Raw genomic sequence first — 72,089 nt, forward strand, 5'->3', positions numbered from 1 at the left:
GGGGACAAGGAGGGACATTGAGCTAAAACTCTGTTTTATCAGTGCTGACTTCAAGATACTCTTGTGTGTGCTGACAGCTCCCTGGGATTTTGGGGGGATGGTACACAGATGAGACTTGGGAATGTTATCATACATTTTAATCTGGTACTTCTCGAAGTGTGGTTTCTGGACCAACAGCATCAGGATCACCTGGGTACTTGTTACAACTGCAAATTCTCATGCTCCGCCCCCAGATCTGACTCCAGAAGTCCTGGGGTTGAAGCATAACAAGTGTTTATGATGCCCCTGGAAGTTTGAGAACCTTTGTTTGTAATCCATAGTGTAATAAGAACAAATTTCATGGTTTGTTCATTTAGGGCCTCACAACACTGTGATGTCCACTGGCATGTCTGTAGATCTCTGTGAAAGCAGACCCAGCCCTGGGCACTTTCTCTTCTACAGCTCAATGTGATTACCCAGTATTTCAGGACTTTTTTCATAGAAACCTACATGAATCTTTGGCCAGAATCATTGATGCTGGCTGTCAGTTATCCCTTCATTTGGGGCTGGGCACATGCAGGTAAAGGCCGTAAGTTACTTAAGGGAAGAGTCTGGGCTTTGGAGCCAGAGAGACCTGGTTTTATATACCTGCTCTGTCATTCACTAGCTGTGTGACCTTGAACAAGTCACTGAATTTCTCTGAGCCCCCCAAAGTGTTGGCTTCTTACCTCTGATTCTGCTGTGATAATGAGGTAACAAATAAAGGATACCTATTTAGTGACTGCTCACATCAGTAAGTACCTACTATGTGACACTTTATGGTCATAAACCCTTTGGTCACTGTCACAGCTCTGTAAAGTACAGGTATTATAGACACCCTTATTAATAGTTCTTCAAGGAGGACATTTTACCCCCATTTTACAGATGTGGTAACTGAGTAACTCAGTCGGCAGTTGGTGAAGCCTGGGTTTTAGCCCTTATTTGCCTGGCACCAAACTCCATGCCCTTTCTACTGTATCACAGTGCCTCAATCTTTTGCCATTACCAATGAATAGAAGTTAACAGGGTCTCCCAATACCTTGACTAATAGGAGTGATTATAATGGAAGGACTCTGAGTCATAGAGGCAGTCTGGGGGAGAGGAAAGTGGGTGGAGATGGTGAAAGAGTCAGGCAGGCTTGGTTGCTGTGGAGTGTTAGTGCTAGAAAAGGAGGTGCTGGAAGAAAAGGATTGTGGACATAGCTTCTAGAGGTGTCATCCTGGTAAAACTGGCAGAGACAGAGATACAGGAAACAGAGCAGCACGTAGTGGTTGGTATGTTTACCCCCGCCCCACCTCCACAAAGCACCTTGCCATCAACATGTCCATTTCCATTCATCTCAACTGCAAAAGGCAAGTCGTGGTTTCCATCCTGGCCCTTCTTGTGGGGGCCTCTGCAGGTAGCATGTGAAAAAGTGTAGGGATGGGGAAAGAGACTCTTGGGTGTCACAGGAAGCAATAGCAGACCAGTGATAAGTGTGCCTCTGCATTCTTCTGGGAGTGAGAAAGCTGTGCATGATGCATGCATGGTAAAGGCCAGGTGACTGGACTAATGAACAACGTAAAATAATCTTTCTTTACAAAAACATGTTTCAAATGAAGGGAGAGCCCTGATATCTGGTAGGAGTGGAGGCTTTGTCCTCTCATGAAGCCAGCTGTCCTTTACAAGCAGAGTGCAAGAGAGAACCAAGGAGATTAAAAACTCACTCTCTTGGGAATTTATCTTCCTGAGGCCCTGTCTGATTATCAAAGTAAACTGGATTCACCAAAGCAGAAATATAAAAAACAATTAAAACCATCCACAATCCCTAAATGGGGAGGTGACTACTGTTTATATTTTAATGTGTTTTGTATACATGCACACATGTCCATGTATACATATACATACAAAGACAAGATGTGGTACATACTTTTTTTTGTCGCCTCCCTGACTGTAGTAGTAGCTCCAATCTGGACTATTCTTATAGTGGACTCTACACCTAGCATGGGTGTGTGTATGTATACATGTATATGCGTACACACACACACACACACACACACACACAATACATATATATATACCAAAACAGAATAGTACATATTTTTCTAACATTCACTTTTCACTTAACAGTACAAGTATATTCATATTATTTGAGAAACTGTTTTTAAATGGCCATGTAACATTTTCTGTCAATGTTTCAATTTGCTTAACTAGTTCTATTTTATTGGGCATTTAGATTGTTTTCCCATTTTTATTTCCAATCTCAAAATTATGTTAGTGTGCAGCTTTCTGTACCATGACCAAGAGTAAATATCATCATTAAAAATACCTTAATGTGCTTGAAGGATATCTTGTTTTAATTTATATATTTTTTGCTTACTAGGAACATTTTTTCAAGTTACTTATTCATTTGTATTTCTTCTGTCATGATTTAGTTATTCACATCCTCATTCAAGTTTACTCATGGAATATCTATCTTATCTTGTTTTGTATTTATTTGATAGTATGAATACTATCCTAACCCTTGTCATATTTAAGATTGCAAGTATTTCCCCTTGTTTGTAGTTCAAATTTCATCTGGTGGTATTTTTATGGTCAGAAGTACTAAACTTTTATATATTGAGATTTTTCCTTTTCCAGTGTTTTTTTTTTCTTTTATTCTTAGGAAAGGCTTCTTTATTTTGAAATAAGATATACAACCATCTACATTTGATTCTATATCTTTTATAGTTTAAAAAAATTGAACTCTTTAATCATCCTTAAATTTATTTTGGTACTTATTATGATGTTGGTGTCTAAATGTGTTTTTCCCCAAAATAATTAACCTTGTATCTCAGTGTCATCTTTCAATGTTCTATTCTTTCCCCATTCAGTTGAAAGGAACATCTTTATCTAATACCAAATACATATCAGTGAGTCTGTGTGTATCTTTTTCTTGTCTGTTGCACTGTTGGCCTTTTCTTATATCCACCTAACATTTGATTCTGGTTTTATAACACATTTCAATAAATGCAGTACAAGTTATCACTCATTATTCATCTTTTTTTAAACTTTCCTGGTAGTCATAACCTGTTTATTCTCAGCTGAAGCTTTATAATTTAACTCTCTATTCCTTAGAGCCCCAGATATACTTCCTTCAATTGGATTCTGTAAGACTTACGCTATAATTTCATAATTTATTTCTTTTTTAAACCTAGTTTGAGTGGATTTTTGTTCCTCTGTCTCAGCCCTATTCTCACTCTTCACTTCCTCCTTCCATGATCTTGTCTAGACATTTGACATCCATCATCTTTAGGAAAAAGATCCCAATCTATATCATTAAAAAAGTTCACATTTATTGCTCACTACTATGTACTTGGTAGCACTGTGTTACATAATTCTCTTAAAAACCCTGTAAGATCATCCCCATTTTACTGATGGAGAAACCTTGGCTTACAGGGGTTAATAACTTGTCCAAGTTCACACTGCTACTGTGTAGTAAAAGCCAGGATTCAAGTTCTGTTCTGACACACCTGCCAAGCTACCCTACATAGCATTCTAAAGAAGGAAGAATGAATATCAAATATTCTGTCTGCTTTAAACTTGAATATTATAGCAACTATAGACACAGAATTCTGTTTTTGGAATTGAAACTGACACAAGAACCAGTCTGTTATGCTAAATGGAGGCTGTAATAGCAGAGGGCTTAAAGACATCACCTCCAAAGACTTGGCTCTGAATCCCAGCTGCATTCAATGGATTGATGATAAATAGATGATATAATCCACATACAGCACTCTCCACAGTGCCTGGCACACCAATTCTAATATGTACATTTTTTTCATATTTTAACATCTTTGAAACCAGTAGGCCTCTCACAACCATAGTTTAATTGGCAATATTTGTTACAACTGTGGATAAAACAAGGTACTAAGTGCTCAATAAATATTCAGCTATTACACAAGATGACCACTCATTCATCGTGCAAATACTTATTCAGTATGAACTATGTACCAGGCACTGTTCTAGGGACTGGGACAGAGTAGTAAACATGGCAAAAATTCCTGCTCTCATGAAGTTTACCTTCTAGTGGGAAACATACATGAAACACAGATTAAGTAAAATATATAAGGTGTCAGATGGTGATAGGTGGTAAAAAACAAAACAGTAGGGGGAATGGACAGTCCTGGGGATGGGGAGTGCTCTTTTAAATAGGGTGGTCAGGGAGTGTTTCGTTGGGTGACATTTAGAAAGAGAACTAAATGGGATGAGAGGGTAAGCGTGATAGCTATGGGAAGATCCTTCCAGATAGAAGTCAGAGAAGCTTTAGGGCACAGATGGCAAACACAAGGCCTGTGGGCTGAATCCGGCCTCCACCTTGTTTTATCTGGCCTGGCACCTTGTTTCTACCAGGTGCAGCGCCGAGCTCTCACTTAACTATTAAGGAGCAGTTACATTTATACAGTCCTCAAGTTATATTCAGCCTTTTGAAGGCAACTAACTGCAAAGCTGATGTGCCGCCCCCCACCCCCCTAGTGAAAATGAGTTTGACACCCCTGGGTGTCAAAGGCCTTTGAGGAGTAGCAGGAGTGCCAGTATGGCTGGAGTGGAGTGAGTACAGAAGAGCAGATAAGGTGGGTAGGGGAGCACTGCAGATTAGGGCTGGAAACTGGAAGTATGTGGGTAAGGATTCCTTGAAATCCATTAAAAAGGCTCTATATGGGAGCATAGAAACTGTGTATTGGGGCTCAGAACCACCTAGTGAGGACTGTTGTCATGGTCATACTGCACTTAAAGCCACAGGATGGCTCAGGGTAGGAATGAATTCATTTAGTGAAAGTGAGGAGACAGCTCCATTTAGCCTCTTAAACACACTGATGCAGTCAAAATGAGTCATGGTGCAGAACCGTTTGAGGGCAGAATGATAATGGTACATGATCAGAATAATTAGATGAGGCTACTCTGAAAAAAAAATGATATTCAGGGCTTAAACATTACTGATGAAGTACAGAACAAACCAGCCTTGGTTTGATCTTTCAGAAGGCATGCTACCACAACATCTGTCTGGCCCCTCAAGTGGGCTGGACAAAACTCAAGTTATTTTAAGAATATTGGGGGCCATTTATAGAGTGACTACATCACACAGGATAGAAGAGTACAGAAGTCCAATTGCTGTAACCATTTAATGTAAGGTATACATTTTTAAAAAATCAATCATTTCCTAGAATCCAGGATACAGAGCAGTTAAGAGCGTGGCTTTTGAAGACAGGCAGAGCTGGGCTCAAATGTCAGTGTTGTCATTTACTCTCTGTGAGTGACTAAGTAACTTTGGCTAAGTAACCAACTCAAACCTCAGTTAATACTTTATCTATAAACTGGGAATGATACTGCCCAACCTCAGAGCTGCTGTGAGGATTAAAGGAAATAATGTGTGTAAAGTGCTCACATTTACTATAACTGCTCAGTAAACTATAGCTGCTTTATGCCCTCGCTGGTGTGGCTCAGTGTACTGAGTGCTTGCCTGTGATCTAAAGGGTTGCTGGTTCAATTCCCAGTCAGGGCACATGCCTGGGTTGCAGGCCAGGTCCCCAGTAGGGAGCATGCAAGAGACAACCACACATTGATGTTTCTCTCGCTTTCTTTCTGCCTCCCTTCCCCTCTCTAAACATAAAATCTTTACTAAAACAAAAGGGTCATAAAGTTAGATTTCCAGATTTTATTCAGAATGTTTTCTTGGAATTTTCATGACCAGATAGGCCCCCATATTTGAGGCATCTGAACTAAAGTTTCTAATGCCTTCTTAATGATGGCAATTGGTTAATTTGCAGACCTATGACATCATATGATTCCTCTTGACAATTCAAGGGACTAGAATTTGAGATTATACAAATCAATCTAAGCTCTTAAACCTAAACACACAGAATAAAAATGAAGTTATCCACAGTGATCTGGATTATATGATCTTTATTATTTTAGAATTCATTGATCTAAAAATCACACATGTCAGATCAAACAGGAGTACCACAGTATGTTTTACTTTGCAGGTATTAGTTCATTAAATTGATATAACCAAAATTTGACTTAGCAGCAAGCATCAGTTCTCCCAAAGAAGCTTAAGTGAAAACAATTATTTATACGCTCAAAGTCCTACTACTCTCTGACTCACTGTTGTACTGCCATAAAAATGAACTCAGTGAGTAAAGCTAATTGAACACTCAGATCCCAGGTTTGGGGCTTCCTATATTTAATTGGAGTTGAAGCAGTGTTTGTTTTAACCCTCTGTTAATATTTTGTTCTTTAATCTTAGTTCTCAAAGAAGATTAAATGCACCTTTTGTAATTATCTAAGATAAAGCCATGACACCTACTAAAGAATTAAGTGATATTAGTCCCCTACTCTTCATTTAAAGGTAGAACACTTTTAAATGAACCTATAATTTTGAATGTATTTGAATTTCCAATTCATATACCTAGCCAGGTCACAATCTGATTTAAATAATCTGGGTTCTAGAAAATCATCTCAAAAATATTTATTGAAATGAAGCCACCATTCTTTATGGTGCCATCATTTTGACCAAATAACAAATAAGCAATTGTTTTCACAGGAGGCCATTTTAAAAAGAAAACATTCTTGATATACTTAGCAAGTAGGGGAGAGCTTGAATCTGCGTGTCACAACTAGAGTGTTCTAAGGGAGAAGTAATTGAGCAATCTGACTTTCTACTCCCGTTTGGAATATATGCTTTTGAGATTCACAGTAGGTAAAGGTAGTAAAGAAAGATGTTGATAAATTTTCTTTCTTTTCTAATTCCAGTCATTGGTAAAGAGTTCTGGCATCAGCTAATGGCAACAATACAGTGGTGAGCATCAGTGGTGAGTGCTGAGAGGTAGATGGGGACTTGATCCTCAGATTTAATAACAAACTAATTTAAGGTTTAAGCTCAATTTAATATTCCATGGGACATTTTGGAAGTGAAGGCAGATCTTTGGAAAATTTTGTTTTTAGTTATATGGAGATAAAATAGCTTGATGAAATTAACATCTGCCTTATACTAGTAATAGGTGTGCAAAGCAGCCATTTGGCCCCTGGCGAAATACAACACTGTGCTTCCAAATTGAAGGGCAATTCAACAGCCTAGCCAATCAAAGAGATATTGGGATGAGTGGTCTCTACAGCCTAACTCTAAAAGTAGAGCCACTAGAGGTCTTGACCAGGATATAAGTCTATATTGAGATCAACAAATTTACAGAATAATTCCAGTCCAGCTTTGGCTAGGCAGTTGATGCCTAGGGTCCACTAACCTCTAGAGATAGCTCTTGCTGCTTTGAGAAGTTGATACATTTAAAATATCAATTAGACTTCACATAGGAAATGGGAGAGTGCAGGAGGCGCACAAAGTATAGAACTTTGTTTTTAGTGGAGGATGAATTAACTTTCAGAACAAGTTAAGGCTCTAAGGGAAAAAAAACACTCTAAATCATAACCCTAAAAAAACCATAACCCACTCTGTATCAACACCTTTAAAAAGCCAAAGATCTTACTACATCCTTAATCTTAAATGTCAAGTTGGGTAATCAGTATATTCCAAACTCCAGGAGGAAAAGAAAAAGACAACTTTGTTAAAATATAGAAGTGAAGAAAACAGCCAAACTTTTGCTATTAAACAGAGTATTGTGAAGACATTTCTTTCTTTCTTTAACTAGCGGAAAAATACAGATTTAAATAATCCTGATCAGGAGGTTGAGAAAGGAAGTCTTATTACAGACCAAATTTTGTGTTTGCCTCCAATGAAAATGAATTCATTACTTTCTTGAATTTATTTCCTGAAGCAAGTTAGATTCTCTAACATTTTTGATTTTGCAAATAATGTCAAAGTAGCCAAATACAAGTAACTGCAACATATAAAATTATACTTCAGTAAAAATGCTATTATAATTAGATCCAGAGGGTTAAAATTATTATTTACTAAAGAAACATTCTAAACCACATTTTTTCTTCCAATTACACTTTAACAAAGGAAGGAAAAATAGGAAAACAAAGGAAATTGGTCCTAATACATTTTTTACAAAATAAGTGCTACTCATGCCCAAGTTAGCTAGCAATTCACTGAGGTTAGTCTGCTTATCTTAAACAATCAATTGCACAACATTTCCTGGCTTTTAGCCAATGGAAACACAACTTCTGATGGCTGAAAACCAAAAAACGCTAGATTTAATTGGCTACACAGACTGATACCCAGTTCGACTTTTCCTTCTTCCGATCATGTAAGAGATAAAGACAACAATTATAAGGAAGCCCAAGGCCACACCCACTGCAACAGGAATAAGAAAGTTGAGGTCAGAGTCTGCGGAACATTCTTCAGCTGTTAGAAAAGAACAGACAGAATCAAGGAAAGGAAATTAGTAAGGAATGCAATTAAGCAGAAACAGCATTTTGAAAGTGTACATAAGTTAGTTGTTTAGAACATTGCCCCATTTCTCTTATTTTCTCTATATCCACCCAAATATTTCTAAGCAACCAATCTTCTTATAGTTCTCATCAATTCATCTCAAATCACAGCAAATGCCTCCGTACAAAAAGCAGAAGTTAAGGGAAGAACAGGAAAAGGTCTAAAACACAGAATTGCACTTGCCTAACATGGGGAGATTTTATGTTTGTGAAATTACACTGGGGAAAAGAGCTATATCACCTATTCCTAAGACCACTTCCTGAATATTTCCCAGTTCCCTTTCTCCCTCACCACTATTATCATTAAAATATAAATAAGAATTCTGTATGAGTAATAAAGTATAAGTTGAAACGAACTTAGGATAAAAAAATGCAGTATAAAATTGTTCACACAGGCAATAGGTAACTATCAGGTTATACATGCAGAATCCCATACATTGCAGTCCGTTCCACTGGACCACCAGGAAGGCAGGGTGTGCAATGTAGATTTTAAGCTCTGGATTAAGTCAGAACTGAGTTTGAATCTTGATTCTATAAATTACAAAAGGACCCTAGGGGGTCAAGTTATTTAAACTGGGCCTCACTTTCCTCATCTGTCAAAAGGGAGTAATATCTGTATTATAAGGTAGTTGAGGATTATATACAATGGTACTTCTAAAGCATCAGATACACATCAGGTGATCAACAAGTGTTCCTTCCTTTCTGTTTTCCTCCCATGTTTGTGATCCCATTCAAAGAGGTTTAGGTTTTGAAGTAGCAAACAGAGATCAACATAAGAGTGTTTCAGCATATTATTATTATTATTATTATTGAAATCTAATATTTAGTGCTTTAAAAATACTTAAAGTTGAGATTATGTGTTATTATTTATTGAAAATAGTGCAGAAGCTCAAAGTGCTCCATTTTGATCTCATAATTTCACGTTTAAATTAGTTTTACTATTGAGCGACTAGATTTCATTGGGACAATTTTTATCAAAATGCTAATGGTTTTGTTGACCACTAGATATGTAACTTCAGCGAAATTACTTCCCTTTCTGTGAAATTATAGGGTTAGTAAATAACATTCAAGGTCCTTTCCAGCATGAGTCTAATTCAATTAACAAAATGTGATATTTGGTATGATTTATGATTAAGCAATAACTTGAATTTTCCTCTAATTTTATCTTTTCATCCTCTTGCACTTTTGTCATTCATAAAAAAAGAAAAACAGTTGCTATGTCTCTGAGTATATGAGTTCCAGTTATTAAGGTAGCCTATGTTGAATTTATATTTTAATGAAAGCTTTCAGAGACTAATAGCTGGGTACCAAAATACTCTAATCAGTGAGTTACAGAAATTCTGAACCAGCTAATATATACATAGAATGAATAAAATAATTCTAATGTGAAAGTCTTCTCAAGTCTATTAATTAAGCTTCCTTCTTATTTGTTCTTACATTCAGTATCTGTGCTGCACTTATAATAAGGAATATGCTTCAACAGGGGCTGATTATCTGGCTCATTTTAATAATGCCAATGGCTTCTCTCGATGGCCCCCCTTCCCCGTCTGTGCTCTGCCTCACAGGGACTGTCTTGAAAAAGTAACAGCCTAGTTGCTATGCTTCACTGCATCCCTTCTGAGATTGCTGTTAGCTTACATTTCATAAGTACCAGTCTGATGACAACACTAAATAGATTTTAATGCTCTAGAGAGTAACAAGATGAGGTAGAGAAACACAACACAATCTGTCCTAATTAGTTCATAGAATATTTCTTTCAATGCTAATCAGGCACCCAAAGACTAACACAAGAAAAAAAAAGGCAAGTGGTTAAATATGCTTGAATCTTTTCCATCTCTACTGGTGAAAAAAAGAAACAATTTTTAAAATAACTAATTAGAAAATACTGTGGCCCTGGCCAGGTGGCTAGATTGGTTGGAGTGTCATCCCATATACCAAAAGGTTGTATGTTTGATTCCCATAGGTAACTTGTGGGTTTGATCCTCAGCTGGGGCACCTATGAGAGGCAAGCGATCAATGTCTGTCTGTCTGTCTCTAATCAATAAACATATCCCTGAGTGAGGATTAAAAAAAACTAGTTAGGTTCTACTGTGGCCTTTTGGCTCTATTATTTACCTAGGGGGAAAAAAAATCACAAGCCTAAGATCCTGACTTATCCTTAACTTGAACTCAAAGAAATCAACAAAAAGTCACATAACCTAAAAAATGCGGTGGTCCTGAGGACATTCAACTGAAAACCAAGTTTGCCTATATCTGATGGGCATTTATGCCACATCAGTATTTAATAAACTATATGCAAAGGCACTGTGATGAGTTTAAATCAGTATCGTTCTTATACACTGAAACAGAACACCAGGAGTGAAATAGTATTTATTAATTCTATTAAGAGACAGCTACATATTTTATTCTTATAATGGCCATGTTAATAAATTTAATGTATCTTAGATTAGGATCAAAATTTGGCCAAGGCTTCTTTAAGATAGACCTAAAAACATTGCACACCAATGTTCTTTTTAACAAGTTTGTCTTCAGGCCAGTAAGGACATTTTTTATTTTAAGTTGATCAAAGAGAATAGTGTTGTGTTAATAAAGATTTATCTCAAATGCTAGCATTGATGTAAGCACTGATCAGTTTCAACAAATCAATCTTAAGGAGTGAAGTGTTTCAAAATTAAGAGGCAAGAAAATCTTGTTATGTGCATGTGTTTTTATATAATCACTCAAATTGCAGGTTCTAAAACTGCTCATATCCAGTGTGATGGCGCTTGAGACCAATAAAGTAAGCCAGCAACACTAGAATAAGTACTCCTGCCAATGCTGCTCCCACCGCTATGGGCACAAGGAAGTTGTCGTCATCTGCACTGCAGTCTTGAGCTAGATGTGGAGAAAGGACAATTGAGAACAGAAACAATGACAAAATTTCAAATCTGTAAAATTTAACTTAAAATCAGCACTTCCCAACACATATTTTTTACACCAAAGTAACAAATCATTGGCATTCATTACCAGCAAATGAGATATTCCACAAAAGTGATTTTCCAAATAATCAAATCATACACTTTTAAAGGACCCCCAAAATGCACTCCACTCATTTTGGAAGATATATAAAATGACCACATACTTCCCAGATTCCTTAAACAGAAGATAATGAATAAATATAATTACTCTTTTCTGGATTATCAGCCTGTGAGCTTTCAGAGTGTTATGATGTTGTCTCAGTGGAACACTGAAGTTTGTGAAGTATTAATGACATGAACCAAGTGAACAACTATACTACGCAGACCAAAGAACTCAATGCATGGCAATCTGGGATTATTTAGTAGCGGGGAAAGACTTAAATTGGCCAATGGTATAACTTTCCCTTAAGATGTTCAATCCAGTATGAGAGACAAGAAAATCAGTGGTTATAATTTCAAAATGGGCTATAATAGGGGCAGGCAACACAGAAAGTGTCACGGAAGTGTTTCAGAGGCACACTCAACTCAGCCTGGTTACACAAGACATACTTCAAAAGAAGCAAACCTGGAGTTGTGTTTTAAAAGATGAACAGGAATTAACCATGCAGGTAATGGGAAAAGGGCATTTCAGGTCTAGGGAATGGCAAAGACAAAAATGAGGAAGGTAAGAAAACATAGCACTTCAAGGGAAATGCAAGAAGGTTGGCACGGGGAGAACATCGGATCAAGTACTCTCGGCAGGAAAAGCAGCAGCTCACAAAGGCCCTCTATGCTGTGAGCTGCTTGACCTTATACTGAAGGCCACAAAAAAAGTGCAGCAGGGCTTGAAGCAGGATATTGCTTCAGAAGTTGTGGCAAAGATGACTGGTGATATTAAGTTAGGAGGCACCTCTATTGCTACGGTCCAGATGTCCAATAATCCAGTCCTGAACTGGTTTAACAGAGTGCAAATGCATAAGGGACAGACTAGAGATACAATTAGAAGGCAGAATTGACTGAATGGATGTCAGTGGTGTGGTAGGATAAGATAATTGAATGGTTTCCAATTCCACCCATAGCTTAAGTGACTATGTAGATGCTGGTCCCAGTTCATGATAGGGAATACAGGAGGAAGAATATATGCATTTCAGTTTTGTTTATAGTTATTTTTGTATTTTTGTATTTTTAAAATTTGTGTGTGGGGGTAGGGTAGAAGAAGGGCATAGTCTGTTTTAGATCTACTGAGTTAAGATACATGTCCCCAAGTTGTTGATGAACCTAAGTTGCAGTTAAAACCGCAAAGATATTTCTTAGTGATGGCAAGTAATAGAAAGAGGACCAGAGGCAAAACCCTTGGGAACACTAATATTTGAGGGGTAGAGGAGCAGGAAAAAGAAGTAGAAAAGGCCGATAGAAAATAGTGCCAGTGAAAGAAACAGTTTCAAGTAGCGTGGGAGAATAGTGTAAAATGTCAGAGAAGTCTGAAAAATGCCCATTGGATTTAGCAATACGAAGGGTGGGGGCTATGAGTCAAACTGCTGCAGGTTTAAGAGTAAACAGGAAGTGACTAGTGGGAGATCAAGAACTTGGGATGGGGAACATAATACTCATTTCAAGAAGTTTAGAACAGAGAGGACAGTAGGGAGGTAATTATAAGGGAGACGCAGGGTTGAGAAAGCATATCTTCAAGGTGAAAGAGACTTAAATATGTTTATAGGATGAGGGAAAGTGCCATTAGCATGACAGGTTGGAGATGCTGAATGGCACAAGGTTTCCTAAGAGGTAGGAGAAATGGGATTCCAGAAGGACTGGAATTCCCAGTAAAAGAAAACCTACTGAGACTGGAGAGGAGGAAGGAATGAATAGTGCAGATGGAGATACATTTACAAAAAGGGAAGGCTAGGATGTTGAGTCAACACTTCTCACTATTTTTCCATTTCCTTGACTCTAATTGCCCTAGTTCTCCTCCTAGCTTGCAATCTACCAGGGCTGGATAAATCAGATAATTAAGCTTATTAGAATTTGGGTCGAAAATAAGAATGAACAGGCTGCAAGGCAATTCTGATTGTGCCTGCGTTTAAGAAATGTGCCAGGCTAGCCTCCAGGGCAATAACTAGGAACAAGATGCAGTCCTGGACTTTATGGACTTTATGACATCAACTCTGGCTGCCAGCTCAATGTTCTTTCTTACTTGCTTCTCAGTTCTATTAAAAATCCAGAAAGCTGAGGTTGCCAGATGTGACTTGTGAATATATGGCATTTGTTAAGAGTACCCAGTTAGCCTCCCCTTTCAATTTCCCAAATTATTACCCAGCATATAAACTATTACGTGACATGTACCATACAGTATTATGCCTTGGACTTAATGTAACTTTAAAAGAATTCATTAATAGATCAATTTCTAATTCTGACAACAGATTCATAACCATCTTTCCCAAATTGGGTATTTAACCTAGTACTAAAACAACTTTCATAAATACTGCTAAGAAGACTTTCATGTAAGACAAATAGTTCCAGAGTAGATCAAATAGGTAATTCCACTGATACAAAGATCTTTCTTGCTGCTGCCACTGATTTAAAATGCTCTCAATTAGTATGTGAAGTATTAATTTATAACAACTAATGATGTTATACATTCAACATTTACGGATTCTTTAAGTAATGGAAAGATATTTTGGAAAAACTAATTTTAATAGGATCACATCCTGAAGAGAAGAAAGTATCACTTTTTGAGTCATTCTGATCTGATCTGTTTGTCTAATGTACACTTGAGACCACATTGAAAATATTTTGGGGCAAAGGAAAAGTGTACCTGTGGAAAAGTACAACAGTCACAGAAGCAGTGAAGATTTTTAAAGATAAAAAAATTCACAGCCATTGAAATTTCAACAAAAAGTTTCTTGTAGATTTAAAAATACTGTTATCTTCAGTTTTCTATTAGCTCAGAAATCTTTGAAATATGATATTCAGTGTGAAAGCTGAGACATACATTTTAACAAAATGTAAAACAAAACTCCTTTTAAAAACCAATTGTGTTAAATGTCTCTTTGGAAAAATCAGTGTTAGGAATCACATTCTTATGTGACATCTTTTTTATTATATACCTTTTAGATATACACAACCAAACTGAAGTACATTAATATGTGAAAAGTGTGAAAAGATAGTTGAAGCTATTTAGTATCATGTCTAAGTATACTATTTTCAAAAACAAGATATGGAAATTATTGATATAGAAAGTTAGCTACCAGGGTAAAAGATAGGAAGATGGGAGGGACAGAGATGAGCCCAAGCCAATTTAACATTATCTACCTAACCAGAGATGAAATGCTATAATCTTAAAAATAGCTGAGTCTTATAAGAATTCCTCCTAAAAAAATTAAAGAAACTTAAGATGGTGCATTTTACACTGTATATAAAGTATGTTCTTGATACATAACAAGGAACTTATCAGATTCCTTCTAAATATGCTCAAATCTTCACTGAAATGGAAAACTACTACCGAAAAGAAATAATGGGATTTTAAAGCCCTTAGGTTTAAGGGACCCCAGAAGTTAAGCAGCTTGGCAAAGAAGTCACGTGGTAGCTAGTAGTAGAGGTGGGAGCTGTGAAATTAACTGGCAGTCATATGGTTTAACTGGGTAATCCAGAGGAAAGTTATGAGCCACATGAACCTTATGAGCCATTCATTTTAGGGTATCTGAGAGAGAGATTGCACACAACCCTATTTTGGTTCAGATCAATAGCTTGGATCATATGGTCACAAAGTACAACTGCTATGTATAGATATTAAATATCAGACTTAGCTTAGGAGTTGATGTGCCTAACAAGATACTCTGATGCTTTTACTATGAAATGAATACTCTTGATCACTGATTCCCCAGTTAGCTACACACCAGATTCAGCTGGGGAGCTTATAGACACACACACACACACACACACACACACACACACACACACACGCAAGCACACACACACCTCATCCCAGACCTGTTCAATTAAATCCTCTAGCAATGGAGCTTAGAATCTGAATTTTTATAACAAGCTTCCCAGGTGATTCTTACTCTGTAGCCAGCCCAGCATCAGTACAGATCCATGTATGTGGCCACTCTTCCAGACAGTAATACTATGACAGACACGTTTAGAAATAATTTAGTTCTACTTCTGAGCATTTGTAAAGTTTTTCCTTTGGAGGAAATGGTCATTATGTGGCATACCACATCTTGACTTTAACCAACGGGAAAAAATGTGAGCAAATTTCCTTAAGAAATAAAACAATCTTTATTATTTGTTTTAGAAGCAATATGTTGAGCAAATGGACAAGCAAATATCTAAAGAGAAATACCATACATCAACTAGTGGCTTACACAGTTGAGAAAAAAACATTAGAAGTATTTACATGGACCAGTTTCTTTATACAAATGATAAAACATGAAAAACACACAGAACCATATAGTGTTAGACCATCAAGGTATATACCCAGTAAAGCAAATGAAGCTACAAAAGGTACAAAGAATATGTGGCTACAGGAAATAATAATGGAAATAACCGTAAACTGGCCCATGTAAAATACAAAAAATATTCAATGAAGTCAGATTTCCTAGAAAACAGTGCTAATGAGAGGTATTTTAGTATGAATCAGGTATATAGTTAAATGTAGAAACTTTTAGAAATATTAACAGCATTAAGCCACTGCCACCCACTTGTGCTTCTAATTTCTATTTTTTTTTAAAAAGCTGCTTTGTTTTGACTCATGAGAAATATCTAAGGTCTACTTCTTATAAGCATTATCCATTCTTCTAAAGTTAATGCTCTTACACTAAGATACTATTTAAATAAACAACAATTTTTAAAAATCAGATTTATATTTAGTCCTTAATAAGTGCTTAAGCTGGCAATGCAGCTCAATGTAGCTTTAGGAGAGGGGCTGATTAGGAATCTGATTCTGAGCCAGTAAGACTTTCAAGCTACCCTAAACAGAGAGCAAATTTAAGTGGGAGAAGATATTTAGCACTCCAATGTAACTCGAAAGGTAATTATAGACATACACATACTAACATGCAATTGTTTGTGTGTGTGTGTTTGTATGTGTGTGTGTGTTTTAGCTAGACTACCAAATTAATTCAACATCAATAATATTTTGGAAACCCAGACATTTTCTAGTGAATAGGGATACACATAATCTCCCAACCAAAAAAACTCAGACACCTTTGGTATATGGCTGTATATTAACAATTTATAAATATCTGCTCAGCCATTCCAATAAACAAAAACATCTAGAAACAGCAAAAAATGCTTGATGTGTTAACTATGAAGTTGAAATGTTTTGCTTTCTCATATAAACATTAGGTGGTGTACGGTAAATGGACAACTGGTGCCTATCCCCAGAGGACAAAACTGAACACAAATACATGAATTAATAATGATTCTACCATAATGAACAATAATAATGTAAGTTTTGATTAGCACAGAACCATTTAAATGGGAAAGCCAAATTAGTAAATGTAGCAATCAGTGTAAGCTGGAAACAAAGAATAACTTTTTAATGGAGAAGACAGACTTTTGGGTTAGGTGCAAATTACTTTAAGTGGAAGTGCTCTTCTTTATCTCGAGTCTAGGACATACTGGCATTTCTTCTTTAATGAAAAGGAAACGCAAGAAAGGAATAAAACATACTACCACCACCAAGGATACTGGAAGTCTAAAGAGAAGTCTACATTAACTTTACCGCTGCAGGTAGAGGCCAATTTACGGGTACAAAGGACTAATGCCCAAAATTGGCACTGCCTAGCAATTATCTCTAAAGCACCTAGAAAATGGATTGAAATGTCCAGCTGGAATAGTCTTGTATCTTGCAATTTAAAAGATTGCAATATCCAGTTCTTTTTTAAAAGGATTAAACAATAAGCTTAACACCTACTTTAAAATTTCAAAAGCTTTTGTATCTTTTGTCATTACAGCCACATTAAATACAAACATATTAAAAAAGCATAGGAAAGCAGGCATGGCTAAGAACAAACAATACTAGACTGCTGAAAACTGGCATATATCTCATAGGTCAAATATGCAGCAATGTCAAAGCAACTAAGTTAACCTGCAAACAAAATCACAGAAAAAAATGCAAAGGAGCAAGTACAAATCCACTGTAGAATGTATTGTCTCAATACAACCACATGCAAGAAAACAATGATCTTTTTTAAAACTGTTTTTCCCAAACTGTGTATTTCTACTCAGAACATCTAAAATAAAAATATTAAAACATTAATTCAACCCAGTAAAATAGAACTTATAATCCAGGTGATTTTGTATATGTTTTTGCTGTAGAAATAGCAGATTCAAATACTTTGGTTGGGGAAACCAAATTCATGTGACCAATTTATAGTTTATAGTTTTGATGTCTTTGCATTTATTAAAGAACGAAACCTCTCAAACCACCGGTTCTAAGATCAGAACTACAACTAAATATACCTTAAATTGAATAATATTGCATGTTGGAACTTGTACTTGCTTTATTATTTTGGAACAGAGATCACATATGGATTAGTGTTACAGAGTCTGATATCCAGCATAACTTTTTCTTCTGCCAATTAGGTAAGCAATCACTATAACGATAATCAAGCCTGAAAGACCAGCACCAACTACAATTGGTATTAGAATGGTGTCATCATCCAGCGAACACTCCTGGGCTGTAGGTGAGAGAAAGTGTGTAACAAATAATGAGTATAATCAAAAAAGAATGTCTAAAAGTTAAAGATGTTGATTCAAAAGTCAGAAATGCTCTTACAAGTTCAACTTTAAGTAACTGAGACAGGTATATTTTAAAGATAAAGCTACAGAAAATTATAGATGGTTCTAGAATTAAAACCCTAAAACTTATTTGTCCTTTCATTCATGTATGTGTGTATATATGTTCATATGTGAATACATATATACTCATATCTATGAGTAAACACATATGTTTGTATGTGTTTAATTTATTTACATTCAAAGTCCTTTGTAAAACAGGAGTATTACTTTATCAAACACGAAGAGAGCCAATCTAGCCCATTTCACATAGTCAGATGAGCCTCTTAGTGGTGGAGTGAATGCCTTTTGGGACACTGGGACCAGATCAGGAAGGTTTAATCATGGAATTAGAAGGGACAGGCTGGCTCTGAAATCCTTTAGAACACAGACTACAGCCCATGAGCCAAATTAGCCCAGCTAAAAATGGCTTTTAAAAATCTATAAATGGTTGAAAAGAAACAAAAGAAGAATATTTTGAGAAATGAGAATTATATGAAATCTAAATTTCAGTATCCACAAATACAGTTTTTTGGAACACAGCCACACTCACTGGTTTATTGCCAATGACTGTTTTCGTGCTTCAAGAGCAGAGTTGAATAATTATGACAGAGACCATATGGCCTTCAAACCTAAAACACTTACTGTCTGGGTCTTTACAGAAAAGTATACAGATCCCTGGCATAGAGTACATGACTTTAGTGACTGCAAAAGTCAAGAAACTGGGAACTCTTACTAATTTGAATGTGTTTATTACATTTATCAATGTGGTCAGGACTGGCAGTCCACAGGGGCTATTTATTCTATTTCTAAGGAGTAGGTAGTGTGATCCAATAACATCCAATCGACACCCATTTACCTTACTGCAGGTGTATTTCCTCCTCCTATCTAGTCAAGTATTACTAATGTGTTGTTTTTAAAGTTACCCACAGTCAAGAGCCTAACTTCACATATTGATGATGCATTCATTATCAATCAATACAACGGTTGGCAAAATTAGGTTTACAGTTATTCATATGGAAAAATACAAATTACTAAACTCTGTGTTTCATGTACTCACAACTACAAACCTGCTTTTGCCCAGCCCTGTATTACATGTTTATATTTGAGTGACATTTTAAGTCCTAAGTACATAAAAACCAAAGTTTCAAATTAGAGCAAGAACAGAGCTCTTCTCTTATTATAGCCAACTAGCTATACAGGCTTGAGCTGATATTACACGGCAAGTGATTTTAAATTCTGAACACAAATCTGGACCTAAAATTAAGGTAATAATATAGAGGAACTAGATAAAGTCTCAAGGCGAAAACTATTAAAGGATCAAAATAATTGAAGTAAAAAAAAAAACAGACAAAAGGGAAAATGAGTTTTTTGAAAAAGTTTTTAAGTGTGATTAGCCTCTCATGTCACATGAATGGGAAGGTGAAGAACCTACTTTATTTTGACCTCACCAAGCCAGGCTAGGTATTCAGCACTACTGCAAAAGTAGTTGAATGGCACAAAGTAGATTTACTTTTAAACACAGCTTCTACATTTCCTTCTAAACCATGGAATTGTTAAAAATTCTGTGGACGTGGATGACTGGAATAGCTGTGTTCAGTAGAGCTGCAATCCTCAAACCCCCAATTTTAAGTAAATAGTTTAAAAGGACAAGTCAATTAAAGAACTTTATCTACTTTTTTCCTTTGTGCAAATTTTAATCTTATAATGCCAAATGCATCTTTAATATTCATATAAACACACTATACTTAGCCCTTCACAAAGGCTTGGGGAAAAGGCAGAAAACTGTACTTGAACAACAATAAAAAAATGTTAAAATTAAAAAAATTAATAAAAATAAAAATCAGAGAAACACCATCATTAGGAATGAGTAAATCTTCAAAAAGACTCATTCATACTGGCACATGCTTTTAAAACTCTTCAGATAATTCTGGCTGGCCAAAACACAGTTCATGATACCAGAGGCTTTAATACTGCAATCTTTTGTTTCAGCAAAATATAACCAAACTGCTTTCATTTGAGTATGAAAATGTTTCCAGCTAGAAGATGGCCCCAAGGCAGATGAGAGATGCCTAAAGTTGCTGCTTCCAAGTGCCATCCTTCCCACAAACTAAAACTGTGGGGAGCACTCCTACCTTAAGTAAAGTTCACTTAAAGCTTATATCAGTTTTTAGCTCTTAAGAACTTTGTTGCAAATGTTTTTCAGATCACAAAAAAATCTACTTTGAGCAAAACGATGGTCCAAATATAGAGTGACACAAGTTGCCCAAGGCTTTGAGAATTCTATAGTGGAGTCAAGAGGTGAACCCATACTTTTCTATGTCATTGCTGAAAGTTTCCATGACTCAAAGGAAAAGTCAATGTAAACCATCAATTATTAATAAAACTCACTTGATTCTTACCTGTAGAATAGTTTCCTTGTATTACACTGAAAGGCTGAACCCATAGATCAAAGGTATTTATCTGAAATGCTTCAGACACTGAAACCGTCTGCTCTTTATTGCACATATAAGAACTTCCCAGGGGGGCATCCCAGTAGCTGAGATTGTTATTTGCAAAGCTGAAAACTTTAAAGGAAAAAATATGTTAGTAACTTCTTATCCTATCAACATAAAAAGTGGGACAATCCTCAAGATATTTCAGTGAAGTATAAAGAGCTTGGAGTACAAGGTCTATCCACAAAAAGCAATTCTTCCAATCACTAGGTTCCCTATCTTTCCTTTTTTTCTTTTCTAAAATTTAAGTATACTTGGTATACAATATTATTCTAGTTATATTAGTTTCATGTGTATAATATATTGATTCAATATTTATATACCTTACAATGTGATCACTCTACTAATTCTAGTCACCATCTCTCTTTCTATAGATGTTTCTATAGTCTGAAAATCAGTCACATCCTTAACTATTATCCACCATGGTTCAAAAATGCAATACACTGCAAAATACAGAATACTATAGTTTTAAGTTACTGAATTTAAACTGCGATCAAAGTGGGATTCATCCCAGGGATGCAAAGATAATATTTGTAAATCAATAAATAAAATATATCACATAAACAAAAGGAAAGAAAAATCACATGATCATACCAATAGATGTGAAAAAAGCACTTGGTAAGGTATAGCACCCATTTATGATAAAAATATTCAGCAAAGTAAGAGTAGAGATAGCATTCCTCAACATGATAAAAGCCATATATGAGAAACAGTTAACATCATACTCAATGGGCAAAAACTTAAGAGCTTTCCCACTAAGACCAGGAACAAGACAAGGATATTCACTTTTACCACTCCTATTCAATATAGTATTGGAGGTCCTAGCCACAGTGATCAGACAAGAAAAAGAAATAAAAAGCATCCAATTGGAAAGGAAGAAGTAAAACTGTCATTGTTTACAGAAGACATGATAGTATACATAGAAAACCCTATGACTCCACCAGAAAACTACTCGACCTAATAAGTGAATTTGGCAAAGCAGCAGGATACAAAGTCAATATTCAGAAATCAAAGGCATTTTTGTACACCAACAATGAAATATCAGAAATGGAAATCAGTACAAAAAAAATCCCATTGATACAGCAACAAGAAAAATAAAGTACCTAGGAGTAAACCTAACCGAGGAGGTAAATGACCTGCACTCAGAAAACTATACAACACTGAAGAAAGAAACTGAGGAAGACACAAACAAATGAAAGCATGTACTGTGTTCATGGATTGGAAGAATGAACATCATCAAAATGTCCATACTGCCCAAAGCAATTTATAGATTCAACACAATCCCTATTGAAGTACCAATAACATATTTCACAGATATAGAACAAATATTTCAAAAATTTATATGCAACCATAAATGACCCCAAATAGCTGAAACAATTTTGAGAAAGAAGAATAAAGCAGGAGGGATCACAATACCTGATATCAAACTATATTACAAGGCCACAATAATCAAAACATTCTGCTACTGGCATAAGAACAAACATACATCAATGGAACAGAATACAGAGCCTAGAAATAAATCCAAGTCTCTACGGTTAATTAATAGTCAACAAAGGGGGTAGAAGCATAAAATGCAGTAAAAATAGCCTCTTCAACAAATGGTGTTGGGAGATGGGGACAGCTACATGCAAAATAATGAAACTCGAGCACCACCTTACACCATACACAAAAATATACTCAAGGTGGATAAAAGACTTAAATATAAGTCATGACACCACAAAAGTCCTGGGAGAACAAAGGCAGGAAAATCTCAGATATTCCACGCAGCAATATTTTCACTGATATGTCCCTAAGAACAAGGGACATAAAGGAAAGAATAAACAAATTGGACCTCATCAAAATAAAAAGCTTCTCCCTGGCTAAAGAAAACATCAGCAAAATGAAAAGGGAACCAACCATATGGGAAAATATATTTGCAAATGATACCTCGGACAAGGGTCTGATCTCCAAAATATATAAAGAACTCACACAACTCCACTCCAGGAAGACAAACAAACCAATTAAAAAACAGACAAAGGACCTGAACAGACACTTCTCCAAGGAGGACATACAGAGGGTCCAGAGACATATGAAAGGATGCTCAGCATCACTAGCCATCAGAGAAATGCAAATTAAAACCACAATGAGATACTACTTCACACTGGTCAGAACGGCCATCATAAACAAATCAACAAACAACAAGTGCTGGAGAGGCTGTAGGGAAAAGGGAACCCTAGTGCACTGTTGGTGGGAATGCAGACTGGTGCAGCCACTGAGGAAAACAGTATGGAATTTCCTCAGGAAACTAAAAATGGGACTGCCTTTTGATGCAGCCATTCCACTGCCAGGACTATACCGTATGAATCCTGAAACACCAATCCAAAAGAAACTATGCACCCCAATGTTCACAGCAGCCCAATTTATAGTAGATAAGTGCTAGAAGCAACCTAGGTGCCCATCAGTAAATAAGTGGATAAAAAAAACTGTGGTACATTTACAGAATGGAATACTATGCAGCAGAAAGCAAGAAGGAGCTCCTACCCTTTGCAACAGCATGGATGGAGCTGGAGAGCATGATTCTAAGTGAAATAAGCCAGGTGGTGAAAGACAAATACCATATATCTCACCTATAAGTGGAACCTAATCAACAAAACAAACAAGCAAGCAAAATAGAACCAGAGATGTAGGAATTAAGAACAAACTGACAATAACCAGAGGGGAGGTGGAAGGGAATAATGGAGGGGGAGGGTTGTCAAGGAACATGTTTAAAGGACACATGGACAAAGACAAAGGGGGGTTGGATTGAGGGTGGGAGGTGGGTATGTCTCAGGCTGGGGGGAGTAGGGAGGAAAGAGAGACAACTGTACATGAAATATTAAAAATAAATTAATTAGCCCTGGCTGGTGTGGCTCAGTGGGCTTGAGGGCAGGCCTGCAAACCAAAGGGTCCCCGGTTCGATTCCCAGTCTGGGGCACAAGCCTATGTTGCGGGCTGGGTCTCCAGTATGGGGTGCACGAGAGGCAACCACACATTGATATTTCTCTCCCTCTCTTCCCCTCTCTCTAAAAATAAATAAATAAAATCTTTAAAAAATTAATTAAAAAAGTAAGTTGTAACCAAGGTATGATTTTCACATGAAATCTTCTGTCTCATTTAAAAAGGCACCATTAGCCCTGGCTGGCGTAGCTCAGTGGATTGAGCTCGGGCTGTGAACCGAAGTGTTGCAGGTTCGATTCTCAGTCAGGGTACATGCCTGGGTTGCAGGCCATGACCCCCAGCAACCGCACATTGATGTTTCTCTCTCTCTCTTTCTCCCTCCCTTCTCTCTCTAAAAATAAATAAATAAAATTTAAAAAATACACATAACATCAAGTTAAAAAAAAAAAAAGCACCATTTGGCCCTGGCTGGTATGGCTCAGTGGACTGAGTGCCAACCTGCAAACCAAAGGTTCATGGGTTTGATTCCCAGTCAGGGCACATGCCTAGGATGCAGCCAGGGCCCCAGCATGGGGCGCACAAGAGGCAACCACACATTGCTGTTTCTTTCCTTCTCTTTCTCCCTTCCCCTGTCTAAAAATAAATAAGTAAGTAAGTAAGTAACATCTTTTTTTAAAAAGACACTATTTGGTCATAAGACAATCATGGTTTCTCTTCCTTCAGTTTAACCCACACTCTTTTTCCCAAGGCCAATAATTTGCTTACCAGATCCATTAACCAAATACATGCTGACGTTCACTTCCTTCAAATAGAATCGGTTTTCATTTTTCTGTTTAAAAAATAGTTTGCAGTTAATCAACACATCACAACTGTGTACAGGTACAATTACAATCTGTAGAAGTAAAACAATCTAACACTATTACCCAAAAGATAAAAAATACTATGGATTAGACCTGGTCAGTAGAAGAAATTGTAACTAAGAGAACTGAAAATGTGACAGAAACCCCTTCCCTCTGCATTTTGTTTCCCATTCTTCGACCAGAGGTGTAGTCATGTGGTTCTCAGACACTCGACAATTCATTCCGTTTTATTCCTCCTGTCACTTGCTAAGCCCTCACCACCTCTAGCCTGGATCACAACAGCCTCTTATCTAGAGCTCTCTTCGTTTCAGCCTCTCCAGCTCAGTCTTTCCTTCACTGCTATTATTTTTCTGAAGCACTCATCTGATCAGCCAGTCATTCCAATTATGTCAGAGCTTAGTATGTACAAAGTAACATATGAAGTGCTCGAGGGAGCTAGCAAAATGAACCAGACTTGAATCCTGCCACCACGTTTGCAATCTGCCAAGGAATATAAATACAGTAGTTCCCCATTATCCAATTTCATGTTCTATAGTTTCACATTCCACCACATTTCCAAGATTTTGCTTGTGTGCAGTCAACCACAGTACAAAAATATTAACTGGAAAATTTGAGGTGTTTGGAGAGAGTGAGAGAGAGAAATCACATTCACATAACTGGTATTACAGTATATTAGTCTAATTGTTCTATTTTATTCTTTATTGTTGTTAATCTCTTACTGTGACCAACTTATACATTAAATTTATCTTAAGTATGTATGTATGTATAGGAAAACACATAGTCTATATAGGGTTTGGTACTATCCGTGGTTTCAGGCATCCCCTGGGGGTCTTGGAATGTTCCAGTGGGTCTTGAAATGCCATATTAATTCACTGGTCATGTGTGTAGTATAACAGAAAAATGACTTGAATGTTAAAAAAGGGAGAATTTTTCGGTAAACCTTTCCAAAATATAATAAGCTATAATCCTCAATTATTCAGCATAGATCCTCCATAGCAAAAAAGAAGTTTTAGACTGCAGAAACCAAGTTCAGATATAAAAAAAACATTAACAGACCTAACTTTAAATAAATGTATATACTATAGCCCTGGCTGGTGTGGCTCAGTGGATTAAGCGCTAACTGGCAAACCAAAGGGTTGCCAGTTCAATTCCCAGTCAGGACACATGCCTGGGTTGTGGTCTAAGTCCCTGATAGGGGTCGCGTGAGAGGCAGCCACACAATGATGTTCTCTCCCTCTCTTCCCCTCTCTCTAAAAATAAATAAATAAAAATCTTTAAAAAAATGTATATATTGGATATATATATATATATATATAAAATAACCATGTTACAAAAAGTGATACGTTATGAAAATTAAAATGGAGAGAAATTACTTCAAACTAGGGGAGGAGCAAAAGTGATGCAAGCCTAGGGATGGGCCATTTGAATTGGGTAGAATTCAATCAAGAAACAAGCAGAAAAGGATATTGAAGAAGGTAACAACATGAGTAAAGATAGAAGATAAGTGTAATCACAAGTATACTGAAATCTGAGGATTTACTAAACACTAAGCACTGTTCTTAAAACTTGACATATGAAGCTCATTGAATAATTACAACACCTCATTTTGAGATGTGGTAATTAAAGTGAGTAGATGTTAAGTAACTTCCCCAGAAGCTATATGGTTAGTAGTCAGTGAGCTGGGATTTGAACCAAGGAAGTCTGACTGCAGAGCCCATGTACTGGTTACTACCATGCTTTCCTACCTCACTGGATTATATATGGGGAAACAGGGTGAAGGAAGCATGAGATTCATCAAGAGGGAACAAAGGAAACAAAGCTGGATATGCAGGTTACCTTGCACAGTGGTGGGGTGGGGCAAAGGGCTACAACTACCCTGCCAGGGAATTTAGATGTTAGCTTGCTGGCAAAATAGAACCACTGAAGGTTTCTGTCAGGAAAGGCTGTGCTTCAAGAAGGTTAAACTGACACAGAACATTGAGGGAGGGGAGGAAATAGAGGGACTAGTTAAGGAGGCTGAACAGTCCAGGTTAAGAGGTAATGCAGGCTGGAATCAGGAGAAAGGCAGTGGGGAATGAAAACAAGAGGACAGACTCTGAGAAATTTCAAAAGAAAGCATAAAGGAATATTTGACTACTTTATCACATCTCCCCTGTGCTTAGGCTATGTCTCGGCTTGGCATTCAAGGCTCTCCACAATCTGTCCCAAGTACTTTTCCACATTTATCTTTCACTAAACATGTTACGTGCCTCATTTTCCTGGCTGGTCTTGATCATATTGTTTTATCCACAGACAACCTGCACTTTTGCACTTTCTCCCCTAATATACAAATCTGACCCATCCTTGAAGTTTTAGCTCAAATGTCATCTCTTCCATTAAACCTTCCTGACCCACCACCAGCCAGAATTAACTGCTCCCTCTCCTCTATACTCACTCCCACAGCACCTTGTCTTTTCCTCTGGTCAAGCACTCATCCCACTTTGTATGCACCTTCTGCAGACCACAGAATCAAGGTCAAAAGCCTCAGCATGGCATTCAAGGCCTCCCACAAAACAGTAATTATTTGTCCATTTCTTATCCTTGCCACCAAACTGCGGTCACCTTAAGAATACAGGCCTTCTAAAAAAAGGAACACAGACTTTTTATCCTACAATAGCATTGTGCGCATAACACACTCAAATTCAACAAATGCTTATGAAGCACTCTTGTGACAGGGTTGAAGGTAAGATGTATCCCACTGAACTGTGGTGACATTACAGGTGTTCCCTGAATTTTCAAAATGCCTACAGCATGGTTAAAATATCACTATCTTGGATTACATTTTAAAGTAGTCTGCTGTGCAAATTAAATGTTGTAATTATCTAATATTTCCACATGAAAGTCAGAAGAAACCAGGGGCCTTTTAGTATCTTACCAGAGCTAGAAAGATCAAACTCAATCACTCAAAAGGGAATGAACCTACAGTAGTAGTTTCCTCATTCCTATTGACTAGAATATAATCACCATGCAATAGCTTTAAAAGAAGGTGTCTGCGGAGGCCTGCTGTTACTACATTGGAAAGGACAGGTGTAACTAGATGGTTCTAATAGTAATGTACTGGTTATATACGTACTATAACAGAAGAATGATTTGAATGTCAGAAAAAGGGAGATTTTTGTAAACCTTTCTAAAAATGTAATTGTCTAATATAATCCTCAATTCTTGGCATAGATAGGCCATGGAGAGAAAGGCTTTAGACTCAGGAAACCAACTTTAGATACAAAACAACAACAGACCTAACTTTTTCTATATCAGGGGTTCAGACTATTTCCACATCCCTCAGATATACTATGTCATTTGAAATCAGAACTGTTTTCTACCCACTTATACAATAAATTAGTTTGAGAACTCTTGGTGGCTCAACATTTTCCATCACTGATAACTATCCCTTCTTTTCCATTCCCATTCACTATAATGTGTGTGTGTATATATGCATGCACACATACACACCTCAAAAATGTGGGGATAATAATTCCTTCTGAGAAGGTGAAAATAAAGGCTCCCAATGATTCATTTATGCTAGCAAGAAGTAGAGAAAGCATGCTTAACCTGGAACTCTCTGTTTCAGATTCAGTACTTGATACAAGCATGAACAACAAAAACCTGAATGCTGGCTGCCATTATAAACTGTCCTGATTTAAGGCATTAATGCACTCAAAGTATTTATACAGAGCGTTGTACATACCAAGTATTCAATAAATGTTTGCTGTTATTACTGATACTATTACAAACAGTATAGCCTCCAAAAAGCACAAAATATTATAGTAGATAAGAGTTTTCTAATAACAGAAAACTCATTACATTATAGATATGACCTTATCTTTTATATATTTTATATATGTAATAAATATACTTTCTAACCTGTCCATATACACTTTATATGTATGGAGAGATTAGAAAGGTTTTTTTTTGATGTAGGCTAATTCTTGCTCCTACCCTAAGGTCTACATAAGAGCAGAATAGCCACAACTGGTGAACATTAATATAAGAATCCATCCCATAGACCACTGAGGTGACCCTGAGGGATTAACAGGAATCAATGGACTACACTCTATAATTAAGTAGTGTTGAAATGGAAAATAGAGCTAAATATCCCCCCAACACATTCTCTCTCTCTCTCTCTCCCTCCCTCCCTACCTACCTATTTTTACTATCAGATGTGTTTCTAAGAGAATGAATCTAATTTTAGAAAAATCTATTACTCACCACAGCAAAGACAAAGTCAAGATACTTAATGTTGTGGCTGTTCAGCCTAAGTAGAGCAGTTTGAGGATGGCAGCTGCCAGTGGAGTTCGTTGTATTGGGGATGATGTTAATAATTGAAGTGACCTTTAGGGAAACATGAGGGGAAGGGTAGAGATTAACCAAAAATGTCAACAAGAAAACCTTACACTCTAATAAGACCAATTTTAGTGGAGAAAAAAAATCCTTTTGCCTCGATACTTAGGTTTATGGTGTCTTAACATTCAAACAAAGCTGGCACAGGCCCTCAAGCTATGAGTCATACCACTCAAAAAAAAAAAAAAAGAAAAACAAGAGAGAAGCTTCCTTAGTAGTGAGCCAAACGCAAAGACACTTATTTTATGGAGCATAAGAGCCATTTGTCTGGCTTGTTTAAGTTATGGGACTCTGGAAATGGGATTTATTTGTTGCCACTCCTTCTGTATCCTCAGTGGAACACTGCAACTGGAAGTGGCATTTGAGCATATCTGTATGATTCAAGCCATCGAACAGCTGAAGAAACAGATAGCTAGCAGCACTGTTCCCATACAGCAACCTACAGAAACTCTCATGATTCCTGTAACTCCAAAGTCATTAAAACTCAATGAGTCATCAAATTTCCACTTAAAATGCTATCATTCTAGTAACACTACTCTTAAGCTGAATGTAGCATATACGGTTTGAAAGGAGATGCAAATAGAATGTACCCATGAAAATAAACAGTCATACTTAATCATCAGTGATATAAACAACTATACCTTATCTTGAGTTAGGTTCAGCTGCAGCCCCATCCTAGCCAGAAGACAAGTGTTGCTGCCATTTTTAACTGAATAGGATCCAACCTCTGGTTTTTCCTTTGGAGTAGGTGTTGTAGTAGGAGATGGCAAAGTGGTGGGAACAATGGGCACCACAGTGGTTGAAGTTTTATCTTTATCACACAGAAACTCTATAAACAAAGGACAGAATAAACTAAAGTAGACATTTTCCTAATTCATAAGGCCAGGGAATAGTTGCCAGGGAAAAGCAAATTATTGCTCACAATAAAGTCTGAAATGAGGGAAGGGAACACCTTCATGGTGTATTTTTAAGTAAATGAGGCGGAGTTCTAAAACTGCTGTTTCATATGCAGACAATGTCTAAGAGTTAGGACACAGCAGACAGGCTCCAGACACATCCAAATGCTTTGTATTCTACCCACACATGGCTGGCCACACATCCATGTTTTCAGAACCTCAAGTCCCTTTGTTCCCACAGAACTTCACCTGCCTCTTACGTGAATGTAAGAGATTTCAGTCTGAAAACATTTTGCCCCAACCTAGGCCTGCCCTCTTCTCTTTCACATATCACCACTATAAGGAAGGATACTGTTTACCAGAAGAACATTTAGAAATTATGGAAGGATTTAAACATAAATGAACCTTTGATTTGTGTTACCCCTACAGCAAACCATAGGCATTTCGAACCTCTTTTTAGGAAGTGTTGGTAGTTTCCCAGAACTGGTGGGTGAGAAATTATTACATTTCCATAAAGTCACATGCAAGTTACAAATCTCATGAATAAAATTCAAGATTAGTACCCAGAAATCTAATTGCTATGCTTTTGTCTTGATCATCAAAAGTGAAAGAGCTGAGGATCAACTACAACACTATTTGAGGATTCGTTTAAACAAAGAGTAGGTTGGATCAGCTGAAAACCCTATGGGTAGAGCATTTTAAAATACCATTCCACAACAGGTACATTAGAATTACAAATTCCGTAAGAATAACAATTGCTATTTATAAAAATTTTACAGTCTGGTGTAAACTATGAACAAGTCATAGAACATGCATGTTTGCAGGTAACAACCTCAACTAAAGCTACCTGGTATACTCATCTTAAATAGGACCCAAGTACAGAAATATATAATTTAGGTAGTCACCTTTTGTGCTCACTGTGTCATTTTGGACAAAAGCTTGTACATGAACATCCCAATAGTGCTGGCCAACATCACTCTTTTCTAAGGTCAATATACTACTGCATCTAAAGATGTCATCCAATGGGATTTTCAATGCCACAGATTCATGAACAGGAAACACTCCTGCAAAACAAAATTAACAACAGCTGTTTTCAAGAAGGAAGGAAAAATGATAATACAAATATATATTGGACTTATCTTCTGTCTGCCTGCCCCACCCCATCCCTGAAGTGACAAAGGGCATGGCATCTTCAGGGAACAACAGATTCATTGCGGCTGAAACACAGGGCAGAAGAGCAAAGACATAATGGGGTTAAAGAAGGGAAGACAAGCCACAGGTGGTTACACCCTGAAGCATCTTATCTGATGGAGGGACAGGATACTTGGGTTTTATTTTGTTAGCAATGGAAGATCAGCTTGTTTTTAAAGCTGGATATAAATAGCACATGCATAACTTATTTTGAGGGAGATAGCAAAATGTAGAGGATGGACAGAGGAGGGAAATGTTAAGTCACTTAAGAGGAAAACTGTAACAGGGTGCAGCCAAGAGGGTAGCCTCAAATAGGGATCTGTAATAAGATCCAGAAGAGCCTGGAGATAATTGGCTCCACACCACAGGGCCACACCTGCCCAGAATCTGGCAGCTGTAGCCAATTGTGAGAGGAGCCGGAAATGGGGCTTCAGAGGAAGATTGGCGCCGGGATTTAAACCAAGACGCAGCAGCCATTGGAGGGGGAGAGCCATGCGCAGCCCTGCAAGAGAGAACCCCACAGCTTTGGCAGAGTGAAGACTCCCTTGGCCCTGAGAGGAGAAGGAGAAGCATGCGGACTTGACGGAGTGTAGACTCCTGCAGCCCTGAGAAGAGAACCACGCGGCCTGGCAGAGTGGGGCCCCCACAGCTTTAGAAGGGGGAACCACCACCTGGTTTTAGCAGAGATCCCGGTGACTCAGCCGAGGGTGCCGGGAACCCAGGGAGGTGTCCCAGTCGAGAGGGAGTACTAACTGAGAAGAACCAGAGGACTACCTAAGCCATGGACTTCTATTTCCTTCCCTGAGATAAGGTACTCTGGACTGGCCAAAGGGGGAAGGAAGGAAGGACTGTCTGTGGGTGATTTTAGGGACTTTGGGATTTTGGTAAAGACATTAGGTCACTACTTTAAGTTTGTATAGCATTAAATGTTTCCTTTCCTTTTCACGAATCTCTGGCATTGAGAGACGTCTTTCCTCTGGCTGCGGACATAACGGACCCAGGGCCTCTTTCAGTAATAGTATATCATCCCAGGCCCCCCTTGTTGTGTTCTGTAACAAAACCAGTTAGAAGGCTGATGGCATGGTTAAGATCAAAAGTAAGAAGGGGGATGCCTCAACTAAGATGGTGAGGGGCAGGAGGAAGAGAACAAAGAGGCCAAACTGAAAACATATGTCTAAGGCAGCATGAACAGGACAGTGACAAAACAAGGAAGAGAGATGCGTCAATCAAGGATTTTATAGTGAATCCTTCTTTTTGTACTACTATCCCAGAGTAAATTACAGCAACTACATGAGTCTGTGGAACCTCTTCTTGGGTAGAATTTAAAGACTATTCCATTTCATGAAATCTTCAGAATGTGAAAGCGGTAAGTTACAGCCATTCTATACAGAGTATTTATTATAATTCCTATAGTAAAACTTCAAAAGACGGTGATCACACTTATCCACCACAATGGCTCAGTTTCTTTTTGAGAAGCAGCAAGGGAGGAAGGTATTATTCAAGGTCCATACTATAAGCTGCCTTCTGTGCCTCTCCATCATGTAGCAAGGCAGCCAATTATTGCTGCCTTGGCACCCCCTAATGGCCAAAGGAAAAAAAAAAATTGTAATCAATGAACTTGAACGTTTTTCTCCAAAACTGTTTTCACCTTTACCGTAGGTGAACAGATTCATGAACTCACTGTACATACACAGACCTCAAAAACGAGTGATAAAGCAAGGTGTACAAATATTGGAATCACACCATAAAACTATCCTTTTGAAAACTATGTATTGTTTATGAATATACATGTTGACATATGTATTAGTCAAGTATAAACACATAGACAGGAAAGCTAAACCCTGAATTTATGAGAGTGGTTCTCTCTCAGGAGGCAGGGGGTAGGGAATGGCTCAGGAGACTGGGTACAGTGGAAACCTCAAGTGTCTGTAAGATTTCAGTTCTTTAAAGAGATGGGGCAAATGAAAGGCAATGGCATTTACGAATTCTGAGTAATGGGTACATGCGGGCCTGCTATATTATTCTCTGTATTTTCTGTATTTTAATCATGAAAAAAATTAAAGAAAACAGCAGTTTTGAAGTCACTTCAATTATCAGATGCCTAAAAAGAAACTGCTAAGTTATTTCAAAACCATCAACACTCCTTTTAAGGAAGTCCTTTTAAATTCCAAATGGTTTCCAATATTACACAGCTGCTAGTAGTGAAAAAAAAAAAGGTAGCATCCTCCCTGCTCTGGCTGGGTTGCTCATGCCTAGGTTATGGGTTTGATGCCAGGTCAGGGCACATATGGGAGGCAACCAATCAATGTTTCTCTCTCTCCCTTCCTCTCTCTGAAATCAATAAACATATGGTCATGTGAGGATTGAAAAAAAATATTGGGATCCTCCCTTGTTTAAAATAAAAAGTGAAAGAGATAGGTGTGAACGTTTTCGAGTCCAAACTTTTTCCATCAAATGTGTCATATTAAACTCCACCTGCTTTTCCTGTTACCCCCTCAGTCCAGGCATTCATTACACCATATCCTAATTATCGTAACAGTCTCTTAAGTGGGCCTCTCTGCCTGTGGTCTCCTCACTTCCAAATTAATCCCACAGACCATTCTTTATAAATTACTGCCTATGCTTTTGATACATCATTCTCCTGTTTAAAAACTTAAAATGGTTCCCCAGTGCCTACCCCATCAAGCGAAATGCCTTTCCTTGGCTTCCAAGGCCGCCTATAAGTTAGACTCACTGCCACATAGCCAACTTGATTTTGTTTCTGCTATACACACTGCCTCTACTTTAACAGGAGACTCTCCAATTAACACTGTACATGCTGTGCTTCCCCCTGCTGGAAATACCCTGCTCAAAGTTCTCTGCTTATTCAAATTCTGCATTATGAGAGTTTCAGCTCAGGCCTTACTTTTCACTTCTCCAACACAAAATGAGTTCTTTCTCTATGTACTTTAATTTTTGGGGGGGGCAGAGAGAGAGAGAGATAGAGATGGATGATATGGATTTGTTGTTCCATTTACTGAGGCATTCATTGGTTGACTTTTGTATATGCCCTGACCAGAGATCAAATCCACGACCTTAGAGTATTGGGACAATGCTCTAACCAACTGAGATACCCAGCCAGGGCCTCTGTGCTGTTTCTGAATCAGGACGCCTTGTGAGAACACTTTAAATCTGCTCTCTTAGCCACAGGCCTGCACTGCACAGATGGGTTTAAGACTATGTATCAAATGCAAAGTGCACTCTGTATTTTGAGAGAGTCTAGAGCTCTGACATTGTCAGAAAACATTCATGTGCCTTCCACCCACCAAGCACAAGCAACAACAACAAATTCACATGGATCTCAATGCTTTCCAATTTTTCCATATCACTTGAAAAAAACAATTTCACTTTGTCTCTCCAACTAGTTTTTAAGCTCCTTGAAAATGAGGAGCAAACCTTATACTAGTTCTGAAAGACAATGTAGGGCACAAAGCTAAAATATGTAAGATGTTCCACAACAAACTTGCTGTAGTTATCCTCTCAAATTAAGAGATTAGTAGAAAGAAAACTAGGATTTGATTTCCAAGTCTCAGTGTGTGATACCTCCCATTTTCTATAAGCACATTCACTTCTGGGTCTTTAAAATATGATCTTTTGATATACATATATCCAAATGAATCATTTATCCCCAAGTCTAGGCAACTGAAGCATGTGTACCTGTTTCTGGGGTCAGAATGAAATATTATCGGTGAGAACTGCTAAGCAACTAAAAACACCATGTTAACTGTAATTTCAACAGAGGGAGAAGAAAGGAGAGAATTATATCCCTAACACAATGGAAATCTCCACTACCCATGCCTTCAAAATATTTCAGTACACATTTCAGTCCTGGTAGTTATGAGGGACCTAATTGCCAATGCTTTTTCCGAAGTTCATTTTGACTTGAAATTGTCTCAAAATAGCAGCAAATGTTGACTCTACTCATTTTACATTTAATTAATCATCATTTATCTTTCAGTCAAAATCCTATCTAAATGGTAAAACGATTTGAAGATGAAGCATTTCTGCTGGTTTCAGGTTACTGAACTTGTACACATTTAATACATATTAGTAAAGGATTTACTCATCGATGCAACACTTGCTGAGTGCCCATTATGGAATGATAGAAACACTAATAGTTAAGTGTGTGAACTCTGCAGCACAACAGATATTGGTTCAAACACGAGTTCATCCACTTAATAATAGCTTGTGTGACCTTTGGGAAAATTATTTAATCTAATCAAGCCTCATTTTTTTTACCTGTACAGTTGGGATAATATCTACTTCTCAGGTTTACTAGAAGGATTAATGAGATGCTGCTGGTAATACAGTTAGGGCACTATATGGTACAAAGTACAGCAAATATCACGGCTGTGTTGAACAATGTGCTGTACATGGAAGTGAAGAGGATAAAAAACAAAGTTTCCATTCTAGCTCGGAAGACAGACATGCATAAGGATGATTTTTAAGTTATTCACATTCTTTACTAATAAACAGCAAGAGAACATAATACAAATCCAAGTATTAAGGTTACCTTTTGCTTTAGCATCAGGAAATGTTGTGCTATCTCTTGTGTCATAGGAAAATGAGATATTTTCAATTGAATAAGTAGACACCTGCTTTGTGAAATTCACAGTCCAGGAGAAACCAGATCCAAATTGCACCTCAATTCTGGGACCATTCTGACCATCCCCACAGAAGCTTCCATTGTATGTTGCATTGACAAAGTCTGAAATGGTCACGGTTTTCTAAAAGAAAAAGAAGTTTGATTGGTGGATGACTGGATAAAGAAGATGTGGTACATATATACAATGGAATACTACACAGCCATAAAATAGATGAAATACTGCCATTTGCGACAACATGGATGAATCTTGACAGCATTATGCTAAGTGAAGTAAGTCAGGTGGAAAATGACAAAAACCATGAAATTTCTCTCATGTATGGAACATAAAATAAAATAAAATGTAACTAACAAAACAAAAATAAGCTCACAGATACAGACAACAGAATGGTATGGAGGAGAGCAAAGTGGGGAAAGGGGGCCAGATATATGGTGATGGAAGGAAACTACACTTTGGGTAGTGAGCACACAATGCAATATACAGATGTTGTATTATAATTTTGTGCACTTGAAACTTATGTTATTAGACAATGTTACCTCAATAAATTTAATAGTAATATAAATAAATAATTAAATACATACAGACATAAATAAAAGAGATGGAGCTGAGAAGAAGTTTGGGGGTAAGGAACACACAGGGAGTAATGAGCACCAAGCAGTCCCGCAGGATGTACCAGTCAGTTTACATCACACATCCTCCATGGCTAGGTGGCCCTTTGTCTGATTTGCTGTGTAAACCAGTCTCAGATTCCTCATCTACACACCAATCCTCTGCACAAATTAATGTACTGTGTCTAAAAGGAAAAGGAAAACTGGCCTGAACTTCTGTTGATTTTTTTTAAAAAATCAGGTTGTACACAAGCAGGACCTTAACTAAAAGAAAATAAAAAGGCAAAGGGATTGAGAAGTACCACCAAAGAGGGAGATTTTTAATAGCAAGCTATTAAAAAGGGGACAAGCTTTGATGTTAGTTCATGTTAAAAATATTACAGAGGTAGTTAGGACACCATAGAGTCTTCAGATCATTTGCCCTTAAGCAACTGCAAAAAACACTTCAAAGAACCAATGAATTAATGAACCAATGAATTATTCTTTTCCACACTAAGAATACCATCAAGTATGAATGTTTAAAAAACTCACAAAATTTAAGCGTTAGGTCAGTTAACATATGAAATCTTACTTGAATAAATGTAGGTAAAGGAGAAAAAGAGTAGAATTAAATTCCTGCTATAAAATTCAAAGAAAAGTAAAAATACTTACATAATTTTTGCTTGCAGTCTCATAGCGTATTGTGAAATTCATCTGCCATTTTGCATAAAGGCAAGTAGCGTTTTCTGCATTCATCAAATTAAGTTCTAATGCATAAGATGAGACAGCTCCTAGATAAAGAGTAAGATTTTAAAATTGTACTACAAAAACATATATAAAACAAGCTTTACCCACTACTGAAGTTCAACCAGCTCTAAAATAAAACAAATATTTTTAATAGATATGGTATCTTGGTGATTATTCTTTCTTGTATTTTTAGTGGAATGCTATTGATAAAGTTAGCATTACTTCTTCCCTTGAGAGTGGTTACTCAACCTTAGGTAATGGCACAGACTGGTGACATTTCCCTTTTGCATCCTAATAGTAATTCCCACACTCATCTGTGCCTCACTAGTTTTGTTGTAGGCTAGTATAGTTTGTCTGTTCAGATTTTTGTCCTTTAAGGTAAATGAGGTAAGGAGACACTTGAAAAGGGTCTTGTTAAACTCCTGTTTCTCTCAAACCAGCTCATGGAACTTTCTCTGCAAAAATTAAAGACAGATCTGATGTTCTGTGGTCTTGCTGCCTTAAAGCCTGTCACAAACTACGTGAAGTATGACACACAGATGTCTTTGCAAACTACTTTCTTTTGATGTGAAGAGGTGGGATTTCACAGTATGTGTACCATGTGAGCAAAGGAGCAGAGTTGCAAAAGTTGTTCCACCCATAATTTTTATAGATGGAATATTGGTTCATCACTTTGTTTCACTTTAAAATCCAATTGATCAGTTCATAGCAGCACAATTTACAATAGCCAAGTGCTAGAAGCAACCTAAGTGCTCATCAGTAAATGAATGGATCAAAAGACTATGGTACATTTACACCGTGGAATACTCCACAGCAGAAAGAAGGAGCTCCTACCCTTTGTGACAGCATGGATGGAACCAGAAAGCATTATGCTAAGTGAAATAAGCCAGGTGGTGAAAGACAAATACCATATGCTCTCACCTATAAGTGGAACCTAATCAACAAAACAAACAAGCAGGCAAAACATAACCAGAGACACTGAAATTAAAAACAATCTGACAGTAACTAGAGCGGAGGATGAGAGGGGATAATGGAGGGAAGGGTTTTCAGTAACAACTATAAAGGACACATGGACAAAACCAAAGGGGGTGGAATCAGGGGAGGGAGGTGGGAATGGCTGGGTTAGGAGGGGAGTGATGTGGGGGGAGCAGATAACTGTACTTGAACAATAATAAAATAAAAAAATAAGAAATAAAAAAAATCCAATTGATTAGAAAGGCTGATGGATCCTTTGACATGGACTCAAAGTCACTTCCTACATTCTCAAACTGTTACCTCTTTATGAGGCAGAGAAAACCATACAGAGACAGAAAAGCCTTGAGGCTTTTCCACTAACCCGACTCAGAGCTACACTAGGGTAAACACAGGGAGAACATTACCTTATTACACTGGAGAGCCAGAGGACTCAAGGTACTATATGCTGGCAATCATTCCAGCAGTGTCAATGATGGGCAACTATCTAAGGATTTTCTTCAGTGTCTCACACATTACCCAAGAAATGAGCTGTTTTTCCTGTTAAGATAGCTGCAGATCCTTTAATGATATCTGAGCAAATCAGCATCATCTACAAGCAGGGACATGCTATAGACAACAGAGAATAAAGTCCTAAGAGGAATACTAAGAAGGCGTGCCTCAGCAACACACAAAAGCCTGTATCCGGCTTCAGAGCCTGGGCTGCCTTGCCAAGCCTGTATATTATGCTAAATCTTGCGGTTACTGACAGTGCCTGAAAGTACAGGCTAAGGCTTGAAAAGGCCTTGCGAGGCCTAAGTAGGTTTTACAGCCATTCTTTTCTAAGTACAATATGGAATGGAGCAGTCATCACTGATCCAAGCCTACCCAGTAGTAGGGCTGAGAACTCCAGGTCATAATTTTTCTAATGAACTGGAGGCCTGCTTCTTATATGCTGTCTCTTTCAGTCTTGTTTAAAGTCTCTAGCTTTAACATAGTCTCCCTGTATTCAAAGCATTCAAAACTATTAGGAATTACCAAAAGAAGCCTCACATGGATTAATCATTTGCTTTTCAAGGATGTTACAGTAATAGAAAGAGCATAAAATAATGATATTATTGGGGGCCGAGGTGAAGCTTTATGAAGCAGAAGGTACAGATTGTGGTCCAAATTTTCCACTACATTAAATTTGCCACTACATTAGAGCTGAGATCTGACAACACCCCTGAAGGCTCTGGCATATTTGTTCCAGGCAATTCACGTTCTCTCTCCCTGTGAGAGCTATTCCTTCCACAGACTTTACTTCACTGTTGGGTCTGTATCTCCAACTACACAGGGCTGCTTTTACTCAAAGACCTACTACCTCAAACTATTCAAAACTAAACTTCCAAACTCAAATTCTAAAACTAAACTTAACTCTTCCACTTCCTCCAAACCAGTCAGTCTCCTTCCCAGCCTCTCCAACTCAAGCTCAAAAGTATGAGAATTACTTCCTACTTCCCTTTCTTCAGTAAGTCCTATTGATTTTTCCCCTCTATCTTCATCTTTTATTTCTACTCCCAATCCAGCACCCAACCCCTAAATTACTAGACATCTCCTAAAAGTGCTCCCAGATTAATGGTCCTTGAATACCTCTTCCTCTCGGACACTTTCTTGTTCACGAACTTCTACTGGCTCCAAAACTCCCATATTAAATTTGAATTCCTCTGCCAGGCTTTCAAAGTAATCCATATTTTTTCCCACCCTATCCCTTCAACTTTTCTCAAACCATTTTCCCAGAACACACCCTCTGATCTGGTTGAACTTGTTCTACTGGACCCACTTGCCACCTTAGAGTCAACCTCTACCCTTGACATTGTACCTAACATTTGAAATTGACTCTCTTCTACTGACGTAAATGTTAACCTCGGAAGGATTTCCTCTGAAACACCCACTCCACTACTTGCTTTTAAAAACAATTTCTGGCAGATACTGCTGCATAGTTTAAAAGCTAAAAATGTCAGATATTTGCTTTCCTCCCTTGCAGCAAGGATGAGATCTTGTGCTAGGCTCTACCTAACAAAGGCATCCACACCAGATTTTGAATAGGAGAGCTGGGGAATGGAGCCAGGAATGTAACTATTACCCCCAGGTGGAAGTAGCTATATCAGGATCAAGCTCCCAGGGAACAAAGCAAACAGAGCTGGTTCGCTGCACCAGTGGCTGTGGCCAGTGGTGCAAGCTGCAGTTCACTGATTGGCAGTGGAAATGCTGCTCAGGAACATGATTTGGGATATTAAACCAGACACTGGGATATATAGCCAGGAACTCCAGTAATTCTGCACTACCCAATATGCATATTTTCTAAAGGACAATTTTATTGACATGCAACATGCACATGGAAAAATGCACAGCATAACATATGGAAGGGAAAAGTATACATAATATTAAATATACGACTCAAAGATTTTTCACAAACTGAACCCACTTGTGACAGGAAACAACATTCCAAGTATTCCCATTACCATTTCCCTCCCAAAGGTATCCATTATCTTGACTTCTAACAGGATAGGTGAGTTTTGCCTCATTTTCCACTTGATATAAATGAAATCACTTACTATGCTCTCTTTTTGCATTCATTAATAATGTTTGTGAGATTCACCTTGATTGTTAACTACAGTTTGTCCATTCTCATTCTGTATGTATAGCATTCTATCACTGGATGGCTACTCCACTACTCATCTATGCTACTGTTGATGGGCATTTGGATAGTTTCTAGTTTGGTCCTATTACAAAGGGACACATCGGTGAACCCATGTGTATGTGTGTCTGTTGGGTATATACATAAGAATGAAATTGTGGAGTCAAAGTATATGCATGTTCCCCAATATCTTTTTAATAAATTCCTTTCTGCTTAAAAAGCAACCAGATTTTATTTATCTTGCCTACAGTTAAGAACCTGGACTGATATACTATCCATTTTTCAGCCATTTTCTGCACAAAGATTTCCTTGATTATAAAAGCCCTGGAGGGGCAGTCATAGTGCATATCCCAACATTTCAGTACATCTCATCCTATCGTGGATTATTCAGTTATTTTATGCCTGCAAGCCCTGTGTTCCCTATTGTCATAAGCTCCAAAACAGTTTTCAGCTGTTACTTTGCAACAGACTGATAAGCCATGGTAAATTATAGCATGCAACAAGTAATTTGTTACCTAATAAAAAAAATACCAAAGTCTGTGAATGAATGATATGCATGGATTCAAGATTCCCTTTTGATGCTGTCTCTGCAACTTGTTTGAATTCCAATATGCCCCGTTAAACAGATGATCTTATCCATGCCACAGCCCCTAGGAGTTTGTCTTTTATATGAATGTCATCCATCATGGGTGTCATGGTGGGGAAAATTATGTCTATTACCTCTACTCTATCTCCTATCATTCCTAGTAGTGCTGAATACATATTAGATTCTCAATAAATACTGATTGATTATATCGAGGTAAAAATACCCTGCAATAAGGACCTGAAATACAGCTTTATCTAATTACAGGAAGGCCAGTCTTTTAGTTCTTCCAAATCATGAACCCGACTTATCAGTCTTCTGGATACTCCTTCAACTCCCCATGTCAGTTTTCTGAACAAATTCTGACATGGATTCCAATCTAGGAATAATGCTTTTCTCATAAGGCAAGTTTATAGTTGAAACATTTACACTTTGGTAAAAAAATCTCCAGCAAGCCATTTCCATCCTTATTTCTGTGTTTAATTTTAGAACCAAACCATTTTTGTTTAAAGTGATTTATGCCATTAAAAAACCACAGCTGAATATATCCTACAGTGTGTAATTATAGAGCTGAGAGTTTATTCTCCAAACAAAAGATAAAGGCAATCCTCAAAATCGACTTTCTCAAATTCAAATATCCTCTCAATTTTATTTCCAAAGAGATCATTTCTAGGTTCTTTTAGAGCTCAGAACTTATTTCCTGAACCATAAGATACTACAAAAAATGCCTAGGTTTTTACAAGCCTGTTTGACCCAATGTAGCTGAAAAACACACATTTGTAAACAAGATGGGGTGGGTGGGAGCATAATACCGATGGTAAAGCAAAACAAAAACCAAACAATGATCTAAGTGGTAAGGTGATTAAGAGCCCCATCCCTGGAGTTGAAGAGCTAGAATTCAAATTAGGCCATCCAATTTACTGGCTGAGAGACTCTGGGCAAGTTAACCTTGTGAGAATTGCAGTGTGTGTATTTCTCTAATAAGTTCTTCAAAAGCATGTAAACCCTTCAGAGCTAAGAGAACTTTGCCAAGCAAGCTAGAGGTTCTAGCTTACAAGTTTCCCTTCTAGTAAACACAGCACCTAAAGGGATTCTTCCCAACTTTTAGGTATATGTTTATTTCATCATATTAATTTATGGATTCTTGTCCTCATAGTTATCAATTCAGAATGATGTTGAGCAAAGCGTCTTAGAAAAGAACAGGACATAGGCACATACTATCTATTTACTCTTTCTTTTCCATTCATAGGTTTGTTAAGTCAGATCAACAGTTCCTCATTTACATATAATTCCTCACAACTCCTAACAATAGGTACAATCATCACATTCAGTTGCTGATACTCTTGATTTCTGGTAAATCTCTTAAAAAAGAAAATAATGATTTCAAGCTACAAAATAATTTAATTTTTTTAAGGTCAGGGAGTGGGTAAGGAAGTAAGATTCAACACTATTCAACTAATGGTTTGTTGCTGAGTGGTATCTGGGAGACTTTCAGAACAGTCTTACAACACAAAGCAGGATACCAGCAAGTACTTAAAAAGTGTGTTTTTGGATTGGAGGTCTCTGATCACTGTAATATGAAATCATGATCAGAATGCTTTTGTCACTACATGCGGAAGAGCAGCCTTCCTGCACCAACAGATCACTTAAGTCAGGTGCAGTACTGTGAAATAATCCTTGATCACAAATTCCACCCAAGAATATAAAGGAAGAAAACTGCATTCATGGGAAATATTTGAATATCTATAATCCTATCAGATGTGATAACCAATGACTAATGGACAAATAATAAGCCGGCCTTTCCAGTAGCTCTATTACAGTTATAATAAATTTAGCAGAACCATGAAATCAAAGTTATCAGTTTAACCAAATGTGGTACAGCTACAGAAAAATCACAATGCTTTCATTCCCTTTTAAATCACCTCCAAAAGGAGACAGGTTGGTTCTTTGTGAAAACCAAAGACTTCCTTGTTCTTCATGTTAACTTTCACTACTATGTAGGTATATCTGAAGGGTTATAGGTAAGATACTAGCATTATTATATTAGTTTATACTTCAGTAACTTGGTTTATAATTATCTGCACTACTTAGCACTGATTTTGAAGTTCTTAATCTGAAGACACACACACACACACACACAAAAAAAACTTCTTGTAAAACATAATTTAAGATTCAAAAAGAGTAAGGAGACTAAGCAGGTGTGGTTCACCATCATATACCCAGTGCCCACCAATGAATACCCTCAACAAAAATTTGCAGAAGGTTAAATATGTACCCAGCCCTGTGCTAGGTAGGCATGGGGAAGTAAAAGTACACAAGATAGTCTCCACTCTCAGGAACCAATACCATAGGGGAGACTTGACTAGTACCGTTAGGAAAAAAAAGAGTAGGAAATAGGCTAGTGTAATAACCTAAGAATTCGGGAAAGTCAAGATTTACTCCTATTCCCCCAGATGCTCACCTGGCTGGCCTCCTTCCAACAGAAATGCCACACAAAAATGGAAGGCCTTCTGATCCCATCACCCACTCCTATCATCTGCTCATTCCTCTTCTACATTACCTGCTGCATTTCTTCAGAGCGCCTACCACTATCTGAAATTCTATTATTTACCTGCTGAGCTGTCTTCTACTGCTAAAATGCAAGCTTCCTGAGAGCAGAGCCCTCATTTGTTGTTCCCATTGTTCTATCTATCCCTTTCACCTAGTGCGGTGGCTGGTACACAATAGGCATTTAATAAACATTTGTGGGAAGGATAGGCTCCAATCAGTGAACCACACACTTAGGATATTTCTATGAGGTTTTTCACTCCCAGCAAAGCCTTAATCCTATAAAAACCAGAAGTCACTAGTTATAAGAATCAATAACCACAGAATTCTGAAATCTCTGATGTCACAGAAAAGGAACACAGTTAGGCAATGATGCTAGGAAACGACATTCATTTAGCATTCTCTTTATAATGCCTGTATATGGCTCTTCTCCAAAAAGTTCTCTAGTCAGTTACAATTGAAATAAGTATCAGCAAAATTTAATTTCTCTGAAAAAGACCAATACATAGATTCAGAGAATTATTTTCTATACTTACCCGAAAGCAGCTGTTTTTAAAAAGCAAACTTACTGGTGAAGCTGGGGTAGAGTTATAAAATCACAAAGTGGCATAGCTCAAATGGTAATACTAATGGGACTGTAAATTTGGAAGAGATCATCCTTCAAGGGTACCCTCTGTAGTACTGAGGAACAGCATGAGATCCATAACAGCTACTTTACAAATACTTATTGAATTTTCAAAAACCTATTCTTAGTAGCCATTTTGATACTTAAAAGCAACATGCAAAATTTAACACGCAACTGAAGACCTGCTAAATTTTCAAGACGCAAAACCACATGGAAGGAGTCAGTACACACTGAACCAACAGCTGTTAGAAAAGGCAGCTATATAGAAGAAATGGTTCCTATTTCATCCTGGTACCTTTGAAAAAAATCTGATCTGGGTACATTATTATTTTTCACTCCTCCAAATCCTGTTGTGATCTTGGAAGTGGAGGGAATCAATCTTGGAAACCTTCCAAAAGGATGATTCTAGTTAGTCCCAATCAATAAATGGCAAACTAGCAGATGAGCTGATGGGTTCTTTTATGTTTCTTTTTTCCTGTTTATTTTCTGCAATGAGCAAGCATGGATTTTGTAAAAACAAAACAAAAAAAGCCTTCATCAAAAACAACAAAATTAATGACATGAAAACCAACAAGTAGGACAACTATTTTTTTTTTCACTTTCTCTAAACAATAACAGTGTTGTGTCTGTGCAGATTGAACTGGCAGTGAATTAATTACTGGTTAACAGATGCCTTGGTCAGATGTGTTCTAGTCACTGATAAGGTGCTTTTCTGGTAAACAATCCTCTCTTAGGGTCGCTCACCCCTCAGTAGCATAAAAGCTTTGAATTGTGCTTAAGCAAAGCCTTCACAGCCCCCTTTCAGAAGAGCTACAGAAGAGTTTCCTACAATGTGAGGACAGATCAGGGATTCACAAACATTTATGTCAAGACCCCCTTTACTCTCTCATCCATGAGAACCTCAAAGACCTTTAGCTTATGGCAGTTGTATCTATTGGTATTTGCCATAGAAGTTAAAACTGAGAAGTGAAAAAAACACATCAGAACCACCAAGGTGATGTCATTACTCATTATGTAGCTTCTGGAAAACTCCATTGTACACTGGCGAGAGAATTAGAATGAAAAAGACAAATAACTTCTTATTATTTTTCTGGAAATAGCTTTGATCTGACAGACTCACTCAGCAAAGATCCTTGAGAATCACTAGATTAGACCATCAAGAATCCTTCTATGTTATGGCTCTGTAGGATGATTTATCAGCTTTGGCACTTTTGCCATTCTGAGATAAGATAGTTCTTTTTTGTCGGGGGTGGGGGGCTGTCCTGTGCATTGTAGGATACAGAAGTATCTACACATTAGATGTTAAAAGCAATCCTAGTGGCGACAACCAAAAATGTCTCCAGATACTGCCAAATATCCCCTAACTGAGAATCTACTGTTCTAGTGGGTTGATTTTATTCTACTGAAATGTGACTTATAAGATGTGTACCTCTCACTGTCTTCTCAGGTCCCTAATATATCTATTTCCTCTCCATTCCCATCTGGTCTGTTCCTTCTATTTTTTTTTAATTAAGTCACAAATAACAAGAGCTACTGGGTAGCAACAAACAGGATGGATCAGGTCAGGAATAGACATTCTAGTCAAAGTTCACCTTTCAGGCATTAAACTGGAGGGGGTGTCACAGCACAATCAGCCAATATTTCACCCAGACATCCTGAGGACATGGTTAACCCAATCCTTAGGAAGTTACCTACCCTCCCCCTCTGAAAATCAGGTAATAGGCCAGCTGTATAACAAGGAAGAAAAAGAAAAACTTCTGAAGGCAAAGAGGCATACAAGACTCAGATGCATCCCCCGAACCTCTCATCTGGGAGGTCCTCCCAACTGAAACATCCGGGGATTTTTCTGGCTGGGAGAAGTAGCAAAACTGGTAGAAAACTGACATCTTCAACGCCTCTAAGTCACATACTCACTCCCCACTGAAGTCCCCACCCCTTTACTCTCCAGAGTTTTCTTGCTTGGAAATGGTCCAGGGCACTCTAGGTCCCTTCCCCTTCAAAATTCCAACTATCGAACTCAGGTCCAGCATTCTCATGTCTATAATCACCCTTCCTCCACAGCCTCCAATTCCTACCCACAAAAGCCCCCAACCCTCTCACTGCCCCTCAAAGTCTACTATCATACCTGCTCCCTTCCCCCAAGTTCTTCACGCAGGCAGTCTTTTCCTTCTCCAATTTTCTCTCTTACCCCATACTTTCCCACCCTCTTTAAAAGTCTTCCGTGATCCTAGGAAACCAGGACTTTCCTAACTGTTCCTGCCACCCCACAATCAGCACGTATGGCCCTCCTAAACTCAGTCCTTAGTATCTTCCCCAAAGGACTCTTCCTACCCGATCAGCTCCACTCTTCGCTCTTCCCTACTTACTCCCCTGGCGTCCAGCCCCCCTACCCCCCTTACTTGCCCCTTCTTACTCTCACTGGCCCTTCTTCCCCCTCCATCCCTCGGTCAGGTTTTCTCTAGGTCATTGCTTGCCACATGGGGCAAGCGCCGCCACCCAGTGTCAGTTCAGCCTCTCAACCCCTTCCCCGTGGGACCAGTCCTGCCGGTTGTGGCCTTTGAACTGGGCGCCCCGGGCCCAGGCGGAGGGACTAAGCAGGAGGGCCCAACAACTCACCCAGGACGAGGCAGAGCAGAACAAGCCCCGAGCCGGGTACCGGGGAGAGGCGGAAGCACACCATGACTCTGCAGAGCGGGAGGCGACAAGAGAACACCACCACGGAAAAGGCTCAGGGGAAGGAGAGGAAGACAGTCGCTGACCACCGACCACAGCGCTGCAAAAGCCGGGACTGGGAGCTTCAGCAGGTCATAAGACTAGGGGCGGGGCTCTTTCTTGTCTTCAGCCAATCTCCGTGCTTAAAAGCAGCGAGAGGGGTAGTGATGTAGGGGCGGGTAGGCGGGGCGACCACGCCCTGGCTTTTTGGTTCTAGATCGCCCTTACGTTATTAACAGATATGCGCGGACGGCCTTATCTGAGTTGAAAGAGAGGATGAACTTTTGGGGGACGTCTGTGGTAGAGATTATTTCAGTTCATACTCCTTGAGGAAGAAGAGAATAATTTTAATGGAGCAGAAACCGTTGCTAGGTATCACAACGTACCACATACAAGAATTATACACGATGGTTATCTGAATACTGTTGTTGCCTATGCAGTGCATACTATTAAATGGAGAAGGGAGCTAGGGGGTAGTGCGGAGTCACTAACCGCTAGAGCAGGACGTGGTCTTGAAGTTCACTAAGTTACAACACTGTTTTTCACAAGGGGAAATTGAACTCAGAAAGAGGAAGAGTCTTTTTTTTAAATTTATTTCTTATTTATTTTTTAGGGAGGGAAGGGGGGAGAGAGAGAGAGAGAGAGAAAGAGACATTAATGTGTGGTTGCTGGGGGTTATGGCCTGCAACCCAGGAATGTACCCTGGCTGGGAATCGAACCTGGGACACTTTGGTTCCCAGCCCGTGCTCAATCCACTGAGCTACGCCAGCCAGGGCTCGGAAGAGTCTTTTTTAAATACGGAAAGACAAAAATGAAATATAAATAAAATAGAAAGGTGGGGGAGGGCTCAAAGATCATTCATATTCCTAGTACTCAGACACACTATTTATCTATCCATCCACCATCCTTCCAATTGTTTTCCCTATGCATATATATACATGTAAATATCCTTTAATGAACTAATACTAAACATACCATTTGGTATACTTGACAGTTGAACAGATGAAACCTCAACTATTTAACAAATGAAAACATTCAAAAACTATAAAAATGTTAAATTGGAATAAAGCACTACTTCTCAAATATTAGTTTCCAAAAGAATTATCTGGGGATTTTTAATAACGCACAGATTTCCCAGAGTTTCTGAAATAGTAGATTCTGTCTTTTTGTTTTATTTTGTTCTGTTTTTTGTTTTGTTTTATTTTTGTTTTACCAAAAGCTGTTTGTCAACCCTGGCTGCATGTTGAAATTACTTATGGGGCTTTAAAACTAGAGATGCCGCCTGGGCCTCACCGCTTGAGATTCAGATTCAGTTGGTATGGAGCATCATGTTTTTCTCAAAACTCCAGCTTTACAATTGTAGGATTCTTCAAGAGTAAATGTTCTTTTATTTAACATATACAGAAACAAAGTGTCTCAATGAGTCAAATATCCAGTTTAATGAATTGTTGCCCATAATCTCTTGCAAATGTCATCAAATAAAAAAATGGAACACAGTGAGATAGAGTAGCCTTTTCTGCTCTAATGAAAATACCCCCATCACAACCATTACCCTTGATGAAACAAATGCTGGTTCTCATGAACATGAGACAGAACAATGTTTTGAAAGTGGTAGGTAAATGGTGAGTATTTTGTCAGAAAAAGATAGACTAATGATACTCAGAGCTTTGGTCTGAGCTTTCATATCCACCATTGTTTAATGGTTCCCCCCAAACCTTGTGAAAACTACTTCCTTTTGTATGCACTGTCTCCCTTTGTCCCAGCCCAGTTGAAGGAGCTTTCCCCAGGCCCTTTCTGCAGTAGAGGAAGTGTGTGGGACTAGGGTCGACATTGGAGGAACTCTGGGAAAATCCCTTCCAATCTGAGCTTCATATGTGTTGACTTGATTGTTTACACTGCTGCATCCATGGTGCTTTTATGTGCACCTCCTCTCCTACCATGCCTCACATTTCCTCAGTGGGCAAAATTTCTCAGCAGGCACACACACACTCACATGTATTCCTACCACAATAGGTAGATAATGATTCTTTGGAGCAGCTTTGAGAGCTCATGACTCTTTAGCCAGGGAACAGGGATCAATGGCGGACACTTCCCTCGTGTGAAGACACTGGATGGTGTAAGAAATAATTACCTCACTACAGTTGGTAAATGTTAGACAATGAAATGTGTGGGTCAAGAGAACAGAAAGAATCAGTCCACCCGGCTCAAGCAGAGCCAAACACTAAATGCTGAGAATTCTGGTGGAGAAATATAGGCTATTTTATTATGAATGGTGATGCCCAGGAGAACAGGAAGCTAATGTTCAAAACTCCCAACTCCTCGATGGCATGACAAAGGGCAAAATCACAAAACACTGTGGATTAGGATTTGGGGGTTGTGATCAGAGTTGATTGGTTGGAGGTGAGGTAAGAGTAATAAATAATTTCTTCAGGTCTTGAGGACAGTTTCTGAGGCCCGTTCCTGTCTTCTCCTGTCTGGTTTCACGGGAAAGTAGCCAGAGGTTCAGGAACTGAAACATAACTTAGGTGAAGATGTTATCTTTACCCTGCCAGAGGTTCCAACCTTGTGACATTACTCAAGACTGACTGCCTTGTGAGTTGCTGATTATGGGGATGATAGGTCTCTGAGGGGTATTCACATATATAGAGAGACATATGATTTCTAGAGCTAGGATTTAAAGCTAAATTTAATCAAAATAATAAGGATCCTCGGTTTCAAAGGCATGAAATATGTAGGTCAGAGGAAGGAAATGAACATAAAGATAACTGAGATTTAGAATTTAAAAATGACAAACACTTATTAATTCAATGAATGAGTGTCCTTGAGGTATTAGTGTCACCTACTTGCCATCTTACAATTTTTTTCATCAATGTTTGGTTGCTGGGGGCCATGGCCTGCAACCCAGGCATGTGCCCTGGCTGGGAATCGAACCCGTGATGCTTTGGTTCGCAGCCAGCGCTCAATCCACTGAGCTATGCCAGCCAGGCACGATTTTTTAATGTGTTTTCTTTCTCTGCCATTTTTCCTTTCCTGACTCATTCTCGTTGTAGTTTCTTCTACACACCTTTTTCCTTTCTTCTTCCAATATAGTCCCCTTTTCTGAATAATGCCTCCAAACTGTGGTCATCGCTCAACCCCAACAGACAGGTCACAGTGAGCTAGGGGCCTCCAGCCCTTGAGCTAGAGCTCTCTGGGTGAATGGGGATATGTTATTAGATTTCCCCAGTAGGATTCTTCTCAACCCTCCCCGCAATACCACCACCAAAGATCTGGTCTAACCTGCTTAAAATGAAATGGTTCTCAATTGTGAACATGCATCAAAATTACCAAAAGGTTTTTTTAAAACACAGATTAGTAGGATTCATTATGCAGTTTGAGCAAATCTGGGGTAGGGCACATTAATCTGTGTTTCTACCAACTTCCCAGATGATCTTGATGCTGTTGTCCTGGAAACTACACTGAGTAGCAAGTTCCCAAATTTATATCCGTGATTACCTGCCCTCTGGGGATTAGACTAAGAGGTGGAGGAGAAGGAACTTTCATTAACTTCTGCTGTATTTAAATTTTTACAGCATTTGGATTGTTTCTGTATTAATGATTTTTTAAATTAATTTTAAACAATAATAGTAAATAAGTCATTTAAAATGGAAGTATTTTTAGAAACGTATAAAATCAGCCCTGACAGGTGTAGTTTGGTGGATTAAGCATGGGCTCCGAATCAAAAGGTTACTGGTTTGAATCAAAAGGTTGCCGGTTCAATTCCCAGTCAGGGAGCATGCGTAGGTTGTGGCCCAGGTCTCTAGTGGGGGCACGTGAGAGGTAACCACAGATTGATGTTTCTCTTCTCCTTTTTCCCTCCCTTCCCCTCTCTCTAAAAATAAATAAATAAATAATTTTAAAAATGTATAAAATGAAAGGAAACACACTTCCCCCTCCCTTGGACCCCAGTCCCATTCCTTAAAGTAATGTGTGGTTGCCTCTCACGTGCCCCCACTAGAGACCTGGGCCACAACCTAGTCCCATTTCTGTTAACAGTTTGTTTTTGTATACTCTCAGGAAAAAATCATGCATATATCTGCATAGGTATGTATATTCTTTTTAAAAAAAATTAGAAAAATAGGAGCATACTCTTCTTATTATTTAGTGGCTTACTTTTCTCACTTATTTACATATCTTGAAGATGTTCCCTAAAAGTCATATAGCTGTACTTCATTCTTTTAGATGGCTACATAACCTTTGTGAACCTATATCACAATTTATAAAAATATTACAAATATCCTTAACTCCCCCTTCCCCAAATTCCTAGATTTGTCTGCAGCATCACCATGTGGTTAAAATAGGAGTTGCATCATGGAAGAACACTACTAATATAAGGGAATTTTAATAAAGCTTTTGGATTTATGCAGCTGATTTGAAAACTGGATACTTTCCACAAGATAAGCTTTGCTGCTGTGACCAGAGCAAAGTGGGGTCCACCAGCTGTGATGTTCAAGTGTATTTTTGGAACCCATTCAGCCATCAGATTGTTGTGAAACCTTAGGAAAATCACTTTACGCTCTTTGTGCATCTGACCTCTTTCTTGGCACACACATGAAGACTATCCCTTGCCCCACCCAAATAGTTAGCTGACAGCAAGTAGTTGGTTCTTATATGAGGGAGAAGTTAAAATGGCGGTTGGCCTCTATGTGTATCGCTTTAATCATGTAAAGAGGAGCCATATAGTGTAGTAGTTACAAGCCAGGGCTCTGCCATTGGACTACTTGGATTTGATTCCTGCCTGCCTCTACCGCTCAATAGTTGTGTGACCTCTGAGCCTTAGTTTCCTCATCCATAATTGAAGGTGATAATAGTTGTGCCTATCATGGAAGATTATTGTAAGGATTAAATGAGGTGCCTGGAAAATGCTAATATGTAGTAAGTACTCAACAAATATTCTCATTATTGTTACTAGTGGTAGTAATTGCAGTGTTCCTTTACCACAAACCTAAGGAGGTTCTCACTGGTGCTCACCGATTAAGGGAGCACCATTGCTAATATCACTCTGCCATAAAAAGGAATGAAATCTTACCATTTATAATAGCATGGTGGACCCAGAGACTATTATGCTAAGTGAAGTTAAATCAGTCAGAGAAGGACAAATACCATATGATTTCACTTATATGTGGGATCTAATGAACAAAATAAATGAACAAACAGAACAAAAACAGACTCATAGATACAGAAAGCAGACTAATGGTTGCTGGAGAGGAGGAGGGTTGGGGGACTGGGTAAAAATGGTGAAAGGATTGAGAAGTACAAATTGGTAGTCACAAAATAGTCATGGGGATGTAAAGTACAGCACAGGGAATATAGTCAATAATATTGTGATAACTAGGTATGGGGCCAGGTGGGTACTGGAAATATCAGGAGAACACTTTGTAAAGTATATGACTGTCTAACCTCTATGCTGTGCACCTGAAACTACACAAAGTAATATTGAATGTAAATTGTAATTGAAACAAAAAAAACCTTACAAAATTTAAAAAAGAGATGGCCATTGTTATTCTTCATGTTTTAAAATTCTTTCTATATAAATGTAATATATGCCTAATGAAAAACACTTGTAATACACTGCTAAGCACAAAGAAAAATTAAAATAACCTGTATTCCTACCTATGCCTAAAACACTCCTTTTCCTTCCACTTCCTCCAACACCAGGCTGGTTTTTGCTTCTGCTTCAGGTGACATGACTTTCTCCAAAGAAACCTTTTTTAATCAGCCAAGGCTGAAGTGGGGGCAGTGTTCACCTAATACCTTGGACTCCCCACATCATGGCATTCATCATACTGTAATAATTGGCCCAGAACCCATAGCAGCCTGTGAACTTCTTTAGAGCAGAGAACATGGCCATTTTTCTTCACTAGTCTATTCTCATAGTAAGTGCTCAGTAAATGTTTATTGAATTAATGAATGAATGGCAGATCTAAGAATACATTCTGGCCTTTGGAGACTATATAACGTTAGTGCTCAGCTGATGGAATGGTTTTCCCAGCACAATGTTTCACAGGAGTTTTCCATCTGTCTCACACCAGAGAAAGTGGCAAGACATGTTTTCTTTCCACTAGACTATCCAGCTGACTGTTGACACACTTCTGACTTCCACTTCCACCACTTTCTCCTTGTCCATAGGTCTCTTTTTAACTGCCTCTCTCTTTTTTTCTGAGTCATTCTTTGTTAATCTCTCCTTACCCTGTCCATACACACACACACACACACACACACACACACACGCATTTGCATGCCAGCCTTATTTATCTCTCTATTGTAATTTCCAGCTTCTCCTTCAACTCAATAGATTATGAAGGAGAGTGATCCCAGGACACTATGACCCATGAAACTGAAGTAATGTGTTGCTTAGGAAATAATCTCATATTGCTCTCTTCCTTTGCAGTAGGGGTTTAGAGGAGAAGGTTCAGATTCAGAAATTCTTACTTACCACTTATGACACTAGCAATGATGTCAATGACCTGATTCTGCAGGTGTAACTGAAAGGGTTGCAGCCAGCTCTTTGGTATAAGGTGACAGCAATTTGTTGCACACTCTTGATATGGAATGATAGACATTTTAAAATCAGAAGAGCCCTTCTCTGCCTCAACCCCTTCATTTTGCCCAGGGAGGTCAAGTAGCTTGACCAAGTAGGCAGCAGAGCTGACAGTAGAAGTCTTACCTCTGTATTCCTTGTCTAGTGCTCTTTTCTCAGCTGGATCAGACCCCATGCTCTAAAAGGTACTCTTCTTTGAAGTTTCATATCAATGGGAAAAGCCAGGAAAACACTGAGGGCCCTGGCGGGTTATGAGGTAGAACTTATTAGATGCAGACCTTAGTACTCATGAATTGAAATGTGTAAATTTCCTAGCAACTTTGCTCTTTCAAATGTTATTTATTCCATGTTCCAGCTGACTGTTCAGGAAAGTACTTCCTGGCTTTAACATGAGCATTCAGGAAGTCAGACCATCCCACCTACCCTTAATTAGGGGTTTACTAGAAGTTAATAAAAGTAAGCACAATTCACTTGATTCCATCCCGTTCTTTCCATCCATATTTAACCATCCTTTCAAGACACAGTGATTTCTGAATGCCAAGGTGGTTTCCACGGGTAGACACATCCAATTGAAGACCTATAAACCAGGATAAAGACACCAACCATGCAGATAAAAACCTAAGTGATGGTTGTCAAAGGACCCAGCTAAGGCCTCCCCTTACATACTGCCACATCTAGTACAGTGTGCCTAACAGTCTCTCAGTCTTCTCAACATAACAACCAGGAAAGCAGGTTTCTGGTCCCACTTTGGCCATCAGTCCCTCTGTGGCCTGTTCAGATCACAAAATCTCTTCGGCTATTTAATCACACTTTCCCCTACTGTCTAAGTGTTTGAACTCTATCGGTGTTTCTCAAAGTGTCTTGCATGGAGTCCTTGGGTTCAGAGGAGGCGCCTCTGAGTGTGTATGAAGGAGATTGGCTGGGCAGGATATTATGCTTTTCACCCCACACCAACCAGAATGACTCCAGTTTTCCCTGTTTTAGATCATGGGGTTTCATGCGAAATTTTGTTTGAACAAGGGGTTCCATGGCTAAAACATTACATTAAACATTGGGCTAGAAAATCACCATGGTCTCTTTCAGCTTAAAGAGTCTAAAATCCTAGTTTCCTTCTGGGTTTTTAAGATGTGCTTGTCTTATAATAAAAGAGTATGGTGTATTTTACTCTGAAATAATAGCTCAAATGAGAACACTCAAAGAGCACATCCATGGCAGGCCTCTAGGATAACCTACCTCTAAGCTGGTGACACCCAAAAAGTAATAACAGCTAGCACATCCTATATACGAGGGACTGTCACAGCCTTTTATATGTATTAGCTCATGTAATTCTCACAACTCTATGAAATGGGTATCATTATCTGTGTTTTACAGATGAAGAAACTGAAGCTCAGGAAGATTAAAGAACTTGCCTGTTTTTATCAGTTCGAACTGCTATGACAAATTACCATAGACTGGGTAGCTTAAGCAACAAACTTTTATTTGTCGTAATTCTGGAGGCTGGGAAGTCCAAGATCAAGGTGCCAGGAGATTTGGTGTCTGTTGAGAGTGTGCTTCCTGGTTTACAGACAGCCACCTTCTTGCTGTGTCTTCACAAGGTGATGAAAATATTTTGTGGAGCTCTGGAGAGAAAACAGGAAGACTAGTTTGAAGTTACAAGGAGACAGAATTCAGTTCAGTAGAAGGGAAGAGTTCCTAACAATAACATCTTAAAAAGTAGTAACTCGTAGTGACCTGTTCTGCATCAGTGAAAGTGCTTAAACGAGAAGCTGAAAGAGCATTTGTCCAGAAAATGTCAAATGAGTTTCAACACTTAAGAAAGGCTAGATAAGATGACCTGTGAGCACTCTGTCAACTTGAATCACACAGCTTTCTGATATTCCTTGTGCTCCAGTAGTTGTTAAAGGAGGGAATTTATAGTGAATGAAAATACAAAGGACAGTGATATTATAAAGGTAAAAGAACCATGAGATAAGGAATGCAAGCAGTCTACATAAACTAGAAAAGTCAAGGAAATGGTTTCTCCCCATGAGCCTCCAGAAGGAACACAACCCTGCTGACACCTTGATTTCAGGACTTCTGACCTCCAGAACTGTAAGATAATAAATTTGTGTTGTTTTAAGCCACTGAGTTTCTGGTGATCTGTTAAAGCAGCAGTAGAAAACTAATACACTATTATTGACTACATTCCCCTTCACCTTTTTCACCTATCCCTCCACCTCCTTCCCTCTGGCAACCACCAGTTTGTTCTTTGTTTCTATGAATCTGTTTTTGTTTTGTTTGTTCATTTGTTTTTTAATTCCACATATAAGTGACCTAGTTAATAATAGTGTAATAATTTTGCATGGTAACAGATGGTCACTAGACTTTGTGTGGTGATCACGTTGTAAAGTATATATGTATGTGTGTGTGTGTGTGTGTGTGTGTGTGTGTGTCAAATTGGTGTGTTATACACCTGAAACTAATATACTATTGTATGCCAACTGTACTTTAATAATAAATTAAATTAAATTGAAAAGAAACCTAATACAACAAACTCTGTATGAAAGACCAGCAGGTTTTAGATGGAAGAAGAGGTGGGTCACTGAGCATTTTGCTCCCGAAGTCAGCTTCTGTAAGATTTTGATAAAAACTGTAGTCTGTTGTTTTTGGTTTTTGGTTGGTTTGCTTGCTTCCTTTGCCACTTAAAAGTCCTGGAATTAAGAGTATATGCCAGTTTTCAGTGGTCTCAAGACTTAGGTTTCTCATCTAGCCCTATAGAGACCTGCAAGTCTGCACAATGATTGTGGGGCAGTTTGAGGCCCTGGTTCTATTTTATAGGCCCTGTCCACCCTCCCCTCCCTTCCACCATTCAAGTTCCACAAAGTCTATCTACAACTGTCTTCATCTGATAACTTCGTTCCAACTCAGCAGCTGCTCAAACACTCATACCTTCAGTTTGCAGTATGGGTAGGGTTTTTTTCATACTTAGTAACATCTTGCTTTGTAATCACATATCTAGCCATTTATTCAGTTAAGCAACAAGCTTTGCTCCTCTCTATCCATGTTCGCTGCCCTGCTGTTCTTCAGTCTCAGTGCAGGGCCTTTATACCAGCTTTTTTCTCTGCCTGAAACACTCTTCCCTCAGATGTCCAGATGGCTAACCCTCTCACTTCCTCCAAGTCTTTGCTTACCAGTCACTTTCTTAATGAGGCCTACCCTGACTACCCGATTTAATACTGAAACACACACACACACTTTTTCAAATTCTCTTTTCTTGCCCTTTTTAAAAATAGAACTTATCTCTTCCTAACAGAAAGAACAGTGCATGGTACATAGTAGATACCTGGTAACTACTGTTGAGTGAGTGAATTTATTCCCTTCTCTGTGCTAATGTTAGCCTGGATCCTGGGGCATAGCTATAAAAGAATAAAACACTGTGTGATTTAGAATCTTCCTGCCCAGTACTGCACATGAGTTTGACTTTGTTGTGAATGGTTGGGCTCTAAACATTAGTCCCCTCAAGCTCAGTCCCATTCCCCCCTTCTCCCCAACCCTAATTGCTAGCAATTGCCCATTGCCTCCAAGTTTCGTCTACTCAGTGGAAAGGATTGAGTGGGAAGGGAGTTAAATCATTCCTTTCTCTGATGGAGTTACTTATAGATGCATAAAGTGTTGAAGCACTTCGGAAAAAAACAAAAAAGATGCTTAGAACAATAGTTTTATAGTTTGGGGGCTATATCAAACATACATTTGTAGGAAAACCTCCAACAACTCCCAAACTTTAAAAAAAGTTCAGGTGTGCTTTACCTTAAGCAATCCCAATAAATGAGAAATCAAAAACTTCTGCAGGGAAACAGAATAAGCTACACCAAAATATACCACTTTGGCAGGTGGATTGTTTTGAGCTGAAGGCAGGTAAAACCCAGCAGACTCAGGAAATGCTTTTTGCCTCCCCCTTAACTACCTAAAATAATCTAGGTAGGGGCCATGTACAACGAAGAGAGTTATTAGCATAGGAACTTTTTTAAAAAATCTTTTACTACAGTTCTGTTCATTTCTTTTTTAAGATTGTATTTATTTATTTTTAAAGAAAGGGGAAGGGAAGGAGAAAGAGAGAGAAACATCAATGTGTGGTTGCCTCTTGCATGCCCCCTACTGGGCACCTGGCCCGCAACCCAGGCATGTGCCCTGACTGGGAATCGAACTGTGACCCTCTGGTTTGCAGGCCGGCACCCAATCCACTGAGCTATGCTAGCCAGGACAGAGACCTTTTTTTTTTTTTTTTTTTAATATCAGAAAGCTTATCTACACGGCATGGCGAAGATTTGTTTACCAAACATTTGCTCTTCTCATCTTCCTATGAATTGTTTTCTTCCCTTTTGAAGCCCCAGACCCCCTACCACTTTCTCCTTAGCTCAGGATGGCACATAAGCCTCAATTGCCTCCCTGTGGGTTTCATATTCTTATGGGACCCCTACATATAAAATTAAATGTTTTTCTCCTGTTAATCTGTCTTACGTCAATTTTATTATTAGGGCAACCAAAGAACCTAGAAGGGAAAAGTTTTCCACCCTACACTTATAAAAATAAATTGAGTCTGGGAGCCCTGGCCAGGTGTCTCCATTGTTTGGAGCATCATCCCATACACCAAAAAGGTTATGGGTTTGATCCGGGTTGGGGCGCATATGGGAGGCAACTTATCAATCTCTCTCTCCTCTCTCTCCAGCCCTTCCTCTCTCAAATCAATAAAAACATATCCTCAGGTGAGGATTTTAAAATGTAAAATAAAATATAATAAGGTTTGGTCTGGGAGTAGCTATTCGCATTTCAAAGGATGCCTCACTACACAGAAAGAATTTACAATAGGGTTATTTTAAATAGTTTGCTAATTGTAAATATGAGGGGGACCCCCCAAAAAACTGGAATTATCTTCTAAAGGGCGGGTCCCTTGTAGTACAAGCTTCCCATGCTAGGTGAGTGTTCTAGGAACCCATCTGCATCAGTGTACAAGCTGGTGTTGTTGTGAGAGGCTGTGTCAGCTTCAGTGGATCTTTTTGAAGAGTCAACACCTTTGCCCATTTCATGATGGGTGATTTATAACTGCACCTGCCCACACCATGCTGAGTGTTCAGCAGTTTTTCACCAAAAACCAGCATGACCCCTGTGCCCCACCCTTCCTATTTACCATGTCTCAACCCGAGTGACTTTTTTTTGTTTGTTTTCTGGAAGAAGAAAGTCCTCAGAGGGAAACGTTTTGCTGATGTGGAAGAGGTGAAACAAAAAAAATGGCAAAAGCACTAAAAGGCATCAAAATTGATGAATTCAAAAACTGTTTTTAGCAGTGGAAAAAACATCTCAATAGGTGCATTGCATCAAATAGAGAGTACTTTGAAGGTGACTGAAGTTTAAATATGCAAGAGTAATACATAATTTTTATAAATACATTCTGGGTTTCTTTTGGGTCCCCCCCATATTGGAGCTAAATGTTCCAAAATGAAAGAGTAAGTGATGCATGTTACATTCATACAATGGACTATTAAAAATTATGCTCTTAATACAATGGGAATATGCTAATGTTGTAATGAGGGAAAATAAGTTGGAAACACTGATGAGGATGTGAAGGGGACCCTTATATGCTTTTGGTGGGATTGTAAATTGGTGCAGCCACTATGGAAAATGTTATGGAGATTCCTCAAAAAGTTAAAAATAGCCCTGGCTTGTGTAGCTCAGTGGACTGAGTGTGGGCCTGTGAAGCAAAGGGTCACCAGTTCGATTCCCAGTCAGGGCACATGCCTGGGTTGCAGGCCAGGTCCCGGGTGAGGGGTGCGCGAGAGGCAACCACACATTGATATTTCTCTCCCTCTCTCCCTCCCTTATCCTCTCTCTCTAGAAAGAAAGAAGGGAAGGAAGGAAGGAAGGAAGGAAGGAAGGAAGGAAGGAAGGAAGGAAGGAAGGATGGAAGAAAGAAAGATCTTATCTTTAAAAAAAATTAAAAATAGAGCTGGCATACAGTCCAGCAATACTACTTCTTGGTATTTATCCAAAGAAAACAAAACCACGAATTTGAATAGATATCTGCACCCCTATGATCATGGCAGCATTCCTTACAATAGCCAAAATATGGGAGCAACCTATGTCCATTGTTAGACAAATGGATAAAGATGTGGGACATTTACACAATGAAATCTTATTCAGCAATAAAAAAGAATGAAAGTTTGCCATTTGCAACAACATGGATGGACCTAGAGGGTACTATGTTAAGTGAAATAAGTCAGAGAAAGACAAATACCATGTGATTTCACTTATATGCAGAATCTAAAAAAAAACCCAAGTAAACAAACAAACCCATAGGTACAAAGAACCAGCTGATGATTGCCAAAGGGGAGGTGTTGGGAGATGGGTGAAAAGGGGGAAATATATATAATGTTGGAAACAAACCTGTAGAATTACAATGGTTTTTTAAAAATCCATAATAGAAAGACTGGAAGGCAAGACACCAAATAATTCACAGGAATAGTTTCCAAGTGTCGAGATTGTTAACAATTAACTTTGTCTTTTGAATTGTCTGATTATCCACATTTTATAAAATGAGTGTGTATTATTTTTATTATAAAGATTAAAATAAACCTTTAAAACAAAACAAATGTTTGAGTTCTAAATATTCAATTTGCACACAACTTTTTAGAATTGTCACTATTGAGGTGTACCTGTGGGAGAGGGAGAAAAAAATTTCAGGACAACTGTTTAACAAGTCTTCCTCTAATTCTTTTCTTTGTTTAAGAATGGGTCTATAAAGCCCTGGCTAGGTCGCTTAGTTGGTTATAGCAACGTCCCCACACTCCAAGGTTGTGGCTTCCATCCTGGGTCAGGGCACAAAGATCAACCAATGAATACATAAATAAGTGGAACAGCAAATTGATGCCTCTCTCTCTCTCTCTCTCAAATCAATTTAAAAAACGGGTCTATAATCATCTAGAACTAAGGTAGAAGAGTGGAAAAGAATACTGATGATCCTTTTAACAAAATGTGTGGCAGTTGCTCCCCTGGGGAATGAGGGAGGAGACTGTGTCAAGTGATTATTTAAAGCCCCTATATCATTTTGCAGACTTGAAATGAATTTAACAGGTGGTTTCTTTCTTATTTGTGTCAAATGGGAGAATTCTGCTTAAATGTTCAAAACTAGTAGGGAGGGCTATACAAGAAAAGGTGAAGGCGGTGATGACAAACCAATAAATTAAAGGAGGCGGAATGGAGAAATCGCTGAGTCAGGAGTCCAGCAATCACGTGAAGTTTTTAATAAAAACGAAACTTAACCAGAAGCGGTTGGCTTGTCCTCCTATTCCCGCTCTTTCCGGGTATTGTTACTGGCACCCAGAGCGTCGGTTCAATCAATCGTTTGGATCCAGGACTGGGCGGACCCCGAGCGGTCCACAGCAAATGGGGTGGCAGAAGGAGGGAGCATCTGGGCGGGCTGGCACGCCATTGAACTTGTGAGTCAGCGTTTCGGAAAAGTGAACATATCGATCTGAGCGAAATGTTAGCTTTTTGTGTCTCCTGCATTTGGTACCTTTGGAGGGCCGGCTGCTTATGTGGGAGACCGCGCTCGCTGCCAGTGGTCAAGGCAACCTTGTTAGGCAAAGCGACTGTTGTACCTTGAGCTAGTGACTCTGGGGGTTTTGCCGCTGTGTAGGGATTCCTTCACGAACTTTTTCCCCCTGGAGGCCTAGCCTATAAATGCAGTTTGTTTTTGCAGTGGGATGCTGCTTTATTCTTGGCGTTGGCAAAAGAATAGCATGTGATCCTTACCAGTTAATGATGGACTCTCAGAGGAAAGAACAATGAAGTGTTGTCCCTTATGTTTATTTATTTTTTTAATATATTTTATTGATTATGCTATTACAGTTGTCCCATTTCCCCCCTTCTCTCCCCTCCACCCTGTACCCCCCTCCCACCCACATTTCCCCCTTTAGTTCATGTCCATGTGTCATACTTATGAGTTCTTTAGTTTCTGCATTTCCCTTACTATTCTTGCCCTCCCCCTATCTATTTTCAACCTACATTCTATGCTACTTATTCTCTATACCTTTTCCCCCTCTCTCCTCCTCCCACCCCCCTGCTGCTAACCCTCCATGTGACCTCCATTTCTGTGGTTCTGTTCCTGTTCTAATTGTTTACTTAGTTTCTTTTGGTTTTGCTTTAGGTGTGGTTGTTAATATTTGTGAGTTTGCTGTCCTTTTACTATACATGTCTTTTCTTTATCTTCTTTTCTTAGATAAGTCCCTTTAGCATTTCATAAAATAGGGGCTTGGTGATGATGAACTCCTTTAACTTGACCTTATCTGAGAAGCACTTTATCTGCCCTTCCATTCTAAATGAGAGCTTTGCTGGATAGAGCAATCTGGGATGTAGGTCCTTGTCTTTCATGACTTGGAATATTTCTTTCCAGCCCCTTTTTGCCTGTAAGGTCTCTTTGGAGAAATCAGCTGACAGTCTGATGGGAACTCCTTTGTAGGTGACTGTCCCCTTACCTCTTGCTGCTTCTAGGATTCTCTCCTTCGTTTTTACCTTGGCTAATGTAATGATGATGTGCCTTGGTGTGTTTCTTCTTGGGTCCAACTTCTTTGGGGCTCTCTGAGCTTCTTGGATTTCTTGGAAGACTGTTCCCTTTGCCAGATTGGGGAAGTTCTCCTTTATTATTTGTTCAAATACGTGCTCAATCTGTTGCTTTTCCCCTTCCGATTCTGGTACCCCTATAATTCGGATATTGGAACGTTTAAGGGTGTCTTGGATGCTCTTAATCTTTTCCTCAATTTTTTGAATTCTTATTTCATCATGCTTTCCTGCTTGGTTGATTCTATCTTCCTTCTGGTCCACTGTATTGTTTTGAGACTCATATTCCTTCCTTTCACTATTGGCTCTCCTCCGTGTGTCTTCCTGCATCTGTTTTATGGTAATCTGCATTCTTTCATCTAAATTTCGTCCAAAATCAACCAGTTCCGTGAGCTTTCTGATCACCAGTGTTTTGAACTGTGCATCTGATAGATTGGCTAATTCTTGGTCACTCAAAAGGATGAGTCCTGGGGGACTGATCTGCTCTGTTGAAAACATATTCTTTTCCCCCTGTCTCTCCTTTTTTTTTTTTTTCCAGTCTGGTTGCTCTCGTTAGGGTGGGGGGCGGAGCCTTAGGTGCTCACCAGGGCTGGGCACCCCAGTCGCTAGATTGTGACGTTATATGTGGGGGCGGGGCGGGAGCGGGAGTGGGGCGGGGGAAAACAATGGCGGTAGTTCCGTTCTCCTGGACTCAGACCCTTGTCTGGGCTTCTGGGCCGCGAGTTCTGCCCTGGTCCACAATCACTACCCCTCTGGGTCTGCCGGCCGCAGCTTGCGTACTCAGGGATCACCGCTGCGTTCTTGCACCCTGGATGGCTTTCGCGCCGATTCGCGCCAAACCTTCCCCCAACCTCCGCGAGCCGCCGACCCGAGCCAGCCCCGAGCCCGCCCAGCTCGTCTTCTCCTACCAGTCTGGATGAACGCGTCTACTTCAACTTCTTGGCTGCCCGACTTCCATTCAGATAAATCCTCTGCCGGATCTGGGTGTTATTCTGATAGTAAATTATTGTTGTAAGTTATTGGTTTTCTAATCTTGGTTGTGCGAGGAAGTACGGTGTGTCCACCTATTCCTCCATCTTGCCGGAAGTCCTGGTTCGTCCCTTATGTTTAAAGTTGGTGCTTATGAGTTCACTGGCAGTGGTTGCTTTGAAGTTTCCTGGTGACCTTTATGACAGCAAGAACCTTCACTAAAGCCTAGTGCTGTCCTGGGTTGGCTATAGATGACTCAGACGTAAAGAGACACCACAATCATTTCATGCATATGCGTATGTCAAAACTTATCAAATCATACAATTTAAATGTGTTGTTTATTGAATGTGAATTATACCTCAGTAAGGCTTTTTTTTTTTACTGTGAATCACTTGCTCACACCGTTGCCTATTTTTATTATTAATTTGTAGAACCTCTTTATATATTCCAAAAAGAAATAATTCATCTGTTATAATTGTGGTAAATAGTGTCTTTCAGACTATTATTTTACCTTTTGTTTATTGTGTCTTTTGTAAAAACAGATGTTTCGAATTTGACAGTCTTTTTCTTTATAACTTCTGAGCCAAAGAAATAAGTGAAGGTGTAAAGGTTGTCCATCACTATTTACAACACACATTTTTTTTTCTTTTTTTCACTGATCCCCTACCCCCACCCCTTTGGTGACCATCAAGTTATTCTCATAATGTGTCTGTTGGTGTTTTGTTTTTTTAAATGCCATGTCTAAGTGAAATCATACAGCATTTATCTTTCTCTGTCTGACTTATTTCACTGAGCATAATATCCTGAAGGTCTTATCCCTGTTGCCACAAATGGCAAGATTTTGTTCCTTTTTATTGGTGAGTAATATTCCATTGTGTGTGTGTGTGTGTGTGTGTGTGTGTGTGTGTGAGTGTGACATCTTTACCCATTCATCTATAGGACATCAATAAGACTATATAAAAGGATAATTCAGAAGATGAAGTAATAAATGGTAACTGATAAAATACAAAAATATATTTCCTTTATCTATGTCACTGACTAATGAAAAAATATCTATAGCCCTTTTTTGGTTAGTTAACTGTGCTTTATTTTAAAGCCTTATATTTCTGTAAATATAGGCACATGGTTTTACTGCAGTTTTTCCTAAATAAGGATATTTCATTAATATTTTGTTTACTATGGCTGTGACACCTCAGAAAACACACAGGCATCATGCCTCAAAAAAAAAAAAAAGAAAAGAAAGAAAAAGAAACAAAACATCACAGCCCAGTAAGAGGTAACACAGCACCAGAGTCAGAGGAGCCTGTCTAGGGAGTCAGGCTGGACTAAGTCTAAACTCAAACGCTGTTACTCATTAGCTGTAAGAGCAGAACTGAGCCCCCTATTTTCTCTGAGCCTCAGCTTCCTCCCAGAGTCCTGAGTGAATCAGAGTCAGCAGAGGAAGAACAGAAAGAGGGCATCACTTGGCTAGAGCCTTGAGACTAGGTGAGCCTCACATATGGATTGCTGCCTTATAGTAAATTTGTGTTTAATTGCTGGGAGAATGATCATCACAACGTTGATCCTAGGCAAAATTCATGGAACCTTGGCACTAGAGGGTTGGAGGTTGGTGAATGTCTTCAAAATCTGAAATCTTTCCTGGCCTCGAGGACCTTTAAGGAATTAATGAGATAATAGTAAATGGGAAAATTCAGAACAGTACTGGATACATAGTAAGTACTACACTCAGTCATTGGTACTTGTTTTTATTATTATTTTGTGATTACTACTGGTAGTGAAACCACCTATGTAATAGTATCTTGAGCAGAGTACCAATGAAATAAAGCAAGTGAAGTTCCTAGCAGAGAGGCTGGGACATGAGGTGCTCAGTAGGTATTAGTTCTCTTTCTCCTTCCTGTTCCTTAATTTGAAGTGTTCACCTCAAATTCAGTCCATTCCATGAAGCTTTCCCTACTTCATGTCCCCCCCCAACACATGTGGCTTTTCCTGTCCCTATAGGGCAGAATACAGGGAAGTATGGTGTGGGAGATGTGGATTGGGTCACCAGGTACTGACCTACAGGGAAGCATCCAAGTTTATACTGAGATTGCCCTGGACTCTGTGGACTTTTTAAAAAAGTTTTCCAACTTTATATTTGTAATACAAAAAAGTTTAAAGAAGAGTACAATGAACATCTAAATGATTCCAACTAGATTCAACATCAACAGAAAGTTAACATTAAAATTTTAAATATTAATACCAAAATAAAATATTTTTCAGTATTATTTTGTACTGGTTTTAGGTGTATAGCATAGTGATTAGAAAATTATATACAAGTGTTCCAGCTAATATTTCCAGTACCCACCTGGCACCATACATAGTTATCACAATATTAGTGACTATATGCCCTATGCTGTACTTGATATCCCCATGACTATTTTATAACCGCCAATTTGTACTTCTCAATGCCCTTACCTCTTCACCCATTCCCCCAAGTGCCTTCTCCTCTGGCAATAATCAGTCTGGTCCTGTGTCTATAAGTCCGTTTGAATTTTGTTTTTTAGATTTCATATATAAGTGAAATCACATGGTATTGTCTTTCTCTGACTGATTCACTTCACTAAGCATAATACTCTCTAGGTCCATCCAAGCTGTTTTAAATGGTAAGATTTTATTCTTTTTATGGCAGAGTGTATTCCAAGGTATATATGTACCACCACTTTTTTATCCACTCACCTATTGATGGGCACTTGGGTTGCTTCCATTTCTTGACTATTATAAATAACACTGCAATCATATATTCTTTTTAAAAATTGTTGTTCAGTTACAGTTGTCCCCATTTTCCCCATCAGTAAATGAGTGGATCAAAAAACTATGGTACGTTTACACAATGGAATTCTATGCAGCAGAAAGAAAGAAAGGTCTCCTACCCTTCATGACAGCATGAGTGGAACTGGAGAGCATTATGCTAAGTGAAGTGAGCCAGGCAGTGAAAGACAAATATTGTATATTCTTTTTAATTAGTGTTTTAGGTTTCTTCAGATAAATACCCAGAAGTGGAATCACTGTGTCACAAGGCAGTTTCATTTTTAATTTTTTAAGAAAGCTGCCTGTGAACTAAAGGGTCACTGGTTTGATTCCCAGTCAGGGCACATGCCTGGGTTGCCAGCCAGGTCCCCGGTGTGTGGTATAACAGGCAACCACACATTGATATTTCTCTCCCTCTCTTTCTCCTTCCTTTCCCCTCTCTCTAAAAATAAATACATAAAAATAAAAAATAAAAAAATAAAGTGCTATTTCACAAATTTTTAAAAAAGCTGCATAATGTGTTCCACAGTGGCTACACCAATCTGCATTCTCACCAGCAGTGCCTGAGGGTTCCCTTTTCTTCACATCCTCCCCAACAGTTGTTTGTGGATTAAGTGATGATGGCCATTCTGACTGGTGGTAGATGATATCTCACTGTGGCTTCAATTTGTATTTATCTGATGATTAGTTATGTTGAGCATCTTTTTATACATATACTGGCCATCTGTATGTCCTCTTTCAGGATGTGTCTATTCAGATCTTCTGCCCACTTCTTAATTAGGTTACTTGTTTTTCTGGTGTTGAATTGTATGAGTTCTTTATAAATTTTGGATATTAACCCCTTACCAGATGTATCATTAGCAAATATCTTCCCCCATTCAATAGATTGCCTCTTTGGTTCTTTAATGGTTTCCTTTATTGTGCAAAAAACTTTTAGTTTCATGTAGACCCATTTGTTTATTTTTTCTTTTGTTTCCTTTGCCTAAGGAGATACATCAGAAAAATATTACTAAGAGAAATGGCTGAGATTTTATTCCTTATGTTTTCTTCTAGGGGGTTATGGTTTTAAGTCTTACATTTAAATATTTAATCCATTTTGAGTTTCTTCTTTTATATAGTATAAGAAAGTGCACTAATTTAATTTTCTTGCCCCTATCTGTTCAAATTTTCCAACACCATTTATTAAATAGACTGTCTTTAGCCATCGTATATTTTTACCCCCGGTGTCAAATATTAATTGACCATGCAGACATGGGTTGATTTCTGGACTCTATTTTGTTCCATTGATCTATATGCCTGCTTTTGTGCCAATACCGTGCTGTTTTGATTATTATAGCCTTGTACTATAGTTTGATATTGGGTAGCATGCCCTCCAATTTCATTCTTCTTTCTCAAGGTTGCTCTGGCTATTTGGGGCCTTCTGTGGTTTCATGTAAATTTTTTGGATTATTTGTTCTAGTTCTGTAAAAAATGCCAGTAGTATTTTGATAGGGATTGCACTGAATCTATAGATTATTTTGGGTAGTATGGATATTTTAACAATACTAATTCTTCTTATCCATGAGCACAGTATATGCTTTGACTTACTTGTACCTTTCTTTAATTTCTTTCTTCAGTATCTTAAAATTTTCCCAGTACAAGTCTTACTTCCTTGATTAAGTTTATTTCTAGGTATTTTTGATACAATTGTAAATGAGGTTGTTTTCTCTAATAGTTCATTATTGGTGCATAAAAAATGTAACCAATTTCTGAATATGTATTCTGTATCCTGCTGTTTTACTGAAATCACTGATTAGTTGTGGTATATTTTGGTGGAATCTTTAAGGTTCTATCTATACAGTATCATTTTATCTGCAAATAATGACAAATTTACTTTTTTCCTTATAATTTGAATGCCTTTTATTTCTTTTTTCTTGTCTGATTGCTGTTCTAGCACTTCCAGTGATATGTTAAATAAAAATGGTGAAAGTGGACATCTCTGTGTTGTTCCTGATAAATGAAATACTTCTAGTTTTTTTCCCATTGGGTATGATATCAGCTGAAGGTTTGTCATATATGGCCTTTATTATGTTGAGATAGGTTTCCTCTGTTCCCACTTGACCAAACATTTGTATTATAAATGGGTGCTGTATTTTATCTACTGCTTTTACTGCATCTATTGATATGATCATATGATTTTTATTCTTTATTTTGTTTATGTGGTGTATTATGTTAATTGATTTGAGGATTTTGTACCAACCTTTCATCCCAGAAATAAATCCCAATAGATCATGGCATATTATCTTCTTAATGTATTGCTGAATTCAGTTTGCTGATATTTTATTGAAGTTTTTTTGCATCTATGTTTATCAGGGATATTGGCCTATAATTTTCTTTCTTTGTAGTATCTTTATCTGGTTTTGGAATTAAGATTATGCTAGCTTCATAAAATGAACTTGGGAGTCTTACTTCCTATTGACTTTTTTGGAAAAGTTTGGAATGGATAGGTGTTAGTTCTTCTTTGAATGTTAGATAAAAATTTACCTGTGAAGCCATCTGGTCAAGGACTTTTGCTTGCTGGGATGTCTCTTTCATTTCTGATTTTATTTATTTAGGTCCTTTTTTTTTTTTTTTTCTTGATCTGTCTGGTTAAAGGTTTATCAATCTTGTTTATGTTTTCTAAGAACCAGCCCTTGGTAACATTGATCTTTTGCATTATTTTTTTTAGATTTTATTTATTTATTTTTAGGGAGGGAAGGGAGGGAGATAGAGATAGAGATAGAGAGAGAGAGAGAGAGAGAGAGAGAGAGAGAGAGAGAGGGAGAGGGAGAGACATCCATGTGCAGTTGCTGGGGGTTATGGCCTGCAACCCAGGAATGTACCCTGGCTGGGAATCAAACCTGGGACACTTTGGTTCCCAGCCCGCGCTCAATCCACTGAGCTACGCCAGCCAGGGCTCTTTTGCATTATTTTTTTAGATTCTTTTGTCTATTTTCACCCTGATCTTTATTATTTCCTTCCTTATATTCACTTTGGGCTTTATTTGTTGTTCTTCTTCTAGTTCCTTTATGTGTAAAATTAGATTATTTGAATTTTTCTTATTTTTTGATGTAGGCCTCTAGCACTATGAATTTCCCTATTAGGACTACTTTCACTGTGTCCCATAGATTTTGTGTTGTTGTGTTTTCATTTTCATTTGTCTTAAGGTATCTTTTGATATCTTCCTTGATCTCATTTGTTGTTAACCTATTTGTTGTTTAGTAACATGTTATTGAGTCTCCACATCTTTGTGTGCTTTTCAGTTTTTTCTTGTGGTTGATTTCTAGTTTCATATGATTGTAGTCAGAGAAGATCTTGATATCAAGCTTCTTAAATTTATTGAGACTTGTTTTAATCCTAACATGTGGTCCATCTTAGAAAATATTCCAAGTGTGCTTGAAAATAATGTACTTTCTGCTGCTTTGGAGTGAAATGCTCTGAAAATATCAATTAAATCCATCTGTATCATTTAAGGCTGCAGTTTTCTTGGTGATTTTCTGTTTGGAAATCTATCCATTGATATCAATGGGGTGTTAAAATCCCCTATTATGGTTGTATTACTGCCTGCTTCTCCTTTTATGTCTATAAGAATTTGCTTTATATATTTAGGTGCTCCTATGTTGGGTGTGTAAATGTTTATAAATGTTATATCCTCGTGTTGGTTTGATACCTTTATCATTATGTAGTGTCCTTCATTGTCTCTTACTATACTCTTTCTTTTTTAGTCTATTTTCTCTGTTATAAGTATTGCCACCCCAGCTTATTTTCATTTCCATTTGTGTGAAATATCTTTTTCATTCCTTTACTTTAAGGCTGTATGTGTCTTTCATTCTGATGAGTGGGTGGGTCTCTTTTAGTCAGCATATATATGGGTCTTGTTTTCTTATTCATTCAGCTACACTGGGTCTTTTAAAAAATAATTCATTTATTTATTTTTAGAGAGAAGGGAAGGGAGGGATTAAGAGAGGGAGAGAAAGATCAATGTGTGGTTGCCTGTCATGTGCCCTCTCCTGGGGACCTGGCCCGCAACCCAGGCATGTGGCCTGATTGGGAATCAAACCAGTGACCTTTCGCTTTGCAGTCCAGCACTCAATCCACTGAGCCACACCAGCTAGAGTTCCCCTGTGTCTTTTGATTAGAGCATTTAAACTACCATATTTTCCTGTGTATACTGCACACCCACATTTTTGGCCCAAACTTTCAAGAAAAAATCCTATGTTTTAATTTTTAATCCAATTATTTACTTACTTATATTTAGAAACAAAACCAATTATTATAATCCAGGGTATTATTTTGCATACAGATATTGTTATTGCTTTCTAGAGTTATACTTTTTTTTAAGGTTTTATTTATTTATTTTTAGAGACACAGCAGGGAAGGAGAAAAAGAGGAAGAGAAACATCAGTGTGTGGTTGCTTCTCACACCCCCCTTATTGGGGACCTGGCCTGCAACCCAGGCATGTGCCCTGACTAGGAATCAACCTGTGACCCTTTGGTTCACAGGCTGGCACTCACTCCACTGAGCTACACCAGCCAATGTTAGAGTTACACTTTTAATGCATAATCATAAATAAAAGAATTTAAAACATTTATACAGATATGGAATTAGTACTACCCATGTATAATGTGCACCCTTTTTTTTTCCCTCAAAAATGTGGGCAAAAACAGTGTGCATTATATATGGCAAAATATAGTATTTACATTTAAACCAATTACTGATAGGTACGCATTTATTGCCATTTTATTCTTTTAACTATGTTCCTCTTTTTTGGTTGTTGTTCAAGTCTTTTATTTTTTTCAAGCCTCAGTTTTTCCCAATGTTCCTCTTTTTTATTTCTTCTCAAAGAAGTCCTCTTAACATTTCTTGTAATACTGGCTTGGTGGTATCAACTCCTTTACCTTCCTGTTCTCTAGGAAGCTTTTTATTTCTCCTTTAATTTTAAATGATAGTCTTGCTTGGTAGAACAGTCTTGGTTGTAGATCCTTGATTTACATCACTTTGAATATGTCATGCTAATCCCTTCTGGCCTGAAATATTTTTGTTGAGAAATCAGCTGCAAGTCTTATGGGAGTTCTCTTGCAGGTAACTAACTCTCTTTCTCTTGCTGCTTTTAAGATTCTTTCTTTGAAATAGAAAACAGGCTGACAGTGACAGGGGGGGATTTCAGGGGAAAAGGGAAAGGGTATACAGGAACAAGTATAAAGGACACATGGACAAGAACTAGGAGGGGTGGAAATGGGAGGGAGGTGGGGAGGGCTGGGTGGGTGGGCTGGGATGGGAGTAAAAGACAGAAAATTTTACTTGAACAACAATTAAAATAAAATTTTAAAAAAGAAAAAAGAAAATGTAAAAAAAGATTCTTTCTTTGTATGTAACATTTGCCACTTTAATTATGATGTGTCTTGGTGCAGGCCTCTTGGGTTTATCTTGTTTGAGACTCTGTGCTTCGTGGACTTGTGTGTCTTTTTCCTTCATCAAGTTAGGGAAGTTTTCATTCATTATTTCCTCAAATAGGTTCTTGACACCTTGCTCTCTCCTTCTCTTTTTTGGTACTCCATATGATGCAGATATTGTTAAGCTCATATCACAGAGGTCCCATAGAATATCTTCATCATTTTTATTTTTTTATAGTAACAAGGGTTTTTTTTGTATTTTTATTTTTTAATTTTTATTTTCAAAATTATTTTTAAAGAATTTATTTTAGAGAGGAAGGGAGAGAGAAAGGGAGAGAAACATGAATGTGTGGTTGCCTCTCAAGTTCCCCCCACTTGGGGCCTGGCCTGTAATCCAGGCATGTGCCCTGACAGGGAAGGAATCAAACTGGTGACCCTTTGGTTTGCAGGCTGGCACTCAATCCACTGACCCATACCAGCTAGTGCTTAAAATCATTTTTTTATTGTTATTCCTTTACAGATGTCCCAATTTTTCCCCTTTTCTCTCCTCCACCCACCCCACCCCCTGCTCCCACAGTCAATTCCTACACTGTTGTCCATGTCCAGGGGTCATTCATTCATGGTCTTTGTCTAGTCCCTTCCCCTTCTTTCCATCATTATCCCTCTCCACTGTGCCCTCTGGTCACTGTCAGTGTGTTCCATGTTTCCATGCTTGTGGTTCTATTTTGTTTGTTAGTTTATTTTGTTTATTAGATTGCTCTTATAGGTGAGATCATACGGTATTTGTCTCTCACCAACTGGC

The 72,089-nt window shown here is 38.3% G+C and overlaps 1 protein-coding gene across 3 annotated transcripts; it reads right to left on the reverse strand.

Moving 5' to 3' along the window:
- Nucleotides 1-5,923: 5,923 nt before the first annotated feature.
- LAMP2 (lysosomal associated membrane protein 2) lies at nt 5,924-47,048 on the reverse strand. 3 transcript variants are annotated; one of them, XM_028522224.2, is made up of 9 exons: nt 46,855-47,048; nt 36,778-36,896; nt 35,428-35,641; nt 30,590-30,748; nt 29,430-29,617; nt 28,657-28,779; nt 24,317-24,380; nt 20,543-20,707; nt 5,924-8,338 (listed from the first exon to the last, which is right to left on the reverse strand). In XM_028522224.2, the coding sequence occupies exons 1-9, from the start codon at nt 46,916-46,918 to the stop codon at nt 8,196-8,198; spliced, it is 1,239 nt and encodes a 412-aa protein (XP_028378025.1). In that variant the 5' UTR covers nt 46,919-47,048; the 3' UTR covers nt 5,924-8,195. The 3 variants fall into 3 exon arrangements, with proteins under 3 accessions (XP_028378025.1, XP_028378026.1, XP_028378027.1); XM_028522225.2 differs by having other exon boundaries at nt 5,925-11,298; nt 46,855-47,041; XM_028522226.2 differs by lacking the exon at nt 5,924-8,338 and adding an exon at nt 15,615-18,043 and having other exon boundaries at nt 46,855-47,041.
- Nucleotides 47,049-72,089: the final 25,041 nt, after the last annotated feature.

Source organism: Phyllostomus discolor, chromosome X (genome assembly GCF_004126475.2).
Source record: "Phyllostomus discolor isolate MPI-MPIP mPhyDis1 chromosome X, mPhyDis1.pri.v3, whole genome shotgun sequence".
In the NCBI taxonomy this organism is placed as follows: Eukaryota; Metazoa; Chordata; class Mammalia; order Chiroptera; family Phyllostomidae; genus Phyllostomus; species Phyllostomus discolor.

Coding starts and splice junctions, on each gene's coding strand:
- LAMP2 (XM_028522224.2), bottom strand. CDS start 46,918: ATGGTGTGCTTCCGCCTCTCCCCGGTACCCGGCTCGGGGCTTGTTCTG. Junction 35,642..36,777: donor AGACTGCAAGCAAAAATTAT/GTAAGTATTTTT, acceptor TTTTTCTTTTAG/AAAACCGTGACCATTTCAGA. Junction 24,381..28,656: donor TTGACTTTGTCTTTGCTGTG/GTGAGTAATAGA, acceptor TTTTTTAAACAG/AAAAATGAAAACCGATTCTA.